This window comes from Gigantopelta aegis, chromosome 12 (genome assembly GCF_016097555.1).
Source record: "Gigantopelta aegis isolate Gae_Host chromosome 12, Gae_host_genome, whole genome shotgun sequence".
Lineage (NCBI taxonomy): Eukaryota > Metazoa > Mollusca > Gastropoda > Neomphalida > Peltospiridae > Gigantopelta > Gigantopelta aegis.
The window spans coordinates 30,462,981-30,531,340 of record NC_054710.1 but is presented as its reverse complement, the minus strand read 5'-3'; the positions used below and the strand labels follow the sequence as shown (position 1 = coordinate 30,531,340).

General features: G+C 38.9%; 1 protein-coding gene across 3 annotated transcripts; it reads right to left on the bottom strand.

The window, feature by feature from the left end:
- Window positions 1–18,013: 18,013 nt before the first annotated feature.
- On the bottom strand, window positions 18,014–55,916 carry LOC121386217. Of its 3 annotated transcripts, XM_041517047.1 has the most exons (7): window positions 55,743–55,916; window positions 49,385–49,463; window positions 45,890–46,234; window positions 41,126–41,431; window positions 25,459–25,479; window positions 18,874–18,928; window positions 18,014–18,463 (listed from the first exon to the last, which is right to left on the bottom strand). In XM_041517047.1, exons 1-7 carry the CDS (start codon window positions 55,806–55,808, stop codon window positions 18,418–18,420), a joined length of 918 nt encoding a protein of 305 aa, XP_041372981.1. In that variant the 5' UTR covers window positions 55,809–55,916; the 3' UTR covers window positions 18,014–18,417. The 3 variants fall into 3 exon arrangements, with proteins under 3 accessions (XP_041372981.1, XP_041372983.1, XP_041372982.1); XM_041517049.1 differs by lacking the exon at window positions 41,126–41,431; XM_041517048.1 differs by lacking the exons at window positions 18,014–18,463; window positions 18,874–18,928; window positions 25,459–25,479 and adding an exon at window positions 38,336–38,609.
- Between the last annotated feature and the right edge of the window lie 12,444 nt (window positions 55,917–68,360).

The following is a 68,360-nucleotide window of genomic DNA, read 5'->3' as shown; positions in this document are numbered from 1 at the left end:
TGTTTGAAGCTTGTGATCAAGTCTTTTGGGGCTAAAAACATTATTAACTGTTGAACAGTGTGGCTTGTGTCGGACGTTTAGTGTGCTGTAGTCCATGTTAAAGCTGCTATATCCGGTTATCATGTTATAACATCGATTACGAAATCAAAATGCAAGCATAACTGCACTTTTACGTCTTGCGAATTGAGTAGTAGGTTTTTTGACGACATCCGTTGATAGCGATGACGGACGAGTGTATTAAAGGTGCATTTGTGCTTTTATTTTGCATTAGCATTCGACATTATAACATGGAAACCGGATATAGGAGCTTTAACTGTTGGATTTCAATAAAGTAATTTTAATTAAAAACTGACATTTCTGTTTTGTCAACTCATGTATTATATTACTGGCCTATCCAGGTGTGGCCTGCATTATACTACTGGCCTATCCAGGTGTGGCTTATGTTTTCAAATATCCACTCTTAAAAGGGGAATTATTTTTGATATATTATTTATATAATTATATATTAATAGCATCAACAAGCGTTTAAATCGTGACCACTGTAGAATGTTCTTGTATAAACAGAAAACTACATGAATGATCGTTACATACCATTTAGCTTCCGAGTTGCTTCAAACCGCAAATAAGGAGCAAACATTGGCGTTGCCTGGGGAGGGAAGGGGGATTATGCTTTCCCCAAGCACACATCTTTTTCTCCCCAACTACATTGTTTATGTCTGTCTGTCACCCTATTAACATGGGGCCGGGTCGTAGCTCAGTGATACAGTGCTCGTCTGATGCACGATCCCTCCCCGTCGGTGGGCTATTTTTCATTCCAGCCAGTGTTCCACAACTGATGTAACAAAGGCCGTGGTATGTAATATCATGTCTGTTGGATGGTGCAGTGGCCCATGAAGTGGCGGCAGCGGGTTTCCTGTCTCAATATCTGTTTGATCCTTAACCATAGTTATTTCCGACCGTAAATAAAATGATTGCTTCCTTCCTTCACTACTGACAGTCTCAAAAACAATGCGGTTGACCCTTCATATCATTGTGGTCCCCCACCAATATAAAATCCTGACTACGCCAATGGGAGCGAACGCGAGATGAATACAATTGTAAACGAAATGCAAGATAAATGGTATCTAGCTGACAAGAACGCGAGATGAATACAATTGTAAACGAAATGCAAGATAAATGGTATCAAACTGACACGAGAGCTGGAGACAAGAGTGTAGAATTCTTTTTCTGACATATCGTTTTCTTTAAAATACAGGTTTAAGAGAAATTAAAACGTATTCTGAACCAAGTTATATACGGCGCTCGCGTTTACGTAATATACACTGTTGACCTGTACATCATCTGACAACAGAAATCGACGTGTGTAATCTTAATCTCAGTGGATGGTTTGTATTTGCATGAACGAAGCCAATCAGATGCCTTTAAATTGATATTCAATAGGTATCATATCGTTGTGTCGTAACATATATCTTACACTTTTGCCTTAAACGTTTTACACAGAGGTACGCTTAGTGATTACTGTTAATAATTCACATTTGTTTAGTGCATTTGACACTGTTATTTTGCCATTCTTCGTGATTATAGTTAGGTCTATAAACCGGACTATTGAACCTTCGGACTATTGAACCTTCGGACCATTGAACCTTCGGACCATTGAACATTCGGACTATAGATCTGTAACCCTGAAAATAGCGCCGGTCAAAGGTCAATACTTCTAACAAGTGGCTTATTTACAATGAAAATATGTTGCTGGTTTGTTTCGAATGGATGGTTTCGTTAAAAACTTGCACGGTGTGACTTGAATTTTGTAGATCTATATGAAACAAATGTGAAAAACCTATTCTTTACCAGAATATTTCAAAATTTAAAGATTTGTCAATCAAGGTTTGGGACTTACTTTCGTTTGCCACGTGATGATGATCACGTACTAAGTGTCCTTAATAATGTGTTGGTTTTATTTATTAAATACATATACATGTATATAACATTTGAAGTGAAGACTGTGTATATTATACTACTGTTAAACAATAATATATTGTTCAATAGGCTGGCGAACTAAAACATTCTGACGGGCTAGTACATATTAGTTTGTTCTGGTCCTGCGGGCTAGTGAACTATTTTCCATTTCTGCACCCCTGTACTACTACTACTACTACTACCTCTACTACTACCACTACTACCAGTACTACTACCTCTACTACTGCCACTACTACCACTACTATTACCACTATTACTACCACTACTATTACTACCACTACTATTATTACGACTTCTACGAATTCTATTACTACTACTAAAACCACTACTACTACTACCATTACTACTACTAGTACCGTTATCACCACTGCCACCGTCACTACTACTACTATTACTACTACCACTGTTACAACTACTACTACCTCTGCTACACCTACTACTACCACTAATACTATCACTACAACTACTATTACTACTACTAATAATACTACCACTACAACTGCTACAACTACCACTACTACTACTACTACTACTACTACTACTACTACTACTACTACTACTACTACTACTACTACTACTACAACTACTAGTACTAGTACTACAACCACTACTAATACTACTACGACTACCACCATTATTACTACTACTACTACTAATACAATTAGTACTACTACCACCACCACTGCAACCGTCACTACCACTAATATTACTACTACCACTTCTACTACCACAACCACTGTTACAGCTATTACTACTACTACTATTACTACCACTATTACTACTACAACCACTACTACCACCACTACTACAACCACTACTACTACCACTACTACGACTACTACTACCACTATCACTACTACTACTACTACTACTATTACTACTACAACTACTACCACTGGTACAACTACTACTACTGTCACTACTATTACTACTACTACTACTACTATTACTTCTTCTTCGTCTACTACTATCTACTACTACTACTACTACTACTACTACTACTACTACTACTGCTACAACTACTACAACCACTAATACTATCACTACAGCTTCTATTACTAGTACTAAATCTACCACTACCACTGCTACAACTAGCACCACTACTACTACTACTATTACTACTACTACTACTACTACTACTACTATAACTACTACTACTACTATTACCGCTACTACTACTACTATTACTACTATTACTACTACTGTCACTACAACTACTATTACTAGTACTAAATCTACCACTACCACTGCTACAACTAACACCACCACTACTACTACTACTACTTTTAATACTACTACTATTACTACTACTACTACTACTACTTACTTACTTACTTACTTACTTATTTTATGTCGCTGGAAGAAATGATGTTGAGATGTTCAAGGCTGTTCTATTATGCAGAGCCATGTCAGTATGTTACACAGGCAGATACTGGGGGTGCAAGGGGGTGATACCCTTTTTATGACATACTAGTATTTGCTGTATTGAGACAGACTGTCGAGTCGAAAATTATTTGTTATTAACTCTAAAGGTTCATTGTATTATTCATAATTTTTGTGTGTTTGTTTGTTTTGTGTTAAATACAGGTGTAGTTAAATGAACAGTGCAGGTGTGTCGTGATACATACAGGTGTAGTTAAATGAACAGTGCAGGTGTGTCGTGATACATACAGGTGTAGTTAAATGAACAGTGCAGGTGTGTCGTGATACATACAGGTGTAGTTACATAACAGTGTGGTGTGTCGTGATACATACAGGTGTATGAACAGTGCAGGTGTGTCGTGATACATACAGGTGTAGTTAAATGAACAGTGTAGGTGTGTCGTGATACATACAGGTGTAGTTAAATGAACAGTGCAGGTGTGTCGTGATACATACAGGTGTAGTTAAATGAACAGTGCAGGTGTGTCGTGATACATACAGGTGTAGTTAAATGAACAGTGCAGGTGTGTCGTGATACATACAGGTGTAGTTAAATGAACAGTGCAGGTGTGTCGTGATACATACAGGTGTAGTTAAATGAACAGTGTAGGTGTGTCGTGATACATACAGGTGTAGTTAAATGAACAGTGCAGGTGTGTCGTGATACATACAGGTGTAGTTAAATGAACAGTGCAGGTGTGTCGTGATACATACAGGTGTAGTTAAATGAACAGTGCAGGTGTATCGTGATACATACAGGTGTAGTTAAATGAACAGTGCAGGTGTATCGTGATACATACAGGTGTAGTTAAATGAACAGTGCAGGTGTATCGTGATACACCTACACGTTTCCTCCAAAAGTGTAGGTGTATTGTAATAAATACACCTACACATTTAACAAAAGAAACCATGACAACGAGACCGGAAGTGGGGTATAACTATTACTTACCCATGGGGATATAACACATTTGGCATAATAATGAATATGACAAGGTGGGCAATGAAGGCATACGACCCACATGATTATATAGTTCCGCGTTCGACTAATGATACATCTACCTATACATGTAAAGGCCTAGCTAGTTGGGGTTTCACTGTTAAAATGCTTCTGTTACTTCAACAAACACATTTATAAGCTTATTATAATTTAGCGCACGTTTTCACGTGATTCATATTATGATACGTCAAACGTCAATACCCTCAATTTGTTTCTTCTGATTGTCGGACCATAGTTATAATTCAGTGACTTAAAAAGCCCCATTAATAATAAGCGAAAAATGGTGGTTATGTAGATGATTAAATAAAGTACTTTTAGGAACAAATCAAAACAATACTTTGTTGGGCCTTTAAGTTTGCAAGTTTTAATTTGAGAAAATAACAATTCACTACGTAACCGATTGGCTGTTCGCGTATATTTGAAGTTGCGTTACCGACAGACGTGAAATAATGTACATTCTTTTTACAAATTTCGGGAACTGCCCCTATGTCATGTTGTAGAATAAACTCAGTTTATACTGTGTATGACTGAAGGTTGTTGATAATACGTCACGGGAAATCAAATGAATGAATTTAAGAGTCACGTGTAATATGCTATATTTTTAGTATATCACTGGTACATGTATTATTAAGGTACGATGTATCTGCCGTCAAAATTAATTCAAACTGTATCATTAAAATTAGGTACGTTACTATAATATTTGTTCTCTTTCAGATCGGAAGTTGTCAAATAATGGACCGTACTAAAAACAACATTCTCCAGAACATCCACGAAGAGATGGTCAAAGGTACGTTCAAAGACCTTAATATTGTCTGTGAAAATGGGGCAACAAGCGTAAAACTTTTGGTCCTGGCAATGCTGACATCGGATATGAGAGAGAGTCGGACGGGCGTTTTAAATCTGCCCACTGTCTCGGTGTCGGTATTCCAGGATATTCTCAAGATGTCTTTGTGTTCAGTGTAAACGAAGACAACTGCGTCAACATTTTAGACGCATGCGAAATGATGCAGCTTGATGACGTCAAAGATCTTTGTTATCGTTATCTCAAGGAAAGTCTAGTGATCGCCATCGATAACTGTCTACACTGGTGGAGACTTATGCATCGCTACAATGTTCCTGATTTGTCCAACAGAGCAGTCTCTTATCTGACAGAAAACTTGACCGACTTTGTTAAAGCAAAAAATATTGTTCATTTGTCAAAGACAGAACTCTTAGAAATATTGTCTATAGATGATTTGAAATGCAAGGAAGATGTAATTGTGAAAGGCGTCATGAAGTGGATTGAAGCAAATAACCCGGATGCAGATGACGTAAAACGTATCTTTGAAATGACCAGGATTGATCTTGTTGATCCACAGTTCCTCACTGAAAACGTTGTTTTTTTTTCTAAATTCATTTCTGATAATAACTGTCTGCAGCAAATGATACAAAATGTGCGGCGTTCAGAAGATCTGACAACACGTTATAACAGCAGATATATATTTCATAACAGACGTGTAGATGTTTTCGTGTTACACTGGCACACTTCACTTCTGTGTTGTTTTACATCAGAAGGGACATGGGAAGACGTTCCACCTGCTCCAGTAAACACGATCTACATCACTGGTGGTGGCAGTAAAAGAAAATGTACACTCGTCTACGACGTCTGTAGAAGAGAGTGGGAAACAGGTCCTGATCTCGAAGAACAACGCTCAGTTCACTGCATGACCACAGCTAATTCTAACGTGTATGCATTGGTGGTGAATACAGCAACACGATTGAAGAGATGAGCGTGAGTGACACACGTTGGCAGGTTGTTGGAGATTTGAAACAGCACAGAGAGCTTGCATTCGCTGCTACAGTTGTACACAACATTCTGGTGATGGGTGGACAGAGTGAAGGAAGTGGATCAGTTGTTATCCAGTGTTTCAATACAGTGACTCGCTGTGTGTCTAACCTGAGCTCACGTTTACCATACAGCTCGGAGTGTCTGAGAGGTTCGGTTCACCTCCCTGATGTATATCTGCTGGACTATGATGGAAATGTGATGCACGTCCAGGTCACTGGCAGTGGTGGTGAAATTGAGATTAAAGTCAAGTCAACAGCGAAATGGAAGTCATTTGCCTATTGGTTTGGCGTATTATGGCAGAACGGAAGCTTGTTATCCTTCAGTGGCGTGTACACTAATTATGAAATTAGAAAATACAAACTGGCTGAAGGGAAAGAGGACAATATTACTTTTCTAAATTCAACGAAAAGTGGTGCTGTGTTTGGTGTTTTGCCAGTGTATCATAAAGCATAATAGATGTTGAGTTGAGTTTATTCTGGGGCATAACATCGTTGGTGTATTTAATCTGATTGATCAAGTGGGTCTCTTCCTATTAGGATCTCAGGCTTTAAATTCTGTGGAAAACATTACTAGCAGTTTGATGAATCTGGTCACAAAACCAGTAGAGAAACTGATATTTGAGTTAACCAAACAAAATATAACAAAATTAAGACTCCTTACAGAAATGTATTCAGCTGTTTCTGGAAACATCTTTTTGATGGATTAATTCAATATATTCGCTGAAATCAATTTTAATTCGTGTTTGGCGATTTTGCTAACAAAGGCTAAATACAGGGTCGGGCACCACTTCATCTATTTTGGTTTGTGACTGGATTATGGCTACGAAGCTATAAACCGGGGGACAAGGGTTTATTTTGTTTGGCTAGTTCTAGGTGTTTAAAGCTGCTGTTATAACAATGTTTACTAGTACAAAAGACAAACATAAAAACACTTTTAATAAACTCGAGCTGACGTGCGTCTTCACAATAAACGTACATCGTGAAAAACGTCTTGTCATTGTGAGACGATAACAACGGAAAGGTATCTTGTCAGTTATTTCCCTTTATTAGATTGGATCCACCTCAAAGAGAAAAAGGTTGTATGTGTGTATGATCTTGACCAAGTTATTATTTCTGTAGAAGGTTTTCATGTTGGTGTATGTTCCCCCTTCTTAATTTTAAAATTAAAAGTAACAATAAACATTATGCTTTGCATGGAAGGCGAGCGAGCGGTGTAATAAGGTGTGTCACTGGTACGGATCACAATAAAGTAAAGTTTTGTTTAACGACACCACTAGAGCATATTAATATATTAATCATCGGCTATTGGATGTCAAATATTTGGCAATTCTTACTCGTAGTCAACAGAGGAAACCCGCTACATTTTCTTAATATGCACTTTCCCACAGACAGGGCAGAACACACCACTGCCTTTGACCAGTGTTGGTGCACTGGTTGGAACGCGAAAAAAATATCAGTTGAACGGATCCACTGACGTGGTTCGATCCTGCGGCACAAGCATCTCAAGCGAGCGCTCAGTTGACTGAGCTAAATCCCGCCCCTCGGATCACAATAGGGAGATCAGCGCTAAATGGTTAAATATTAAACATTGGCAATAATGAAATATATGTGGACATTTATACCCGCTCGCCCTAGTTTTTATATGGACAAACAAAAACAACAAGAAACAAACCGCAACAAGAAAACAAAAACAAACAGCAGCAACAGCAACAACAATAAACACCCCATACTAATGATAGAGTAATTGCTCGATGTGCGGTGTTTCCAGTATCTCGGGAAAGAAATGATCACCGCCTCCAGTTTAATTTTTTGTTTTACAAATGTCTAGCATTTATTTTATTATGACCTTTGCGATCAGTTTTATATCTTTACATTGTAGCTAGGTGTACGAGTACAACCGGTTGTATTGTGTAGACACCCTGGATACGTTGGCAGATATTATATGCATTTAATAGTGTTAATTTCCTTGTTTGTGTGTGTGTGTGTGTGTGTGTGTGTGTGTGTGTGTGAGAGAGAGAGAGAGAGAGAGAGAGAGAGAGAGAGAGAGAGAGAGAGAGAGAGAGAGAGAGAGAGAGAGAGAGAGAGAGAGAGAGATTGGAGCATACAAGTAAGATTTCTTTAAATTATGTTGTTTTTTTTAAACATTTAAACCATCTGCAGAGATTATAAGTTAACTGTAAGCACAAAGGCTGTAAATATCTTTTAAAGCTAGATTTAGTGTTTGAATGTAAAGTATGAGAGACTAGAGTACAGCACTCGTGGCTGTTAGAGTCAACCGTACGGTCCATTAGTCTCACAGATCGTTTAATAGAGTGATTTGATGTGAAATAACCGAATTTGTTTTATCTCACTCAATTAAAACTCTCTCTCTCTCTCTCTCTCTCTCTCTCTCTCTCTCTCTCTCTCTCTCTCTCTCTCTCTCTCTCTCTCTCTCTCTCTCTCTGTGTGTGTGTGTGTGTGTGTGTGTGTGTGTGTGTGTGTGTGTGTGTGTGTGTGTACGTACGTACATGAACTGTCAATAAATGAATTATTAATTCATAGCAAGAACTCAAAGTAAGCTACTGCCAAAGCTTCGCCTAAACAGCTTAACAAGTTTCATACTTTACTGTGTATGTAGCGGGTGTTGCAATTTTTATAGGAACTTGGAGCAACTTGCAGAATGGTACATACACTATTCTCGATCTCAATGAATCTAAAGTCTAGGTCAGGTCAACCTTGTGATTATACAGATCAGAAGACAAATTACACTCGGGTCACAAATGTGGGGAATTCCATGACAATCGTACGGCGTGTAAAGCCGGTATCACACGGTGCGTGTTTGTAGCGATACGACACGATACTGAAATATACGATCAGATATCAGATATCGAGTCGTATCATCAAATGCACACCGTGTGAGGCTGGCTTAAAATGTGCACCCGGAAAATCGCACGCATGTTCAGGTCGCTTTTGACAAATAGGACAATCTTGTTTAATACGCTTAACAAAATTATAAAGTATTTAAATTATACAATAACCTCCCTTACCCCCACCCACAGAAACAAGTTAGGTTCAACTATGAATATAGTAACCATTACCTTCTTTAAGAGAAGCATTACTATATGATATTAAATTAATTTTCTTACACGCACGATGGTGAGAATGCGTTCTTTTTGATAACACATAGTTGTTTACACACGTACGTGTGTTAACAATTTCAAGACATACGAATGGCTGCTCCTAGATGAGGACCAGGTCACCAATGCCATACATCCAATGAAAAACTACACGATGGAAATCTATTACACTGTGACATATAGTTAAACTGACAATGATGAGTATGTGACGCGTAACTTAGCTACAAGTGCAATGGCTGTAAAAAAAAAACACCTTTTAATCGAAACATATGTTAAGGTGCAGATCCTAGTTTTAACCCGTAAAAATGGACACTAAGCTAAGTTAATTTACAAACCTGTAACTCATTTGCATAATAGAGTGAAAGAAGAGTCGGTGCCGTTAAAACGGGAAAGATCCTTAAAAATAGACTAGAATTCGAATCAATAAACCGCTATTTCTCAGACGCACGTGCGTTTTTAAAAATATGAAAAATTCATTTATTTGATATTGGAAACACCAGGATGACCAGAATCACTCGTTGTGAGAAAATGGTATCTAACGGCCACACATGTATTATTCCCTATATATCAATATATTTTAAAATAGTAACTATTAATCTGATACAGAAAATTCATTTTGGCGACCGATCTACGTAATCGACATGAGTAAGCCTTAAACTGTACTAAGCGGGATCTAGGTCAGTTGGAAGACCTGAGGTCGTTGGATCGAATCCCCTAGGGATTCCATTTCTAACAAGAGGACAACACAGACACATAGTTAACACATATAACAAGAACACACATTAACACAGAATATCTACTAACACATATAACAAGAACACACATTAACAAAACAAATATATATTAACACATATAACAATAACACACATCAACACTAAATATCTATTAACACATATAAAAAGAACACATTAACACAGAATATATATTACACATATAACAAGAACACACATTAGCAAAACAAAATATTAACACATATAACAAGAACACACATTAACACAGAATATTTATTAGCACATAAAACAAGAACACACATTAACACAGAATATATATTAACACATATAACAAGAACACACATTAACACAGAATATATATTAACACATATAACAAGAACACACATTGACACAGAATATCTATTAAAATGTAACAGGAATACACAGTAACACAGACTATCTATTAACACATATGACAAGAACATACTTTAACACAGAATATCTATTAACACATATAACAAGAACACACATTAACACAGAATATCTATTAACACATATAACAAGAACATACTTTTACACAGAATATCTATTAACACGTATAACAAGAACACACATTAACACAGAATATATATTAAACACATATCAGAAGAACACGCATTAACACAGAATATCTATACTCAACCCTGAACACAGGGTAAGTTATCAAAATAGCTAAAACGTGCTAAGGAGAAACACCATTTCACAAGACCAGATATTTTTTAAAAATATAAATAAAGCAAAGTTTCTCAATAATAGTGCATTGCACAACAATAATAAAATATCTTTACTTTTAGACACGCTAGGATTAGTTCATAGTATTTTTGTATATATTTTCTTCTAATGTTTTCGATAGACCCCAACCCAATAATAGTTATTCTTCCAGGTTGCATTGTACTAAAGAAGAAAACTCCGTGTCAAAGTTCCAATTTCAAAGTCTAATATATACTCTAATATTTATGGAGTAAAAACAGCTGCGGTTCTGAATAGTAGTAGGAATAAGTGACTGATTATTTGTGCAAATACTATATCCATTGCGAATAAATAAATACTCTTTGACTTGTTATACAGTTGTTATCAGGTATACACAAACTAATAAAATTAGAGCAGGATACCCTCTCAAAAAAATAATAATAAAAAAATACGACCACCACTACTACTATTACTAGTACGACTAATACTACTTACTTTATGTCGCTGGGAGAAATTAATTTGAGTTGTTCCAGGCTTTTCTATTATGCAGAGCCATGTCAGTATGTAACACAGGCAGGTCCTGAGGTACAAGGGGTGATACCCTTTTTTTATGACAGACTAATGTTTCCTGTATTGTGACAGGTTGTCGAACCGAAAACTATACATGGGGGAGGGGTGATACAACAACCCTTTTTGAAAAAGAAATACTTTATGGATGGTCTTCAGTTAGTAGTCTGAAATACCTACTACCCATTTTACAGTGTCAAGATGGCGCACATCTCTGATCAAACTTGCTTTCGCTTTGGTCAATGTCCACGTTGTACACACTAGCAGAAAGGTGTCTGCACCCTCTCTAGTCGTTTGAGTTACACTGAACATTCCATTTTTAACAGAAACTGTGGAAACTTTAAGATGAAACTGACCAAATATGACATAACATGTAGCAGACTATTTCACACAACCGTATTTCAAATTTCTATATCCGCCCCTAACAAAAACAAAAAAATAAAACTATATTTATGTTTTAGTTGTTTTCACATGGTTTCCTTTCTTTTAACATGCTACATGCCAACATGTTAAAGACAGTATAAGTAACCACTTGGTCCTGGTCCGTATACCAATTGGCCCGAGTTGAAATTTGTAGGAGTAATCACTTGGGCCTGGTGCGTATACCAGTTGGCCCGAGTCGACATTTGTAGGAGTAACCACTTGGGTCTGGTCCATATACCAATTGGCCCGAGTCGACATTTGTAGGAGTAACCACTTAAGCCTGGTCCATATACCAATTGGCCCGAGTCGACATTTGTATAAGTAACCACTTGGGCCTGGTCCGTATACCAATTGGCCCGAGTCGACATTTGTAGAAGTAACCACTTGGGTCTGGTCCGTATACCAACTGGCCCGAGTCGACATTTGTAGGAGTAACCACTTGGGCCTGGTCCGTATACCAATTGGCCCGAGTCGACATTTGTAGTAGTAACCACTTGGGCCTGGTCCGTATACCAATTGGCCCGAGTCGACATTTGTAGGAGTAACCACTTGGGCCTGGTCCGTATACCAATTGGCCCGAGTCGACATTTGTAGGAGTAACCACTTGGGCCTGGTCCGTATACCAATTGGCCCGAGTCGACATTTGTAGTTGTAACCACTTGGGCCTGGTCCGTATACCAATTGGCCCGAGTCGACATTTGTAGGAGTAACCACTTGGGCCTGGTCCGTATACCAATTGGCCCGAGTCGACATTTGTAGGAGTAACCACTTGGGCCTGGTCCGTATACCAATTGGCCCGAGTCGACATTTGTAGGAGTAACCACTTGGGCCTGGTCCGTATACCAATTGGCCGGAGTCGACATTTGTATAATTAACCACTTGGGCCTGGTCCGTATATCAATTGGCCCGAGTCAACATTTGTATAAGTAACGACTTGGGCCTGGTCCGTATACCAATTGGCCCGAGTCAACATTTGTAGGAGTAACCACTTGGGCCTGGTCCGTATACCAATTGGCCGGAGTCGACATTTGTATAAGTAACCACTTGGGCCTGGTCCGTATACCAATTTGCCCGAGTCGACATTTGTATGAGTAACCACTTGGGTCTGGTCCATATACCAATTGGCCGGAGTCGACATTTGTATAAGTAACCACTTGGGCCTGGTCCTTATATCAATTTGCCCGAGTCGACATTTGTATAAGTTTCCACTTGGGCCTGGTCCGTATACCAATTGGCCGGAGTCGACATTTGTATCAGTAACCACTTGGGCCTGGTCTGTATACCAATTGGCCGGAGTCGACATTTGTATAAGTAACCACTTGGGCCTAGTCCGTATACCAATTGGCCGGAGTCGACATTTGTATAAGTAACCACTTGGGCCTGGTCCGTATACCAATTGGCCGGAGTCGACATTTGTATAAGTAACCACTTGGGCCTGGTCCGTATACCAATTGGCCGGAGTCGACATTTGTATAGGTAACCACTTGGGCCTGGTCCGTATACCAATTGGCCGGAGTCGACATTTGTATAATAACCACTTGGGCCTGGTCCGTATACCAATTGGCCGGAGTCGACATTTGTATAAGTAACCACTTGGGCCTGGTCCGTATACCAATTGGGCCGAGTCTTATCAGCTCTCTGGGTGCCTCGCAGCTGGTAAAACTGTATCAGAGTCGTTTTTGAGGTGTGAACTACATAAAACTCAGAACTCGACCACTATTCAAAGCTGGTAGTGCATATTGTGAAATCATTAATATTGATAACGAACTGCCAATCAAGGAAAGTATGAGGCTGAGTACGTCACATATTTTTGCTAACACATTGCATATAGTGGGGCAGATAAGGAATTATTTTTGCACTTTTCGTTAAAAGCATGACACTTTGCACATATATACCTTGTCCCATTACAAGCATTTTAGATATGAACCTAAGTCAGACGAGAAAGATTAGAAATAGTTGAAACAGACTAGTGTATTATCCTATATATTCCAGATTAAAAGAGAAGCGACGAGAAAGATTAGAAATAGTTAAAACAGACTGTGCATTATCCTATAGATTCCAGATTAAAAGAGAAGTGACGAGAAAGATTAGAAATAGTTAAAACAGACTAGTGTATTATCCTATAGATTCCAGATTAAAAGAGGAGAAGTGACGAGAAAGATTAGAATTAGTTAAAACAGACTCGAGTATTGTCCTATAGATTCCAGATTAAAAGAGGAGAAGTGACGAGAAAGATTAGAATTAGTTAAAACAGACTAGTGTATTATCCTATAGATTCCAGATTAAAAGAGGAGAAGTGACGAGAAAGATTAGAAAAAATTGAAATAGTTAAAACAGACTAGTGTATTATCCTATAGATTCCAGATTAAAAGAGAAGTGACGAGAAAGATTAGAATTAGTTAAAACAGACTCGAATATTGTCCTATAGATTCCAGATTAAAAGAGAAGTGACGAGAAAGATTAGAATTAGTTAAAACAGACTAGTGTATTATCCTATAGATTCCAGATTAAAAGAGGAGACGTGACGAGAAAGATTAGAAATAGTTAAAACAGACTAGTGTATTATCCTATAGATTCCAGATTAAAAGAGAAGTGACGAGAAAGATTAGAATTAGTTAAAACAGACTCGAATATTGTCCTATAGATTCCAGATTAAAAGAGAAGTGACGAGAAAGATTAGAATGAGTTAAAACACTCGAATATTGTCCTATAGATTCCAGATTAAAAGAGGAGAAGTAACGAGAAAGATTAGAATTAGTTAAAACAGACTCGTGTATTATCCTATAGATTCCAGATTAAAAGAGAAGAAGTGATGAGAAAAAATAGAAATAGTTAAAACGGTCTTGTGTATTATCCTATAGATTCCAGATTAAAAGAGAAGCGACGAGAAAGATTAGAAATAGTTAAAACAGACTAGTGTATTATCCTATAGATTCCAGATTAAAAGAGAAGTGATGAGAAGTGATGAGAAAAAATAGAAATAGTTCAAACGGCCTTGTGTATTATCTTATAGCTTCCAGATTAAAAGAGAAGCGACGAGAAATTTAGAAATAGTTAAAACAGACTTGTGTATTATCCTATAGATTCCAGATTAAAAGAGAAGCGACGAGAAAGATTGTGTATTATCCTATAGATTCCAGATTTGGCAGTACAACACCGTCTTTGAATACTTTTTTTTTTTTTTTTTTTTTTTTGGGGGGGGGGGGAGCACCTGGCAGACAAGTAAACAATGGTATCGAGTAGGCCACTGATCACACCTAAATTCCCCGGGATTGGAGGGGGGCTACGCCACTGGAGGGTCTTTCACTATACGGCCTGGATTATGCACTGATTCCACGCCAAATAAAATGAATAACACTGTTTACAACAACAACATAACCGGCCTCGGTGGCGTCGTGGCAGGCCATCGGTCTACAGGCTGGTAGGTACTGGGTTCGGATCCCAGTCGAGGCATGGGATGTTTAATCCAGATACCGACTCCAAACCCTGAGTGAGTGCTCCGCAAGGCTCAATGGGTAGGTGTAAACCACTTGCACCGACCAGTGATCCATAACTGGTTCAACAAAGGCCATGGTTTGTGCTATCCTCCTGTGGGAAGCGCAAATAAAAGATCCCTTGCTGCCTGTCGTAAAGAAGAGTAGCCTATGTGGCGACAGCGGGTTTCCACTAAAAACAGTGTCAGAATGACCATATGTTGACGTCCAATAGCCGATGACAAGATTAAAAATCAATGTGCTCTAGTGGCGTCGTTAAATAAAACAAACTTTACAAAAACAACACTGAACAATCAAACGTTTTATTTATTCAAACAACACAATCTACGATATAAGGAGATGTGGGAGGAGATATATTCTCCAACTGTAACCACCACATACACACAACTCAGTTAATTAGCGGTCAGTCAATATGTTCGGCTTCTCATTTTTAAAACTAGTTAGTCTTTTCTTTCGTTCATTTGTTTTCTTTTGTTTTGTTGGTAGAAAATGTATTGTTTTTTGGTTTCACAAGCTTGCATTTGTTTTGTTCATTGTTGATATTGGTAAATAAAAGGTGCTCAAACAAAGAGACATCCAAGAGAGATACATGGGAGTCTGGGATTGTAAATCCATTCCTTCTCTTTTCTCTCTATCCATCCTTCCTCTCTCTCTATATTCAACACAAACGCACACAAGCACTTGCACACAAACACACACAAACATATACATTCACATACTGCGATACACACACACACACACACACACACACACACACACATACACGCACGCACAGGCACACGCACGCACATATGGCTCGAAATATGAATTCAAATATGGCTAACTTGTTTTTGTTTAAATAGTAGCTCAATAGAAATATTTCCTGCTAAAAACATAATTATGGCCTGCTAGTACTGGCGAGTTTGGGATACCGTGTGGAACATTAGGACTACTGTGATGTGTTTTATAACATTGTGATCTTAACATTAGGAAACATTGTGATGTTAACATTAGGACCACTGTGCTGGGTTTTAGAACGTTGTAAAGTTAACATTAGGAAACATTGTGAAGTTAACATTAGGACCACTGTGCTGTGATTTAGAACATTGTGAAGTTAACATTAGGACCACTGTGCTGTGTTTTAGAACAGTGTGAAGTTAGCATTAGGACCACTGTGATGTGTTTTAGTACAGTGTGAAGTTAACATTAGGACCACTGTGCTGTGTTTTAGTACAGTGTGAAGTTAACATTAGGACCACTGTGCTGTGTTTTGGAACAGTGTGAAGTTAACATTAGGACCACTGTGCTCTGTTTTGGAACATTGTGAAGTTAACATTAGGACCACTATGATGTGTTTTAGGACAATGTGAAGTTAACATTAGGACTACTGTTCTGTGTTTCAGAACATTGTGAAGTTAACATTAGGACAGAACAGTGTGAAGTTAACATTAGGACGACTGTGCTGTGTTTTAGAACAGTGTGAAGTTAACATTAGGACGACTGTGCTGTGTTTTAGAACAGTGTGAAGTTAACATTAGGACGACTGTGCTGTGTTTTAGAACAGTGTGAAGTTAACATTAGGACGACTGTGCTGTGTTTTAGAACAGTGTGAAGTTAACATTAGGACCACTGTGCTGTGTTTTAGAACATTGTGAAGTTAACATTAGGACCACTGTGCTGTGTTTTAGAACAGTGTGAAGTTAACATTAGGACCACTGTGCTGTGTTTTAGAACAGTGTGAAGTTAACATTAGGACGACTGTGCTGTGTTTTAGAACAGTGTGAAGTTATCATTAGGACGACTGTGATGTTTTAGAACAGTGTAAAATTAACATTAGGACGACTGTGCTGTGTTTTAAAACAGTGTGAAGTTAACATTAGGACGACTGTGCTGTGTTTTAAAACAGTGTGAAGTTAGGATTAGGCCGACTGTGCTGTGTTTTAGAACATTGTGAAGTTAACATTAGGACCACTGTGCTGTGTTTTAGAACATTGTGAAGTTAACATTAGGACCACTGTGCTGTGTTTTAGAACAGTGTGAAGTTAACATTAGGACCACTGTGCTGTGTTTTAGAACAGTGTGAAGTTAACATTAGGATCACCGTGCTGTGTTTTAGACAGTGTGAAGTTAACATGTGTTGTGTTTTAGAACAGTGTGAAGTTAACATTAGGACGACTGTGCTGTGTTTTAGAACAGTGTGAAGTTAACATTAGGACCACTGTGCTGTGTTTTAGAACAGTGTGAAGTTAACATTAGGACCACTGTGCTGTGTTTTAGAACAGTGTGAAGTTAACATTAGGACCACTGTGATGTGTTTTAGAACAGTGTGAAGTTAACATTAGGACCACTGTGCTGTGTTTTAGAACAGTGTGAAGTTAACATTAGGATCACCGTGCTGTGTTTTAGAACAGTGTGAAGTTAACATTAGGACCACTGTGATGTGTTTTAGAACAGTGTGAAGTTAACATTAGGACCACTGTGCTGTGTTTTAGAACATTGTGAAGTTAACATTAGGACCACTGTGCTGTGTTTTAGTCCATTTTGAAGTTAACATTAGGACCACTGTGCCGTGTTTTAGAACAGTGTGAAGTTAACATTAGGATCACCGTGCTGTGTTTTAGAACAGTGTGAAGTTAACATTAGGATCACTTGGAGAACAGTGTGAATTACATAGGATCACTCCAAATGTTGATGTGTTTTAGAACATGTGAAGTTAACATAGGACCACTGTGATGTGTAGATAAGTTACACATTACAGACACATAGACATTGTGAAGTTAACATATATAACAGATTGACGAGTTAGTAGTAGATGATCGTAGATGCATCTCACTTGGACAAATTACCTCCAAATGTTGATGGTTTTAACATGTGAATTTCTATGATATATACATACACATTCACAGACACATACACAATCACACCACACACACACACACACACACACACACAAACACACAATCGCACATACACAAACACACACACACACACACATCACACACACACACACACACACACACACACACACACACATCACACTCAGACACACACACACGCATACATGAACTCATAAAATACTGTATTGTCAGGCTATACAAAGTGTAACGTTTGCAGTATAAACATGCTTTGACCAGTTGTTGTAATATGGCCAAGTGAACACTGTCTTCAAAGCTGAACTAGTTGAAGGACATGAACGTACTTGTGTGTAGTTCCGCGGCCAGTCTGGAAATAGAGAGAAGAAAAATGTAATATGAAAACATAAATAGGTTATACAACTTACATCAGGCTACATGTTTAATTTTATTAAGTCACAAATACAGCTTCACGCTCCATGCTTATAGCACGTTCAGCGTTTAAACTCCAGTAGGGTGTGATACTTTAGTCATGGAAACGTCATACAAACTGCATTCGATTGACGTCATTAGAGATTTGAATTTACAACCCCCCCCCCCCCCCCCCCAATTTTATGAGCGCAGTGCCAGTTTTGGATTATTCAACCAATAGGAATATGCAGCTGTATTTAAAAGGTGGCATGTACAACAAAGTCAATGCTTAAAAATGATAATAATAATAATAAAAAAATATATAATACATAAGAAAAAGAAAGAAACAAGAAAAGAAAATGTTCTCACATGGTAACGGTCCAGAAGATAATCATAGACGTTGATGCTCCAATAGCACAGGCACCTGCAACACAATATATATATATATATATATATATATATATATATATATATATATATATATATATATATATATATATATATATATATAGACACATACATACATACATACATACATACATTCATAGATAGATACACACACAGATACATACATACATACATGTATGATAGCTCAGAGCGTATCATGGTTAGTCTTGCAATTTGCGGGCGAATCGGTGCCACAGGTTCGAGTCCCAGCAACGGCATGGGACAATTTGTGAGGCCAGAAAGGATTTAATTATCCTCTGCGCCAGTGCGTTAATATCTATGTATGTAATAGTCAACCTCGACATACATACAATATATAGATATTCATACATCAATACATACATACAGACATACATACATACAGACATACATACATACATACATACATACATACATACATACATACATACATACATACATACATACATACATACATAGATAAAAGAGAGTTAAAGGGCATTCTATTTTATGGTTGCCTCTAAAGGTCAAAGATGTTGTGGCAAGTCTACAAAGTTGCGGGCGATTCGGTGCCATAGGTTCCAGTCCTAGCAACGGCATGGGGCAATGTGTGAGGCCAGAAAGGATTTAATTATCCCCTGCGCCAGTGCGTTAATATCTATATAAGTAACAGTCAACCTCGATATATATACAATATATAAATATTCATACATCAATACATACTAGCCAGTGCCAGGTCTGCCCATTGTTCCATGTACATAAAGCGGGATCGACCGCGTAGCTTGTAGGTCCCATGCATATAGCCGAGTTAAAGAGCATCCTTTTTTTATGGATGTCTCAATAGCTCAAAAGCTATCGTGGCAAGTCTACCGAGTTGTTGGCGATTTGGTGCCATAGGTTCGAGTCCCAGCAACGGCATGGGACAATTTGTGAGGCCAGAAAGGATTTAATTATCCCCTGCGCTAATGCGTTAATATCTATATAAGTAACAGTCAACCTCGATATACATACAATATATAAATATTCATACATCAATACATACTAGCCAGTGCCAGGTCTGCCCACTGTTTCATGCACATAAAACGGGATCGACCGCGTAGCTTGTAGGTCCCATGCATGTAGTAGAGTTAAAGAGCATCCTTGTTATGGATGTCTCAATAGCTCAAATGATGTCGTCGCAAGTCTACCAAGTTGTGGACGATTTGGTGCCATAGGTTCGAGTCCCATCAACGGCATAGGAGAAGTTGTGAGGCCAGAAAGGATTTAATTATCCCATGCGCCAGTGCGTTAATATATATGTATGTAACAGTCAACCTCGACATACATACAATATATAGCTATTCGTACATCAATACATACATAGCTAGATAGCTACATAGATAGATAGATAGATATATACATACATATTTACATGCATGTATGTATGTATGTGTATCTGGGCTACACACACACACACGCGCACACACGCACACACACACCATGGTTCGTACACCTTTTGAAGTTGATTTTCCATGACACCAATAACACAATTCCATGACCATATGGTTATCGTTTAACTTTTAGTGATCGACTTGTATATTATGGACATGTGGATATTGACTTTTAGTGATGGACTTGTATATTATGTACATGTAGATATTGACTTTTAGTGATGGACTTTTATATCGTGGACATGTAGATATTGACTTTTAGTGATGGACTTGTATATCGTGGACATGTAGATATTGACTTTTAGTGATGGACTTGTATATCGTGGACATGTAGATATTGACTTTTAGTGATGGACTTGTATATCGTGGACATGTAGATATTGACTTTTAGTGATGGACTTGTATATCGTGGACATGTAGATATTGACTTTTAGTGATGGACTTGTATATCATGGACATGTAGATATTGACTTTTAGTGATGGACATGTAGATATTGACTTTTAGTGATGGACTTGTATATCATGGACATGTAGATATTGACTTTTAGTGATGGACTTGTATATCGTGGACATGTAGATATTGACTTTTAGTGATGGACTTGTATATCGTGGACATGTAGATATTGACTTTTAGTGATGGACTTGTATATCATGGACATGTAGATATTGACTTTTAGTGATGGACTTGTATATCATGGACATGTAGATATTGACTTTTAGTGATGGACTTGTATATCATGGACATGTAGATATTGACTTTTAGTGATGGACTTGTATATCATGGACATGTAGATATTGACTTTTAGTGATGGACTTGTATATGATGTACATGTAGATATTGACTTTTAGTGATGGACTTGTATATGTGATGGACATGTATATCATGGATATATGACTTTTAGTGATGGACTTGTATATGGTGGACATGTAGATATTGACTTTTAGTGATGGACTTGTATATGGTGGACATGTAGATATTGACTTTTAGTGATGGACTTGTATATCATGGACATGCAGATATTGATTTTAGTGATGGACTTGTATATGATGTACATGTAGATATTGACTTTTAGTGATGGACTTGTATATGATGTGACATGTATATCATGGATATTATTGACTTTTAGTGATGGACTTGTATATCGTGGACATGTAGATATTGACTTTTAGTGATGGACTTGTATATCATGGACATGTAGATATTGACTTTTAGTGATGGACTTGTATATCGTGGACATGTAGATATTGACTTTTAGTGATGGACTTGTATATCATGGACATGTAGATATTGACTTTTAGTGATGGACTTGTATATCGTGGACATGTAGATATTGACTTTTAGTGATGGACTTGTATATGATGGACATGTAGATATTGACTTTTAGTGATGGACTTGTATATCATGGACATGTAGATATTGACTTTTAGTGATGGACTTGTATATCATGGACATGTAGATATTGACTTTTAGTGATGGACTTGTATATCATGGACATGTAGATATTGACTTTTAGTGATGGACTTGTATATCATGGACATGTAGATATTGACTTTTAGTGATGGACTTGTATATCATGGACATGTAGATATTGACTTTTAGTGATGGACTTGTATATCATGGACATGTAGATATTGACTTTTAGTGATGGACATGTAGATATTGACTTTTATATAAATGTATTTATATCATACTCGCTTGTTGCGCGATTTGTCAACAAAGTTCAATTTATAATCCGAATCGAATACATTGTAGGTTGTCCCGTCTTGTATAACCCACAAACACATACACTGGCACTGGGAAGGTGCTACTCCTACATCAATGGTAGCAACTCGAACAATGTTAACAGCAAACAACATCAGTAACGTACACGGACGTGTATGCTGGCACTTTAATTTGCAAACGGAAGTAACTAGAATAACTGTCTTCAACGACAGGTACTATACACGGGTCAGGCACACACTGGTCGAGTCCTGGTCATGGGGATAAGTAGTCGGTCTGGAGTTTCAGTTAGCACCCTGGTCTGGAAAAGGTGAAGAATAGTGTTCATGACGGGGAGAAACTCGTTATGGTTTCTTCGGGTAGAGAGCCCTTTAGCCCGTGTGTCTCCGGTAGACGAACTGCAAATCCTCGTCTTGATCAGAAGTACAGCACAACCAAGCACTCCCGTCCAAGGATAATCAGCAGGAAATACAACGGTAGCGGTCTCCAACCCCCTAGGTACATCTATATTGTGAACATCAGCATCCAACCCGATAGTCAGAAGTCCCTATTTCTGTACTTCCTATCAGGTCTGCTAACGGTGTCACCAAAATGATGTAGCGTACAGGATCGCAAACGTCACATAGACTATCTATTAGGTAGTTTACTAAAATTCCGTATATTTGTATTCACATTGCGCTCCTATGCACCGTGCACCCTTTTCAACCGTGCATCCTTTTGCGCCTTTACTGCGCCCTTTTGCGCCGTGAGCTCTTTTGAGCTCCTATGCGCCTCTACTGCATCCTTGAGCACTCTCGTGCGCTGGGCGTTCCTTTGCGCCTCTGTTGCGTCCTTGTGCGCTCTACTCCGCCTTCTATGTGTCCTTTTGCGCCGTCTTTGTATACGTGATGCAATATTTATTTCCTATGCATATCTGCATCCCATTTCCTTGTGTACTGGCGACCATTCCATTCCTGCTGGTTCTAAGTTCCGTCCTGTGTGTCTTCGGACTCGGGGAATCCACAAGCATGAATGAGTCTAGCGACATCACGAAAGCTGTGTAATTTTTCTAAAGCAAGTTTCCATAGTCTATGTTCAGAACCAGATCTAATTGTACAATAGCGTGAGAAAGACTCGATTTGAGTTGTCTTTCTACTAACGTAGTTTCATGGGAACGTACATTTTGCATTAAAAGTTGAGCCCATATGCTTTTAGTCGTAAACATAGAATTACATACACAGTCTTCTATCACATCACACAAATCATACTTACAAACTAGTTGCAACATATTAAAGATAGGAGACTTAGTATCCTAGTTTAACACCGACTTACACCTGTACTGCCCAAGTTATTTTAAAAATAAACGATGACTTTGCATTACAAAGTTTACCCAGGAATATCAGTGCTTGGTGATCTATATGCTCCTGTAAGGAAATGAGTCCAATCGTGTCTGTGGTGAGACGTTTTTGCAACCTTTTCCGTAAACACGCCCTTAAACAGCACGTGGTCAACTACAATTTAGGTGGTGGTTGTTGTGTTTTTCAAACCATTTTGTGAAGAACGACGTACCGTTCTCGACGTTCTTGGCATGTGCTAACTCTCTAACCATAATCACCATTTTCGACTTATGTGCTGCCTGTAATTTTATATTGGAGGGGGTGGGGCAACTCAGGATTTTATATTGGAGGGGGTGGGGCAACTCAGGATTTTATATTGGAGGGGGTGGGGCAACTCAGGATTTTATATTGGGAGGGGAGTGCGTCTTTGTATAAGTGATGACTTGTTTCCTATGCATATCTGCATCCTATGTCCTTATGTACTGGCGACCATTCCATTCCTGCTGGTTCTAAGTTCCGTCCTGTGTGGGGAATCCACAAGCCGGCGAGAGCTCTGTGTTCCGCCTCTTTTATACGGGTGGAAGTGTACCACGTGACTGACTGCCTACGTGTCCGCTGGTACTAATGTAGTTTCATGGGAACGTATATTTTGCATTAAAAATTGAGCCCATATGTTTTTAGTCGTAAACATTGAATTACATACATAGTCATCTATCACATTACACAAATCATATTTACAAACCAGTTGCAACATATTGAAAATAGGAGACTTGGTATCCCAATTTAACACCGACTTACACCTGTACTGCCCAAATCTCGCTAAAAACATTTAAAAAAAATAAACGATGACTTTGCATTACAAAGTTTACCCAGGAATATCAGTGCTTGGTGATCTATATGCCCCTGTAAAGAAATGAGTCCAATCGTGTCTGTGGTGAGACTTTTTTGCAACCTTTTCCGTGAACACGCCCTTAAACAGCACGTGGCCGACTACAATTTAGGTGGTGGTGTTTTCTTCCAACCATTTTGTGGAGAACGAAGTACCGTTCTCGACGTTCTTGGCATGTGCTAACTTTCTAACCGTGAATACCATTTTCGACTTATATTTTATATTGGAGGGGGGGGGGGGCAACTCAGTATTTTATATTGGGAGGGGAGTGCGGAATCCACACTATGTATGTAATGTATGCATGTATTTTATAAAATTTAATAGTTTAAAAAACAGGTTTGATTGGGAGGGGGTGGACCTCGTGCCTCCTGGTAAGGTTCGTTAATATGAAGAAAACAAAACAAGACAGAGTATGTATGTATGTATGTATGTATGTTTGATTGGGAGGGGGTGGACCTCGTGCCTCCTGGTAAGGTTCGTTAATATGAAGAAAACAAAACAAGACATAGTATGTATGTATGTATGTTTGATTGGGAGGGGGTGGACCCCGTGCCTCCTGGTAAGGTTCGTTAATATGAAGAAAACAAAACAAGACAGAGTATGTATGTATGTATGTATGTTTGATTGGGAGGGGGTGGACCTCGTGCCTCCTGGTAAGGTTCGTTAATATGAAGAAAACAAAACAAGACAGAGTATGTATGTATGTATGTATGTTTGATTGGGAGGGGGTGGACCTCGTGCCTCCTGGTAAGATTCGTTAATATGAAGAAAACAAAACAAGACAGAGTATGTATGTATGTATGTATGTATGTTTGATTGGGAGGGGGTGGACTTCGTGCCTCCTGGTAAGATTCGTTAATATGAAGAAAACAAAACAAGACATAGTATGTATGTATGTATGTTTGATTGGGAGGGGGTGGACCTCGTGCCTCCTGGTAAGGTTCGTTAATATGAAGAAAACAAAACAAGACACAGTATGTATGTATGTATGTATGTATGTATGTATGTATGGTTGATTGGGAGGGGGTGGACCTCGTGTCTCCTGGTAAGGTTCATTAATATGAAGAAAACAAAACAAGACAGAGTATGTATGTATGTATGTATGTATGTATGTTTGATTGGGAGGGGGTGGACCTCGTGCCTCCTGGTAAGGTTCGTTAATATGAAGAAAACAAAACAAGACAGAGTACTTACCACTCTTTCCTGCATACGCAGCTATAGAAAGAGAAAAAAAAAAGCAAACCGAAAATTATTTGATTATCTGTTTCAATACTTTCCCACGAAATATCATCAGTATAAAATCTGCTATTTGACTGATTACTTTACTCCACAACACAAGTGTTATTGCGAGAGATAGAGAGAGAGAGAGAGAGAGAGAGAGAGAGAGAGAGAGAGAGAGAGAGAGAGAGAGAGAGAGAGAGAGAGAGAGAGAGAGAATCAACGAGAAACTGATATGATGGTAGGTAGAACAACGAAAAATTAAACAATAAATATGTGGTCAAGTTTTTTTTTTTTATTTAAAACAAAAATATGTATCAAACGATGTAAATTAATGAACACCTGACATAAAATGTTTTAGTGGTTAAAAAGTTATAGGCCTTCGAAGTTTGGCGTGCTGTGAAATATGTCTGCCGAATTTTAACTCGCTTTTGTAAACTTGTTGGTTAAACTCAACGACTAATCGCCATGTGTATAGACGGGTTTTTCCGATTGTAGGCCAGCAGTTTATGACGTTGTCGACAGATGGCGTAACCGTACGGCTGCCATTAAGGGAGTGAAATTCACGCAACAATAACACGTGAGGGCATTGCATCTTGGTGCAATTTCAGTATTTATGACTTTCTTGGAACATTTTGTAAAAGCAAAACCAGTCTCTCGGATAATTCAACATCATTTAAAGAGTCTATATTCATATCATTGTCGGTGGAAATCTGTGAATGATTACAAACATAAATAATAAAGCACCTATATACACCAATACAAAAGCATAGCGAATAAATTAAACATGCGCAAGTAAATGTGTTTGATTGTTTTTAACTTTATTGAATACATCCTAAAATATAGAAATATATTTCAATTATGTACGTTTGTAGAAAACGTGGTTTACCATTTTAAAAAAGAAAGACTGACCTTAGATCTAGAGTCAACGTTCAGCTGTTTCTATTATTAGCTCTGGGATATTCCAGATGTGATTACATAGGGTTGAAGTGGGACGCAGTTCACACTTCCAAATATTGCTCTCTTACTTTTAATTTTATATATAAACATGAGTTATTATGGTCTTAAATGTGTGTAAATAAATGATAAATAAATTTACTTACGTAAATCGCACACCACACCAAAAATCGCACTCCCACCCACTTTGTCAAATTTTATTGTTTAATTATTATTATTATTATTTATTTATTTATTTATTTTTATTTTTATTTATCTTTTTATTATTAATTAATTAATTAATTAATTTATTTATTATTATTTTATTATTATAAATATTTAAACAAATATGAATTTTTGTTTCTAGAAAAACAAATTAAATTAAAATAATCATCCACAACATTCAACACTAAATTACCCCGAAAACTCGCCTCTGGTTAGTCATTAGGCCTAAATGTTCAATATCCAAGTTAATTACAAAAGGAAACCCTTTGACATTTATTGGCGATGCCCAAGGCAAGTACAAACAAAACAGGAGCATAGGCTGGGGAGGGGGGTCATCTGATACCCCTGTCAGCAGAGTCTAAAGTACTGTTTTAAAGTTCAATATATTAGGCTATACGGGTGTCCAGGGAAATTATATTTGCTTGCATAAGCAGGGCCGTAGCTAGGATTTTTTTGTTTGGGGGGGGGGGGGGGGGGGGGGCAACTGAGCAGTTAATAGTTTAAAACTCCTTAAACGGTTAAGAGAATTTTCTGTAAGTTTCTATAATGCTTTCCGGATGCGACTGCCCCCCCCCCCCCCCCCTTGCCTCCCCGCTAGCTACGGCCCTCATAAGTTTAAATTATTCGTCAAGCTCTTGCATTCGCGTGTGCTTTATTATTTACGTTTTTGATTATTAACACACTTCCACCAAGTTTGATATGAATCTACATTCTTTAAATGAGGTTGAATTATCCGACATACTGACCAGTCTCGGTGGCGTCTGGTTAGGCCATCGGTCTACAGGCTGGTAGGTACTGGGTTCGGATCCCAGTCGAGTCATGGGATTTTTAATCCAGATACCGACTCCAAACCCTGAGTGAATGCTCCGCATGGCTCAATGAGTAGGTGTAAACCGCAGGCAACGACCAGTGATCCGTAACTGGCCACAAAGCCCATGGTTTGTGCTATCCTGCCTGTGGGAAGCGCAAATAAAAGATCCCTTGCTGCTAATCGGAAATAGTAGCCCATGTAGTGGCGGCAGCGGGTTTCCTCTCAAAAATGTGTGTGATCCTTAACCATATGTCTGGCGTCGTTAATAAAACATTTCTTTCTTTCTTTCTTTTTTCCGACATACTGGTTTTGCTTTCAGAAAATGTACTAAGAAAGTAATAAATACTGAAAATGCACCCAGATGCAATGCCTTCTAATGTTATTATTGTGCAAGTTTCACTCCCTTAATGGCGGATCGATCAGGTACTAAACATGGCCGCGCACAGTACTTTGACGTCACTGGCCAATAAACCCGTATTTACTTTAAAATGGAATTGAAACACGCAAAATGTTATTCTGGAATATGTAACAGTGTTTTTGAAGCCACTGGACAATGGTAACATACATTATTATGTTAAAATGTGAACATAAACCCTAACATCGTTATAAACGTAAAATCGGAAAATAAGGATTACAAAGCGGACGTTGTTGTTTTCACAAATGTATTTAGCCTATCACGACAATGCAACAATACCCCATTCATTTCCAACTTCTCTTTTGCTCAAATACTGAAACAATGTTACATAAAAAAATAAAAGCAGTGCACATGGACATTTGAATGAGCACGTGACGAAAGCTAGTGACACAAACTAGTCCATTGCAATACGATAGGGTAAAACAGTATGTTTAATGATAGTGAAAATATTTTGAAGAAACACAAAAGTTGGTGGAGGGGGTGATGTTTTTTTTAGGTTTTTTTTTTTTTGGGGGGGGGGGGGGAGGATGGTGGTGTTTTTTGGGGGGCGATTTCTTGATTTAAGCTGAGTAACAAAAAATACATTTGGAAAAAGAGATAAAAGGCTGAAAAATATATATTTCTAAATGATAATAGTACAAATGTGATTAATGATAGTGAAAATATTTTGTTGTTGGGGGCTGACGGGTCTTTTTTTTTTTTTTTTTTTTTGGGGGGGGGGGGGGGGGTTGGTGGTTTGGTGAGGGAGGTCTTGATTTAAGCTGAGTAACAAAAACATACATTTACCAAAAAATATAAAAGGCTGATTTTTTTGGAAATGATTAATTAAATAAATAAATAATAATAATACAAATGTGATTAATGCATGCCACAGTGTTTGTGGTGTTTGGCGCGCGTGTGTCGTGTGTGTGTGTGTGTGGGGGGGGGGGGGGGGGGGGGCCTATTTTGTATTTTATTTTGGGGTCGGGTTGGTGTTGTTGTTACTGGGATTTGGTTGGGTTTTTTGTTTGTTTTTGTTTTATTTATGTTTTGTTTTGCCTCATGTGTACAACAATGTCTTCATTCTAACATCTAGGCCCTACCTAGCTTTAAAACTGGACATGCAAGGCATAGGCCTAAACATGTTTATAAAAATACCAATGTTACTAGGTAGATGTTTCTAAGATAAATTATTTTAGCGGTTATTAGAGCAAAATTTGCACTTTAGCATGTTTATAATACAATTTAATGTACATATAACATTAATTTGCAGCATTGAAACGAAATATTTTGTAACATATCTCAGTTCGTTACCAGTGACAAAACCTACCTTTCTCTAAAATGAGCCATGTCTTGAACGCCTCAAAACACCTTCAAAAGTAGCCATTGATGTCAGACGCCGGGTTAAGAAAAAATATCATGTGACCCTATCAGCTGTAAAAATGGCCGAGACGTCATACTTTTTTTTACGCGACGTCATTGACAGAGCTCTCATGAAAATCGTTATTTGTGTAGTTTTAACCAAATTACAAATTAAATAATTATATCTGATGGAAAGACGACAAAACGCTGCTTATACATGCCTTTAATATCGCTGTATTTCATTGGGATTCTGTAATATTTGTGTTGAAAAGTGTGTCATTTTAAGCTGGTGGTAGTTATGTAGCGTAAAGTGACGTCAACCTTTGTCATATTCATTGAAGGTAGGCCTATTGAATGCATCTGTTGAAAGTGTTTCGAGCTGATTTGGAATCGACGGCCAGTCACTTTTCGCACCCTTGTTTTGGCTTCATACACAATAAATATAATATAATTATCTTACCGTAATTTCACTTCAAATCCAGATTTCGTAAATAGTACAATTTTAGTAATGTTGAAACAAACAACAATTCAATTTCAATTTTGCATTGGGATTTTTCCAGTTATTAAAACGGAAATTTCATGCACCCAGTTTAGTCTTAAATGGTAGGAAGATGGAAAATGACGTCATTTAAATTAGCTGTATCATTACAATACGACGACACATTAAAATAAAAACTAGTCTACTAACTTTGACAGAGCCTATTGTTCATTAGTAATTTTGAAGATCTCTAAAATTTCAAAGCAAAAGCTATTAAACTCCATTGAGACTCAGTAACACAGACACACATCTGCAAGCTTCCGCATACATGCACAACTTAACTTCCTGCAGCTAAAAATGCTTACGTGCAAACATTTTTTTTTATAAACCAAAAGGGCACTTGAACATTTTGAGGGCACTTGAAAGAAAAAAAAAATGGAGGGTGGACGCTCCCACCGGCCACACCCTGGATCCGCCTCTGAAATTGCACACAAACACTTTTCTTTCTTTTTTTTTTTTTTGTTTAGGGGGGGGGGGGGGGGGGGATAGACTTTTACTTTTTTCTTACGTTAAACCAAACTGAAATTATTTGCAAAAAATAATTTTTTATTTTATTTTATAGAATGACACTGGCGTAGGAAGCGGTCGGGGGGGGGGGGGGGGGGGGCAGCAAGGGGGCCTCCCACTTTTTATGATCCAGTAGCAGTAGCAATGACTTTATCAATATATACCATAAAAACTAGGTCACAGTGGACTAGTAATAGTACCGACATGCCACCATCCCAAGTTGTTCCTGCATATAAGGTTTAATGGTCCTGTATGCATCTGCATGCAATATATCGTCTGGCCAAGAAACGTTAACAGACGGACGTATGGACGGACATGGCTATACAATAATACGACCCACCATACACGGGCGTATAAAAAGTAGATTATAACAATATTGGTATAACTTTCTCGAAAAGTGCCTGAAACAGGCTGGGGTTAACAATAGAAATCCTAATTACTCCAATAGTAAGAATGGTCTTAACTGAACAGTTTGATACTTTTAGAGTTTTAAGAGTTATAACCTTAAAGTTTCACAGAAACTGCCATACAAACAGAAATTCTAAAAATACATAAACTGAATGAGAAAACCGTATTCCGGTATAAAAATGGTATCTCTGCACAAGCCAGACCCGAAAGTACGTTAGACAAATTCGCGATTGCTTCCACGAGCACCATCAGGTGCTCCCCTAGGAGATACGTAACACGATATGTCATCCTCAGGAAAACTGCTCCCCTAGGAGATACGTAACACGATGTGTCATCCTCGGGACAACTGCTCCCCTAGGAGATACGTAACACGATGTGTCATCCTCGGGACAACTGCTCTCCTAGGAGATACGTAACACGATGTGTCATCCTCGGGACAACTGCTCCCCTAGGAGATACGTAACACGATGTGTCATCCTCGGGACAACTGCTCCCCTAGGAGATACGTAACACGATGTGTCATCCTCGGGACAACTGCTCCCCTAGGAGATACGTAACACGATGTGTCATCCTCAGGACAACTGCTCCCCTAGGAGATACGTAACACGATGTGTCATTCCCAGGAGAACTGCTCTCCTAGGAGATACGTAACACGATGTGTCATCATCCTCAGGAGAACTGCTCCGCTAGTAGATACGTAATACGATATGTCATTCTCAGGAGAACTGCTCCTGTAAGGGATACAAAACACGATGTGTCATTCTCAGAACTGCTCCCCTACGAGATACGTAACACAATGTGTCATCCACAGGAGAACTGCTCCCCTATGAGATCCGTAACACGATGTGTCATCCACAGGATAACTGCTCCCTTAGGAGATACGTAACTCGATGTGTTATCCCCAAGAGAACTGCTCCCGTAGGAGATATGTAACACAATGTGTCATTCTCAGGAGAACTGCTCCCTAGGGAGGGCATAAAATTTGGCACGGACGATTATGTCGTTCGTCTGTCGGTTATGTGAAACCAATATCGACATAAACGACAGATCGTATGTGCAAAAGCTGTAATTGCTCGTCAGAAAATCAAAACAAACATGTGTTGACCAATATCATCAATGTTTTGGAAATCCGCGCGCAGTGGGAAGCCACTGACCTAAGGTCGACGACAGTCACATTTCGCACCCTTGTTTTTGTGTTCGTACACAAGAAACAGCATATCTTACCGTAATTTCATTTGAAATCCATATTTCGTAAAAGTTACAATTTTTTAATAGCAAGATTTTCTTCAAACACATTCAGGCGCATTAGTAATGTAAAAAAAAAAAAAAAAAAAAATAATAATAATAATAAAAATAATTAAAAAAAAATAAATTCAACAGCAATTTTGCATTCGAATTGTTGCAGCATTCTTAAAACGGTAACATCATTTATCCTATAACTTACCCATGATACCCATGTCATAGACCCATGTGATAATTTACTTTATTAACCCGGTTAATAATGGTATGCAAATTTGCAAGGTCTCTAGGTTATGTGTTGCGGTAAATGAGTCATTTGCTTACAAACCAACAAGACCCGTGTACCTGAGCGTAATGTTTTCAAAGATTTGTTTGAAATGCGTGACGTCAAACTAATATGCACTAATTGTGATGACGTCATATTATCGATGGCGGCGACTTTAGTACTGTGATTTACTAAAAAAGTAATTAGAATGTTATTTTAGAAGTGTTATAGGATAAATAGAATTCGCTACTCCTGTTTTTTAATATGTAAAATATCAACCTCGTCTAGTTAATAGGTATTTGTCTCGGCAGAGCCTCGACAAATACCGATTAACATAGACTCGGTTGATATTTTCCATATAAAAAAATACTCGTGACGAATCCTCTATGTACCCAGTTTATGGTTATTGTAATATGATGCAAAGTGACGTCATTGGAATACTGACGTCATTCAAATTCAAAATAAGCTATATTATTACAATGATTCGCCACATTAAAATAAAAACTGGTCTACTAACCTTGACCCCTGTCAAATTTCTATAACAAGTCGGCAATGCTGTTTACTGATCGTTTTTTTTTTTTTTGCTTTTCATAATTCTGGACAAAATATTAATTAGAAAATAAAAAAAAAAAAAAAAAAAAACCCCAACACTTTTGTCAAAAAAATACTGTTGGATATGTTTTATTTATTGTGTACGAAGCCGAAACAAGAGTGTGAAAAGTGACTGTCGTCGACCTTATATGTACGTCATATATGTTATCATGTGTTACACCGTGTATATATTAATGGTCTCACGTGTAATGTTTATAAAGTGTGTGTCATCATATATGATGTTGCCATGTGTTACACCGTGTATATATTAAGGGTCTCTCGTGTAATGTTTATAAAGTATGTGTCATCATATATGATGTTACCATGTGTTACACCGTGTATATATTAAGGGTCTCACGTGTAATGTTTATAAAGTATGTGTCATCATATATGATGGTACCATGTGTTACCCCGTGTATATATTAAGGGTATCACGTGTACTATTTATAAAGTGTGTGTCATCATATATGATGTTACCATGTGTTACACCGTGTATATATTAAGGGTCTCTCGTCAGGGCGACCAACCTAATGAAAATATTTTTCTGGAATTTTCAGATATTTTCTTCTTTTTTTGGCACGTGAAAACAATAATTTAAAAGTAAAGTTTGTTTTATTTAACGACGCCACTAGAGCACATTGTTTTTATCATATCATCGGCTATTGGACGTCAAACATATGGTCATTCTGACTGTTTTTTTTATAGAAAACCTGCTGTCGCCACATAGGCTACTCTTTTACGGCAGGCAGCAAGGGATCTTTTATTTGCGATTCCCTCAGGCAGGACAGCACAAACCATGGTCTTTGTTGAACCAGTTATGGACCACCTGTCGGTGCAAGTAGTGTACACCTACCCACTGAGCCTTGCGGAACACTCACTCAGGGTTTGAAATCGGTATCTGGATTAAAAATCATATGCCTCGACTGGGATCCGAACCCAGTACCTACCAGCATGTAGACAATAATTTAAAGCACGCGATAAGGCCATTTTCATAAAAGTAATTTTAAACAGCGCGAAAAATGTCATGTTTGACATATATTTGCAAAATGACAATACAAATGGGTATATAATTATTTATATTTGAATTGGAACTTCCCCATAAAAAGACCCCCCCCCCCCCCCACACACACACACACATACCAAAAATCATCACAAAAAGCCCCTTAAAACCCCACTTTATTAGCAAATGTTGTATTACAGTTTAAGACTTCCACCTACAGATTAACAATATAATGACAAACAAACATGGGACCAATGTTATTTTTATGTAGGTACATTGCCAAATTTGCACTATTGCATCATATACAGTGTGGTCGAACTGATCTGTGGCGAAGTTTTTCGGGGACGAAACCACTACCTACATTTAGACTGGTTGCCGTTCTGCATTACGCTTCCATTACTATTAGGGGTGCCAGTGTAAAGAAGAAATCGCATTATTGTTTAACTTACTTGAATAAAATAACATCGGTAGGTATGTTAATGTCATGGATGTGTGATAAATTAGTGGTGACCAAACATTATTTAGTCAAATGTTGCATGTGAAGCCAATGGAAAGAAGACAGTTGTGGGTTCGGTTTCTTTTGTTTTTTGTACAATCGTAGTGTTCTTCTGTTATATATTCATGTTTTCATCCACGATGGCAAAATTGCTTGCATCGCCATACAACTGATACCGGCCCCGTAGGAACATAAGTCTGTGACATTTAAAATATCTTTAAAATGAATACATAAACTATTTGAGTATAAAAATAAGAAAGAAAATGTTCGTGTATGGCTTCAGATTACTCGACATTTTCATTGGTCGGTTGTTGACAATACACGCGCCTAGGCAGCCTAATGGCACAAAACCATACAAGTTGGAGCTCAGGTTGAAATGAGTGATAAAGATATTTAATTCTAAGAATGTAGAATTTAATAAGAATTAGTTGGTTAAAAAAAAAAAAATTCGAGTGAATTTGAAAAAAATTAATTCCGGATATTTGGCATCAATTCCGGAATTCCGAGTACGTGATGAATATTCCGGAAAGGTGGTCGGCCTGTCTTGTGTAATGTTTATAAAGTGTGTCTCATCATATATTATGATACCATGTGTTACACCGTGTATATATTAAGGGTCTCACTTGTAATGTTTATAAAGTATGTGTCATCATTTATGATGTTACCATGTGTTACACCGTGTATATATTAAGGGTCTCACGAGTAATGTTGATAAAGTATGTGTCATCATTTATGATGTTACCATGTGTTACACCGTGTATATATTAAGGGTATCTCGTGTAATGTTGATAAAGTATGTGTCATCATATATGATGTTACCATGTGTTACACCGTGTATATATTAAGGGTCTCACGAGTAATGTTTATAAAGTGTGTGTCATCATATATGATGTTACCATGTGTTACAGCGTGTATATATTAATGGTTTCACGTCTAATGTTTAAACAGTATTATGTTTGTCTAGACAGCTAAAATAAACTAGTCTCTGTATACACTCAGTAGTGTTATCTTTCTTGTGCATGCTCTCACTAGCCACTTGGGAGATAGGCATATATGGAGTTTTTAGATTTGCGGGTGTTATTGTCTATTTGATCCCGCAGATGTCATGTTTGACCGAAGGCGTTAGCCTGAGGTTAAAAATTAAACATTTGCGGGCATCAAATAGATTTTAAAAAAACCCGCAACTCTCAAACACTTCACATGGCTATGTCCTTTGTAAACTGAATTGGTTTTCTACGGAACTAATTGTGTACCTGGTATTTCTTGGAAAAAATACCTGGCTACAATCTAACTGTAGACCCTTGAACCGTCAACTTGGCCTGTTCCAATTGATAATGACGTCACGTTCTACTGACGTCATTAGTTTCCTGGGTGTTATTTTCATTCGATCCCGGAAAAATAATGTAATTAACCAATCACAACACAGAACACTCGCTATCAGTTTACAATTAGGATTTACGGACGTTTGCTGAAATTCTCAAACACCTGACGTCACGATATTCGGTGTTTGAAGCACGTTACAGAAGGTTCATGGGTAATTTCTTCGAACATTATATTATATACATGGCTGCCGCTGCAATAATTTTACCACTTTGCAAAGTTTTATTTGTATTTCAAAACGGTCTGGGTCCAAATCAGTTGTGTCATTATACATTGATATTAGATTTGTAAATAGATGTTCATAATTAATATCCCTATCCGATACGCTTGCCTTGATATGCTAAATAGTCATTTAGGAAATAACCATATGGCGTTTATAGATTTGCAGCTGTCAGTGTCTATTTGACACCGCAAATGCAATTTGTTCAAAAATTAAACATTTGCGGACATCAGTAAATAACACCTGCAAATTCAGTTATTGCAAAATGAATCGTTTTTCTTCGGAACTAACTTTATATTTGGCATTTCTCTGAAATCATGACACTGATCAATATACTTTTGGTGATGCCCGCAACCAGCGAACGTTCGTTTTCGACCTTGTGAAGAGTAAAAACATATTACGTGCATAAATGTCGCAGAAAAGGTTAAATTATCGGATGTATTTGCATGTACATAATGACAGATTGGACAGTTTGGACATGAAATCTGTAGGCAATGCATTTAGCTGTGGTCACGACAAAAGAGTCTTCACCGTAGGCAAATTTTGAGAACCAGTAATGCAAAAAAAAAACACACCCACAAATGACATATCTTTGACATCATCGGAGACACACCCCATGGGTTATGAAAAGAAGCGCCTTCCGGTGGTGTGGTCTGAAAGCATTTATACACTTTCAAAAAAGTTGTTTAAATGTAACTCAACACTTCTTAAAGTGACATTCCCGAGTTTGCTGCATTATAAGATGTTTCCGATTATTAAAATATGTCTACGATTAAACTTACATATTAAATATGTTTTCTTGTTTAGAATATCAATGTCTGTACATTCAATGTGTTTCTGGTCGTCTTAATATTTGTAAGAAGCCCAAATAAAATGAAATTTAACCTAGTACAAATATTATAACGATCAGAAACACGTTTAATATACAACCATTAATATTTTATGTAGAAAAATATATTTGATATGTAATTACAATCGATAAAAAGTCTGTTAGTCGATAACATCTGAAAACGTGCAGCAAATTGAGGAATATCCCTTTACTGTTTTACTATATAATTTTCATTTCTTTTTATATAAAATAGAAAGACATTTTATCACAATAAAAGATTATTTATATTGCCCAGAAGCCATTAAAATAGTTTTTCCAGTATCTACATTTCAGTTTTCCCGGGGGAGCATGCCTCCGGACACCCCCAGCAAATTCGTGGCCTTCAACATCGCTAGTCCGCCGCCCCAATGTAACAATCGTTCCGACGGCTTAATATTCCGGTGCAATTTATTGACACTAAATGAAAACAAAATATGTTTTAAAAATAAAAATAGACGGGTGTCATGAAAATCTCTCACCGCTACTCCAAGCCAATAGGAATAAGTCGGCTGATTACGGATTTTGCGCAGAGTTTGACACTTGAGTAGCTTCTTTCAGACTAAGTTGAGTCTATTAATACATGTAGCAAACGCCATGACATTCTAGCGACAGTACCTCGTGTCGTTCAAAATGACCGCGAATATTAACAGTTGCTTTGTGACTGTCAAAGCATGCCAATACATAGCCACATCTGGCTGACGCGAAGGTACCTCGTGTCGTTCAAAATGACCGCTAATATTAACAATTGCTTTGTGACTGTCAAAGCATGCCAATACATAGCCACATCTGGCTGACGCGACAGTACCTCGTGTCGGTCAAAATTACCGCTAATATTAACAGTTGCTTTGTGACTGTCAAAGCATGCCAATACCTAGCCACATCTGGCTGACGCGAAGGTACCTCGTGTCGTTCAAAATGACCGCTAATATTAACAATTGCTTTGTGACTGTCAAAGCATGCCAATACCTAGCCACATCTGGCTGACGCGAAGGTACCTCGTGTCGGTCAAAATTACCGCTAATATTAACAGTTGCTTTGTGACTGTCAAAGCATGCCAATACATAGCCATATCTGGTTGACGCGACAGTACCTCGTGTCGTTCAAAATGACCGCTAATATTAACAATTTCTTTGTGACTGTCAAAGCATGCCAATACATAGCCACATCTGGCTGACGCGAAGGTACCTGTTCAGCTACCGTTAGACTGATTTAGTTTAAAATCCATTTTGCCTGTCACAAGAATATGCAGTATTTTTAACATGCACCGCTTTGCGCAAGATCTCGTGCAAACGTCGTGAGAAAATCAAGTTTTCGTTACTATGAATATAATAGCATTTTACAGAATTTCCAACGAATCCAAACAGGCGTGATTTTTATTTTCGCCCGGCCGCTTTCAAGTTAGTCCTAGCACACACAAAAAAAGTATATTCTCGTATTTATGATAGGACATGTAGAAAACCTACAAAAATCACTCATCTTAGATGCTCGTTTCGTTATTGTTGCCCATTAACATTTTCATTTGTAGGCTATTTAACTACTGAAGAATATTGTTTGTGTAAACATTAAAACAACACAAACGACATATTGATTGTCTGAAAAATTCTAATTTTATGCCCTAGCTAGGAGACACAAACCACGATGCGTCATCCTCAGAAGAACTGCTACCCTAGGAAAAACGTAGCACGATGTGTCATCATCAGGAGAACTGCTCCCTAGGAGAACTGCTCCCCTAGGAGATAGGTAACACGATGTGTCATCCTCAGGACAACTGCGCCCCTAGGAGATACGTGACACGATGTGTCATCCTCACGAGAATTGCTCCTCTAGGAGATACGAAACACGATGTATCTTCCTCACGAGAATTCCTCCCTTAGGAGAACTGCTACCCTAGGAGATACAAAACACAATGTGTCATACTCAGAACTGCTCCCTATGAGAAATCATCCCCCTAGGTGATACGTAACACAATGTGTCATCCTCAAGAGAACTGCTCCCCTAGGAGATACGTAACACGATGTGTTTTCCTCAGGAGAACTGCTCCTCTAGGAGATACGTAACACGATGTCTCCTCCTCAGGAGAACTGCTCCTCTAGGAGATACGTAACAAGATGTCTCATCCTCAGGAGAACAGCCCCTCTAGGAGATACAACACACGATGTCTCATCCTCAGGAGAACAGCCCGTCTAGGAGATACGTAATACGATGTCTCATCCTCAGGAGAACTGCTCCTCTAGGAGATACGTTACACGATGTCTCATCATCAGGATAATTCTCCTCTAGGAGATACGTAACACGATGTCTCATCCTCAGGAGAACAGCCCCTCTAGGAGATACGTAATACGATGTCTCATCCTCAGGAGAACTGCTCCTCTAGGAGATACAACACACGATGTCTCATCATCAGGAGAATGCTCCTCTAGGAGATACGTAACACGATGTCTCATCCTCAAGAGAACTGCTCCTGTAGGAGATACGTACCACGATGTCTCATCCGCAGGAGAACTGCTCCTCTAGGAGATACGTAACACGGTGTCTCATCCTCAGAAGAACTGCTCCTCTAGGAGATACGTACCACGATGTCTCATCCTCAGGAGAACTGCTCCTCTAGGAGATACGTAACACGATGTCTCATCCTCACGAGAACGGCCCCTCTAGGAGATTGCGTAATATGATGTCTCATCCGCAGGAGAACTGCTCCTCTAGGAGATACGTAACACGATGTCTCATCCTCAGAAGAACTGCTCCTCTAGGAGATACGTACCACGATGTCTCATCCTCAGGACAACTGCTCCTCTCGGAGATACGTAACACGATGTCTCATCATCACGAGAACAGCCCCTCTAGGAGATACGTAATATGATGTCTCATCCGCAGGAGAACTGCTCCTCTAGGAGATACGTAACACGATGTCTCATCCTCAGAAGAACTGCTCCTCTAGGAGATACGTACCACGATGTCTCATCCTCAGGAGAACTGCTCCTCTCGGAGATACGTAACACGATGTCTCATCATCACGAGAACAGCCCCTCTAGGAGATACGTAATATGATGTCTCATCCGCAGGAGAACTGCTCCTCTAGGAGATACGTAACAGGATGTCTCATCCTCAGAAGAACTGCTCCTCTAGGAGATACGTACCACAATGTCTCATCCTCAGGAGAACTGCTCCTCTAGGAGATACGTAACACGATGTCTCATCCTCAGGAGAACTGCTCCTCTAGGAGAGAGAAAACACGATGTCTCATCCTCAGGAGAACTGCTCACCTAGGAGATACGTACCACGATGTCTCATCCTCTGGAGAACTGCTCCTCTAGAAGATACGTACCACGATGTCTCATCCTCTGGAGAACTGCTCCCCTAGTAGAAACGTAACACGATGTGTCATCCTCAGGAGAACTGCTCCCGTAGGTAATTTGTAACAATGTGTCACCCTCAGGGGAACCGCTCTCCTAGGAAAATTGCTCCCCTAGGAGATACGTAACACAATGTGTGATCCTTAGGAGAACTGCTCCCCTAGGAGATACGTTACACGATGTCTCATCCTCAGAAGAACTGCTCCTCTAGGAGATACGTAACACGATGTCTCATCCTCAGGAGAACTGCTCCCCTAGGAGATACGTAACACAATGTGTGATCCTCAGGAGAACTGCTCCCGTAGGAAATATGTAACCATGTGTCATTCTCAGGAGAACTGCTCCCTTATGAGATACGTAACACGACGTGCCATTCTCAAGAGTACTGCTCCCCTAGGAGATACAAAAGACGATGTTCCATCCTCAGGAGAACTGCTCCCCTACGAGATACATAACATGATGTGTCACCCTCAGGAGAACTGCTACCCTAGGTGAACTGCTCCCCTAGAAGATATGTCACACAATGTGTGATCCTTAGGAGAACTTCTCCCCTAGGATATATTTAACACGATGTGCCATCATCAGGAGAACAGCTCCCCTAGGAGATACGTAACACGATGTGCCATCCTCAGGAGAACTGCTCCCCTAGGAGTTACGTAACACAATGTGTCATCCTCAGAACTAAAACAAACAGGTTTATACATATGGAATTTCTGGCCCCGTGCTTATAAACCTTAAAGTCTTAAAGACATTAATGAAGTCTAGACTTTAGCGTCATGGCAACGCCATTCAAATAGCATAACGTTAAAGTCTGGACTTTATTAAAGTATAGACTTTAAGTTTTATAAGCATGGGCCCAGATAACGCTACGCCCCTGGTATAGAGCCATTTTAACAGCGGCACAATATACTACTACTACTACTACTACTACTACTACTACTACTACTACTACTACTACTACTACTACTACTACTAATAATAATAATAATAACAATAACAACAATAATAGTGACAATACTACTACTAATAATAATGTTACATGCGACATACTTGCAGCGGTCTGCATGCACGTAGAAGCTGAGATGCGATATGGTCCATCTCTGCATGTCCACTGGCCAATGTCGACTTGTGGATCGAAGGAATTTATTCTAACAATGACTGCCTTCGTGAGATGATGATTACTGAGCCAACCGTCATATTTGCCAATCGCCTGACACGAAGGATACCAAGCAGTGAAAGGCTTACACTTGACTACTACTGTACCATCTGGTCGAATAATCCATATTCCTCTATCTAAACGTCCAGTTACTACACACCTTATTTGTTCGGAGCAGTAAATTCGGAGTCTAGGGTAAGCTAGAAATAAACAAATAAGTTAATAGAGGTTACTATTAAAATATACACAATCATCATCAAAATAAGGCGCGCGCATACATACATAACAGTAATAATACCCTCAGTATAGGGCATATCGATTACATTATTGTATCATCCAATATGGCCGCCAAAACTGCGCAGTAGGGGATGATGCAAAGTGATGAAATAGATGACGTCAGGAAGCCGCCCCTCCGTAATGAATAATCCATGACGTGACGAGCTTCTGAGTGGGTGTGGCCGTTAGGAAGCCGCGCCTCCGTAATGGCCCGATCACACTTGCCCGAATGCCATTCCGTTTGTTTTCCGAATAGGAATTTGGGTGTTCGGGGAGCGAACGGATCATATTCGGGAAGCATTCGGTGTGTTCTTGGAGCATACTGACTGTTCGGCTCCGTACGGATGCATACGGAAAGGCATTCGGTAGCTCCAAAAATATGTTGTGCATGTTCAAAATAATTTTCATCGACCATCCGAATGTGGCGTCCATGTGTATTCGGGAAGCATTCTAGGAGCATACGGCATGTACGGTAAACGTTCGGGAAGCATGCGTCTAGTTCTTGGTGCATTCGGAATGAAAATTTGGAGGTGCTGGGTTCCGTATGCTTTCCGAACACCCCGAATGGACCTAGAACATGACGAATGCTTTCCGAAAGCGTGCGGAAAGCATGCGGAAAGAGTTCGGTCCATTCTAGGTCGATTCGCCGTGTTCTGAAAGCATTCGGAAAGCATACGGAAAGCGTTCGGAAAGGAAACCTTTAGAAGTCAACATGCGGGAAGTATTCGGTCTATTCTGAAAGCATTCTGAAACCATACTGAACACATTCGGAAAACAAACGGAAAGCATTCGGTGATACATTGGGGAAAACACATTCGGAGGGACATTCGGCCAGTTTAAAAAATCACACCTCTTTCGTATACGGAAAACAAACGGAAGCTCATTCGGGCCAGTGTGATCCCCCATAATGAATAATAAATGACTTGACGTGCTTCTGAGTGGGTGTGGACGTCAGGAAGCCGCGCCTTCGTAATGAATAATCTATGACGTGACGAGCTTCTGAGTGGGTGTGGACGTCAGGAAGCCGCGCCTCCCTAATGATTAATCTATGACGTGACGAGCTTCTGAGTGGGTGTGGTCAATTAACCCATTTACCAAATGTTCGTGAAGAAATGTTTTATGCTGGTTTTGAAACAAAAAACGAAATACAAATAATACCGAACGGTCCTTTTCTATTCAGTGAATAGATGTAAAAATCTCCAGCCCCCCCCCACCCCCAAAAAAATAAAAAAAATAAAAAACAACAACAAAAAAACAACAAGAAACAAAACACCTCATACATATCTAATACTTTATCAAATCAGTTTTAAATACAGATTATTTGTGTCTAAGTTCATTAATTGTATTTAAGACATTTATATTGACAAAGAAAAATGTTTTTGTGTAGAAGCTCAAACCAGATCGTGAACTGGTAATTTACATCGATACACTATTAAAAAGAACTAACTAAAGAGGAATTTTAGCATATTGTACTTACATTTTTAAAGACAAACACACACACACACACGCATAGTTGGAATTACTTGTTATATGCAAATTGTAATATATTCCGTCAATAGTACACTTCTTAGTACAATGTTTGGCACTAACGTTTAAGCTGCAATCTGACTACATATTTTGTAAGTTTGTGACGGTACGGCTGCGGTAGGCTGCGTGCCGCAAGAAGGATGGAGAGTCGCGGCGGAGCAGACGGGGCGGCTGCGCGAAAGGGGGGAAGGATGGACATCGATAGCGTCTTGGAACTGTACGACAAAGATTACAAGAAGGATAAGAAGCCCGAAGAGTCACACAACATCTCCCACAGGTGGTGGAACAGGCCAAAGCTGAACTTAAACGCCAAAGGCAACATAATCAACAACAAAGTGGTGTGGGATACAAGCATAACAACATGTTTTAACTGTACAAAAGGAGCCATGGAAGTCGGACATCGCAAATCATATCAGAGCAGTGCATTTAAGAGGGAATTACCAGGCATGTCTGCCAGACAGTGACGACGATGAAGATGATACCAGTGATGATGAGGACAATGATTGTGACAATACTAAATAAACAGTCATTGTATTCTAACTAAAGACCTTTGAATGTGACCTCCTGTATATGTGTATATGTGAAATAATAAAATCAAGATATGACTCTTACCTTTCTTTTTATTTTTACTCATCCTCAAAATGTGTTGGCTTAAAGTTGCATTTTAAGGGTTGTCTACCATAAGTAGTTATTAATATTTGTTATAAACGGTACACTATATAGTACATAGCCGTAAAACATCGTCGCCAAATAATTTCTCCACTGGGTGGGATTTAACTCATTCGTTAGAGCACTCACCTGAAATGGTTTGATCTTTGGATCACATCGCCTCTGTGGCTCATTCTCTGATTGTTCCAATCAATAACCCACGATTGTTTTATTGGTACGTGCTGTCCTGTCTGTATGAAAGTGCCTACCCATTGAGCCTTTAAGAACTCGCTCTGGGTTGGAGCCGGTACCGGGCTGCGAACCCTGTACCTACCAGCCTGTTGTCCGATGGCTTAAGCACTGCGCCACCGAGGCCGGTACACTGTATGGTGCAGTTAATTCTGTCAATTGGCATCTTCTTTGATCGGCATTGAATTTTGATTGTTCGGCACGGGAATCCCGTTAGGTGGAAGCGCCTTCCTGACGGATTAGCGGTCCCAGTAGATTTGGTAAAATTACCAAACCCCAATTGTGAGCAGACGACTGGTCCATTGTTTGGTATTTAGGAAGTGTTTTCTCTATCATAGTGATTAGGTGTGCTCGTACTTGTGATAATTGTTTTTCTAAAGCACTTCAAGTCAAGGCGTCGCGGCAATTGATTTAAGGCGCTTACACGCCGTCAAAGCGCTTACTTTACGGACCAAGGCGTGTCGGGCCGCAACGCTTAACGACCCTGGGCAAACCCATGATACACGCATACACGCAAACAAGCTCATCATATCGGTGATGATGATGATGACTAGTTTAACGTGTCCATATACCACTAGGATTTCGAACACGCCCATCCCGAGTCCGACCTCCGATAAAACATGCTAAAAAGTAACTCAAATAACACTTTTTGAAAAAAGAAATTCAGTATAAATAAAAATGTTTCTTTACAAATTACTATTAAATTATACATATTAAATTTCATTGTAATACAGGGGTGACGATAAAATGCTAGAACAGCCAATGTATGCAGATTGACTTGCATTGTCTCTGAAGTAAACCAAACTAAATGCAGTACAAAGTGAATACAGGTAGAACTACGCTTTCTTTAATATATAATCTGGTCTGGGTGGCAGTCCTCTTTGTGGTGATGCCAGAGGGATGAAATAAATTGTATGGCCATGCAAGGGGATAACATTTCCTCGAGAGTGGCTGTCCTCCTACAGACGAAGCACGCACACATTTGATTCGGATATTGTAAATGCTAGTAGGCTACTAATAAAATAACTATCGAAAGAAAAATAAATCTGTGACCAAAAAAAAAACACACACCGAAAACCTATCATATTACAAAGCATAAAAACGTACTTATTTTATATTACAATAATATTTGAACGGTTATGTCATCATGTAAGTCTTGGTGTCACTGTAGATCTAATCTGTTCTTATTTCGTGCACATCGCTTAAACGTAAACCAATATCGACAACGACAATCAATTAAATAACCTTTGGAATAAGTCCTGTAGTAATGGAAAATGTAATTGGTATTTTTATATGCGCGTATGTGCTGTTGTTAGTGCGAGATAGATTTGGATTGTTTTTTCCCTAGAATAATGTAAGCTAATTAAATATGGGGCATTTTTACCATAACATTGAATAACAATTGCCAAATAGTAGCCCTACTAGATAATCATGGCGTATCCAGTCCATTCCAATAAGCCGACGACTTCCAGATTAAAAAAATATATGCAATATATTCGACACGTTTTGAGCTCTATTTTCAGAAAGACCCAGCCCAAAGCCACAGAAGCGGAGTCTGGCGTTGTCAAAATATAGAACATGTTCTATGTCTTCTGCGTCTGTAGTTCGCGCCAACACATTCGATTAAATTTCAGTATCTTTTCTTTTTTAACTGGTACCATACTCGTCACACCCTAAAATCTACCTTTCTAAAATTCTTTGTCGCCCTCAACCAATAAAGGTCGCCAGGGTTAGGGTAACTGACCTGTCACTGCGTGTGTCAACAAGAAACCCGACTTTGTCAGATGTGATTTTTCTTATTACAATTTCTGTCATTTGTATATAATAAAATACTGGGTTATTAAAAAAAAACTATTCGAAGGGCACAGTTGCAAACCAGGTAAGGCAGCGTGGCATTTGTCTTGCCGTCGACACTGTTAGATTTTAGGGGCATAACGGCAAGTAAGGAGGGCACTTACTGTGCATTGGTGAAATTCGAAACCTGAATTTATTTGTAGAGGTCTTCTGGCACGGGGGTGCTGGTTTGCCATACTCTCCATCTTTGCACGTCCATTGACCCACGTCCGACTCTGGGTCAAATTTCCATATTATCAAAGTGTTGTCTGATGACGTATGCACGACACTCTGGTAGTGGTCATACGACTTACAGCTCCTATACAACCGTTCGCACTCGGATACTACGACAGTGTCTGGTCGAATCCACCATATTCCTGTCTTTATAGTTCCACTTATTTTACACTTCAATTCCGTCTTCTTCCCCTTCATCCCGGGCCCCAGGCATTCAATGGATGTTGTAGCTTCACCTACAAGTATACACATACGTGAATACAGGTAACTATTGTATATCCAGATATACACAGTCATCAACATAAGACACACACACACACACACACACAGACAGAGAGATAGTCATTAACACAAGACACACACACAGTCATCAACACAAAACACAGTCATCAACAAAACACACACAGTCATCAACACAAAACACAGAATCATCAACACAAGACACACACACACATGGTGAGGCACAAAAGTGCCCAACTTGCTTAGTCATCAACAATCAACACAAACATGCAGTCACACAGTCAACGCAACAAAACCCAGAAAAAAAAATCATCACACACACACACAAACACACACACACACATACATCAACACAAACGATATGTGAGCTCATAATCAAAATAGGGAAGAGCTACAGAGTTTCGCCTACAGTCGACTGCGATATGTGAGCTGCATAATACGAAAAAAGGCGAGAGCTGAAGAGTTGATCGAAGACTATGGCAATAACGTTTCATCGAGGAATATGGCAATGACGTTTGATTGAAGACTATGACAATAACGTTTGATTGAAGACTATGACAATAACGTTTGATTGAAGACTATGACAATGACGTTTGATCGAAGACTATGTTTTGATCGAAGACTATGAGTTTGATCGAAGACTATGGCAATGACGTTTGATGGAAAACTATGACAATAACGTTTGATTGAAGACTATGACAATAACGTTTGATCGAAGACTGACAATAACGTTTCATTGAAGACTGACAATAATGTTTGATGGATGACTATGGCAATAACGTTTGATCGAAGACTATGACAGTAATGTTTGTCGAAGACTATGGCAATAACGTTTGATTGAAGACTATGGCAATAACGTTTGATTGAAAACTATGACAATAACGTTTGATCGAAGACTATTACAGGGGTATGGCGTCCATCCCCAAAGTCTCCTGAACATGTCGATATACTGACACCCTTTAGCATTTTCCTAGCACATTTTCGTTTCCTTTTAAACCTCAGTTTTGCGTACCCAAGTAAGTCTAACAATTATTATTTTATCGATGTCGTTGGGGTTACCTGTCTATAGTGCTGGGAGAGGGGAAACGATGGGCACGTTCGGGCAAAATAAGCTGTTCTCAAAACTTCACCGTGTATTTCCATAATTGTTCTCACAATATTGCAGAGTGATTTGTTTTGACTCCTATGTCGCTTCTTGGTACTAATGTAAACATAAATATACGTTGTTATCCGGATTCCAACATTTTCTGTTTCATTCGGGAAAAAAACTAAATCAGCCTGCCTCCCACCCCCCTAAAAAGGGGTGTTGGTGGTGGAGTCTGCATGCACATTGTGACGAAAAACAGTATCCACATGGTTCAACATAATCGGGTTAATAATAATCATACGAAGCACACTTGTAATAACAAGTATTATTATCCATTGGGTTCAACATAACCGAGTTAATACTAATCATACAAAACACACCTGTAATAATAAGTGTAATGACGTAATTAACATGACGTTGCTTCTCAAGTCCTTGCTCAGACTGTGCATTTGAAATATGACGTCATTTCGTCATCTCATTCTAGTTGTGGCTGAAACATTTTGAGTTGGGTCTTGTTATTCACAAAGAAAACAACAATAATAATATGGGTAATAAAGAAATTATTACACTCGCCTGTGTGTCGTACTGATTTTACTAAACTCGTGTTAGGATCCATATATTACCCTCGTGACACTCGTTTTGTAAAATCAATACGACACACAAGCTGGTATAATAATTAGGAGATTACATCCCGCAAATGTCATTTTTGACCGAAGGCGTTAGCCTGATGTCAAAAATGAAACATTTGCGGACATCAAATAGACAATAACACTCGGAAATCTAAAAATGTCATATGGTTATGTCCATTGTAAACTGAATCGTTTTTCTACGGAACTAACTGTATACTTGGTATTTCCTGACAAAAATACCTGGCTAGAAACTAACTGTAGACTCTTGAATCGTCAACTTCGTCTGTTCCAATTGCTAATAACGTCATTTTATAATGACGTCATTAGCTTTCCGGGTGTTACTTTCATTTGATCCCGGAAGAATAATGTTATTAACCAATCACAATACAGAACACACTCGACATCACTTTACGATCTCTATTAATGACGTAATTTTGGGAATCGACGTCATAACATGACGTTGTTCCACTGTCCTAGCCCATACTGTACATGTGAAATATGACGTCATTTCGTCCTCTTCTTTTAGTTGTGGTTCCAACATTTTTAGATGGCCCTTGTTATTCATAAAGAAAACAATAATAATAATATGGTTAATAAAGAAATTATTATACTCGCGTGTGAGTCGTACTGATTTTACGAAACTCGCTCGGGCAATACAACAATCCTGTCACTCGTTTTCTAAAATCATTACGACTCACAAGCTAGTATAATAATCTCTATATATGTTACAGTATCATAACCTCTGAAAATTGTGTGTGCGTATTTTCAAATTGACAGTGTGATACTGTTTACATGGGTTACTGCTTCGTTTTAGTAGGTGTAGTGGCCTACTGAACCGTTAAGACTCACTCTTTGTCACTGGTATTTCTATTAATTGATACACATTAACGAAAATGATTTTCAACATAATTTCTATTGATGATATGATGGGATCGGACTAAGAAACCACAGAGCCCAGTCTGACATATCATGTGTTGAAACTAAACTATTGTTTGAAACTGAGCAAAATTGGCAACGCAGGAACATGTTCAGGAACTTATTCGTATTTGGGGGACGGGGGGGGGGGGGGGGGGGGGGGGGGGGGGGGGGGGGTGTGTTGATTCTGTCTTGATTCAGTGATTACAGTTAACTACTAATATATATATATATATATATATATATATATATATGTATGTATGTATGTACAGCAGTTCGAATAGCCTAGGTCAAAGGGTGTTTGACATTCGAAATACCTGTCGTGTCACAGTCGTATTGGGCTGTCTCTCGAGTCATAACTGCAACTGGTCATCTACTTTGTTGAACCTAATGCTCAGGACACACGTTACTCTTAAACCTAAAGCTATAAATTACAGATTGAAGCTTAATTATGTTCACGGAGAATACCTGTCTGTGTCAGTATAAGATAAACATATTCAATAATTGAACTTTACCTTTACCCATAGCAGGCTTGATGGCAGTCAAGAAAGCAACAAATAGGATTGATGCTAAAGTAAACTTCATCTTCAGTCTCTATAAATAAAACAAATGCATTTTAAAATGTCATTCTAAACTAAACAACAGGATACGTGATTATATGCATGAGTGAAACATTTAAAAGCCAATAGACGAAAAAAACATTAGTACATTGGCACAACGTTCGTTTGTCTCTGTACAGTCATGGCTAAATGTCACTGTCACACCAAAATTGATGTCTGGCTGTACAGTCTATGTCGGACAAACGTTGATTTTTGTTTGTACAGTCATGGCTGAAAGCCACTGTAGGACAAACGTTAATTTCTGTTTGTACAGTCATGGCTGAAAGTCACTGTCGGACAAACGTTGATTTATGTCTGTATAGTCACGCACGAAAGTCACTGTCACACCAACGTTGATTTCTGTCTGTACAGTCATGGTTGACAGTCACTGTCGCACCAACGTTGATGTCTGGCTGTACAATCACGGCTGAAAGTCACTGTCACACCAACGTTGATTTTTGTCTGTACAGTCATGGCTAAATGTCACTGTTACACCAACGTTGATGTTTGTCTGTACAGTCATGGCTAAATGTCACTGTCATACCAACGTTGATTTCTGTCTGTACAGTCATGGCTGAAAGTTACTCTCGCGCCAACGTTAATTTAATTCTGTGCAGTCACGGCTGGAAGTCAGTCACACCAACGTTGATTTTTGTCTGTACAGTCACAGCTGAAAGTCACTGTCACACCAACGTTGATTTCTGGCTGTACAGTCACGGCTGGAAGTCAGTCACACCAACGTTGATTTTTGTCTGTACAGTCACAGCTGAAACTCACTGTCACACCAACGTTAATATCTGTCTGTACATTCACGGCTGAAAGTTACTGTCACACCTACGTTGATTTCTGTCTGTACAGCCATAGCTGAAAGTCACTGTCAACACTAATAATATGTTACTGGCCATCGACTTGATATGTATAAGCAATGTTATCGCATTTTGGACATTCAGGGCCGTGTCTAGGGGATGGGCAAGTAGTGGAACCTTCAAAAATGTCCGAACAATAGTTTTTGGGATTACAAAAGTACACCCTCCCCTCACCCCCCAAGCACCACCATAAATACTATAGATTTGACCACAAGGCATCCCAATTAAAAGAAAAAAATGCGGAACGGGGAGGGCCTACCAGACCTCACTGTGGCTTATGTAACTCCCCGACCTTGTGTAAGCTGATTTTTGTTTGTTACTACACTCCAGTTGTGTTAGGTTGGGTACGGTATGTACATATATAATTTATAAAATAAAAATTCAAATACATATTGTATTGGCAACATTGATGCAATATACTGCAGGTACATGGAATGGTTACATGTAATTTTACGTGTATGTTTAAAAAAAAAAAATTGGGACAAAGCTGGTACACATTTTACATTCCAAAACATTCATAACCTTGATTCAACGAAACAAGCTACAATGGCCTTCACGCAGCCTCGTATCCTGATATTTTGTTTTGCAAATAGCCTTAGTTATTTATAGGAGAAATAAACTGCATTAAAAACATACAGATATTTTTTATAAAATCGGAAACAGTCAACTTCGTGCATTTTAGATGATTAATTGTATATGAATTATGTCGAGGTTTGGGTTTGTTTTCACATGTATGTAAAGAAAACAAGTATTGAATAGGAATTAAACGTAACATTTGCAAAAAACTTATGGTCTAAACAATTGAACAGGACTATAGCTGCATTTTAATTCATGCATAAATATGATATCATTATTTAAAAAACCCCACATGTATAATTCTTGACAAACACCTCCTCCCTTTCCATGTTTCGTAACGCACCCCGTGAAATCCTTTCCCTTCCCCACTAGAACGTTACATAGCCTAATTGGTGAACGGTCCCATGTACAAGGGTCCACCTAATCTGAGAGATTGGTCTACGGATTAAGTAACGAGTTGTTATTTACAGGTGTTTGTCATGTGCATACTTGACAACAAGGTTTACCACACACACACACCAATTTCCAAACAGAAGAGTAGCAACCCCCCATCCCCCCAAAAAAAGTAAATGAAAAAAAATAAAAAAAAAAGAAGTAATAAAAATAAAATAACCCCCCTACACACACAACACTAACAACCCCCCCCCCCCCCCCCCCCCCCCACCCCCATACACACACTGTAAATTGCCTAATACTATGACTTGCCGGTATTTAAAAGAATACAATTCATATAATTTCATGGCATGACAACTATAGCTGCCTCCTCCCTCGCAAGATGGATCAACCCAGGGTCCGACGAGAGTATTTGAAGGCGAAGCGAAGGACCTTTAGGCATGCCCTCTCAATGAACTTTTGACTTTTCTGTATAGCAGTCTGATCCTAATAAGAACAATAACTCACTCAGAGCTGCCAACCCTTAGCCACAAGTGAGAGTAGCATTCGTGACAAGCTGAGCGTGTTGACTAACTATACTACAGCGTTTGAAATAATAAATTTTATATATTTAGTATAAACCGCAATTTGCCTACATTTGCTATTCGGCTCAGCACCGGTCATGGATTTAGTACGAGTGCCTAACCTATTGTTATTAGCAATTAGGACGGAAGGAAGGAAATGTTTTTGTTTTTTTAACTCAACACATTTTATTTACGGTTATAAGGACCACACAGATATTGAGGGAGGAAACCCGCTGTCGCCACTTCATGGGCTACTTGTTTTTCAATTAGCAGCAAGGGGTCTTTTAAATGCACCACCCCATAGACAGGATAGCACATACCACGGCCTTTGATGTACCAGTCGTGGTGCACTGGCTGGAGCGACAGAGAGAGAGAGAGAGAGAGAGAGAGAGAGAGAGAGAGAGAGAGAGAGAGAGAGAGAGAAGACTGGAGCGAGAAATAGTCCAATGGGCCCACTGATGGGGATCGATCCCAAACCGATCGCGCATCGAGTGAACGCTTTACCACTGGGCTACGTTTCGCCCCCTATTCGCAATTATTAGATTAGCACCTTTATTTTTAATAGTAGTAGTAGTAGTAGTAGTAGTAATATTAATAGTAGTAGTAGTAGTAGAAGTAGTAGTAGTGGTAGCACGGTGAAATCATGTAGCCATGGGGGGGGGGGGGGGGCGGATGACAGATCGAGGGTACAAAGCAAAGTTTCTAGCGGGTTCGGGGGTATGCTCCCCCGTAAAATAATAACTTATTATTTAGTATAATCAAGGGCGGCGCAGAGGTACGATATGGCCGTACCACGTTTTTGTTTATATTTGTTGTATCTGTGAAAATGTCCTTCACAGGTGAATTTGAAAGGAGTCTGGCAACCTCGAACCGTACCACTATTTTGTTACATTGCACCGCCCCATATATAATTTACTATCAATAATATTTCTGATTCAGACATCCCCCAGCACCCCCCCCCCCACCCCCCGTGCTCTGCCTCCCGAGTAGTAGTAGTAGTACCGGCCTCGGTGGCGTCGTGGTTAGGCCATCGGTTAACAGGCTGGTAGGTACTGGCTCCAAACCCTGAGTGAGTGCTCCGCAAGGCTCAATGGGTAGGTGTAAACCACTTGCACCAACCAGTGATCCATAACTGGTTGAACAAAGGCCATGGTTTGTGCTATCCTGCCTGTGAGAAGCGCAAATAAAAGATCCATTGTTCCTAATCGGAAAGAGCAGCCCATGAAGTGGCGACAGCGGGTTTCCTCTCAAAATCTGTGTGGTCCTTAACCATATGTCTGACGTCATATAACAGTAAATAAAATGTGTTGAGTGCGTCGTTAAATAAAACATTTCTTTCTCTTTTTTTAGTAGTAGTAGTGGTGGTGGTGGTGGTGGTAGTAGTAGTAGTAGTGGTAGTAGTAGTTGTAGTAGTAGTAGTAGAAGTAGTAGTAGTAGTAGTAGTAACCCCCCCCCCCCCCCCCCCCCCAATAGTCTGCCGAGATCCGTCCGTGGATGTGTAAAACATATTTTGAGGCAAAGAAACCTTTCAAATTTACTTCTCAGAATGCAGGAAAATGCATCTCCTGCATTCTAGATTTGAAAAAATGTCGGGGGGGGGGGCATGCCCCCGGACCCCCCCCCCTATCTCTGGCCCTTTGGGCCGTCGATTACGCACCCCCCCCCCCCCCCCCCCCCATATACGTTTCTGCGTACGGGCCTGTATACTAATCATCCAGGTATGTTTATCTGTTGCAAACGTTATTACTGGTTTTCATTAGACTATCATACTGGATTTCTTTTTCAACTGATCATAGCAATTTGGGCATGGGCGTAGAAAACGTCGACTAAGCGTAGCAAACTACGCCCAAAGCGTAACAGCTGGCAACTCTGCTCACTGGCGTAGGAAGCGCGGGAGGGGGGGGGGGGGAGACAAGGGGCGCATTTGCCCCCCCCCACCCACCCACTTTTCAGATATTTTGCTTTATATTTGCTTTAGTTTAGTGTAAAAGTGTGTAAATATAAGTGTGCCCCCCCCCCCCCCCCCCCCCCCACACACCCCCCTTTTGGCACCTTCCTACGCCACTGGTAACAGAGGAAATGCGGGCGAGACTGCGTGTGGCCCGCCCCTCCCTGTCCCGCCCCATGCATCCACGGCATCTTCTTTTGAAATCTGGTCGTTTCGAAAAACGACAACAACATGAAATATATCGTTAAAGATCGAAAGGCGTCCTAAATCAAGAAGCGTCCTATTTTACGTACGGCTTGTTTATTACGAACTTTGACAACACAATAATTCTGAACCTGGAAGTACTTGCTACCGATGAAAAAAACAATGAAAAAAAAGAGAGGAAAAAACAGGTAAAAAGTTATTTTATACAAAATGCATTATACACGATCGTTATTTAAATAGTAGCATCAATTAAAATCATATACTATATTGATACCTGTCTGCATCTAAATAATCAGCACTAGTCAACAACGAAAGAATCCTGTCGCTATCACGTCTGCTTTCATCTTTGGGCCAGGTCACGTGACGTACGTATTGTTTCAACAAAAACGAATTATGGAAGCCCATCTTACCTATAGAACGCTTTCCGATCCAGGCCTTGGAATGTACACATTCAACTGTGGCATGTGTTTTATCTATCGACAGAATACACTGGTAAGGTTATAAACATTTTATTAATTGATATTTGTAGTTAATTGAATAAGGTAATAGCTCAAATAATCAAATTGATCGTGCGATTACAATGCGTGTGCGTTGTAGTCATTTTTCCGTTAATAGGACGCTTCACAACCCTTCGAGGATATATCTGCTAGAATTCCTGTATGGTTTCCACGGACGCCTAAAATAAAGTTTTAGTAATACATATCGACACGGTGTGAATGCAACCTTTAATAGGCCTAAATTTGTATTTAAAAAAAATAAAAAATAAATAAATATATATATATATATATATATATGCATCTTTAGAAAATGTATAAAACGCAGTAGGCCTACAGTCCAGCCTACGACCCCACAAATACGGACATCTTTAGAAAATGTAGGCTATAAAACGCAGTAGGCCTACAGTCCAGCCTACGACCCCACAAATACCGACATCTTTAGAAAAGGTATAAAACGCAGTAGGCCTACAGTCCAGCCTACGACCCCACAAATACGGACATCTTTAGAAAATGTAGGCTATAAAACGCAGTAGGCCTACAGTCCAGCCTACGACCCCACAAATACCGACATCTTTAGAAAATGTATAAAACGCAGTAGGCCTACAGTCCAGCCTACGACCCCACAAATACCGACATCTTTAGAAAATGTATAAAACGCAGTAGGCCTACAGTCCAGCCTACGACCCCACAAATACCGACATCTTTAGAAAATGTATAAAACGCAGTAGGCCTACAGTCCAGCCTACGACCCCACAAATACGGACATCTTTAGAAAATGTATAAAACGCAGTAGGCCTACAGTCCAGCCTACGACCCCACAAATACGGACATCTTTAGAAAATGTATAAAACGCAGTAGGCCTACAGTCCAGCCTACGACCCCACAAATACGGACAGAACAAAAGTTGCGATCCATTCTGGATATATGTTTTCTTCATATATGTTAATCAATGGCGAAAATGGTTTGTTAACAGCGCCCAGGCTCGTTTTCATATACAGTAAAATGGTTTGTTAACAGCGCCCAGGCTTTTCATAGAGTGTATGTAGTTATGCAGGTAGCGAAGAGATCTAAATACAAAAGTGTTTTCGGAATAATTTAAATGGATTTGAAGTGAAATTACGGTAAGATATAATCGTTGTGTACGAAGTCAAAACAAGGATGTGCAAAGTGACTATCGTTGACCTTAGTATAATTTATTTACTATTTTCAGCGATTAATTAAACTTACCCCACAAAAGGTCAAACACTTCACGTTTAACGCCGTTATGTTCAACACACGGGGATATGACGTCATTTACCTCGTATGACGCTGTCTTACGTTTCTTAAAGACATTCGCTACAAATATTTCTATCACTCAAAATGCGTTAATTGTTTACCGATTTATTCTATAAGCATACCACACATAACACACATAAAAAAAAAAAAAATAATAATAATAATAATAATATCAAAATTGAAAAGAAAATGGGGTGTCACCGGACTACATTTTTTGTTTAGACAGCTGCTCAAAACGTATCATTTTCTCCTATTTTGCGGACAAATACCTTAACATTAAAATTTGACTTAATCTGTACCCAATTAAGGGTTTTCTAATTGAAATACATGTCAAATTTAATTTCTATGTATGCATTATAGAAATATTTTAGTACAATATAGGCCTAATATACATTAATTTTGCATGTTTATCTTAGTTCATCAAGATAAACTCGAATGTAAGTGCACATTGAGTTTATCCTGCGTACCCATTTTTCCATTAGCAATCGTATGGCCGTTCCGAGCAATTTTGCTCGGAACGGAATTGCGATCGAAATATCGACTACCATCACCTTTTCCCACCCTAATCGTGTACTGTGATCTTTTTCGATCATATGGAGACTAAGAAATACTTACTTTGAAACGAACTTCACTTTGAATTAAAGGAAAAACGTCCAACTGTATTGTATTTTAGTAAAAAGCGCGGTGCCTTATGGGAGGAAAATGAAACTCGAAACAGTCTTGTATGTGGAAAAGGATCGGTGAAGTAATTTCTCCTTCCATAATAAATACAACAAAAACCATAAAACTAAAAATTAATTAAAATTAATCAAATAACTTAAAAGTAAAAATAAATTAAAGTTAATATAATAAAATAAAATGAAATAAAATAAATTAAAGTTAATATAATAAAATTAAATTAAATTAAAGTTAAGAAAATAACATAAAATACATTTATTAATTAAAAATATAATTTAATTACAAAGATATTTTCTTCAATGTCAATATTTTAAAAAAAAAAAAAATCAAGTGTGTGTGTGTGTGTGTGTGTGTGTGTGTGTGTGTGTGTGTGTGTGTGTGTGTGTGTGTGTGTGTGTGATTAATGCCACGGTAACAAAATAATACTTTAAAATAAAAGTTCACTAATTCCTCTACAAATAACTAAACACATAAGTACTAAGAGAGTTGAACAAGATAAACTAAATTTGATGTGTGCCTTTTTTGTATTTTTCACACACACACACAGACACACACAAACACACACACACACACATATATATGTATATGTAAATTCATTATTTATTACCAAAAAAATATCGACATTTAAGAAAATATCTTTGTAATTAAGCATTCAAAGAGGCGCGATTATTTCATAACACTTTCTGCAGTGTCCTAATTAGTCCCGTCATTGTTAAAAGGTGACCAATGGCAGACAGTAGGTATGATCGCATGCCGGTGTAGACAGTATAGGGGCAAGATGGCGCGCCGGTGTAGACAGTATAGGGGCAAGATCGCGCGCCGGTGTAGACAGTATAGGGGCAAGATCGCATGCCGGTGTAGACAGTATAGGGGCAAGATCGCATGCCGGTGTAGACAGTATAGGGGCAAGATCGCGCGCCGGTGTAGATATAGCGCGCCGGTGTAGACAGTATAGGGGCAAGATCGCATGCCGGTGTAGACAGTATAGGGGCAAGATCGCGCGCCGGTGTAGACAGTATAGGGGCAAGATCGCATGCCGGTGTAGACAGAGCTAATTACTACATAACCCGTTCTTTTGTTCTTGAATTTGCACCAGAAGTCCGGAATAGAAGGCATCCGGTGTCGACAGATTTTTTGTTTCCTAATAAATTAACGGTAGCTGAACGGGACTTTAAAACTGTACCGGTTTACACATAATGCCGATTTAGATAAGAGTACACACACACACACACACACACACACACACACACACACACACACACACACACACTATATATATATATATATATATATATATATATATATATATATATATATATATATATACACACATATATATATATATATATCTGTATATATATTGTGTGTGCGTGCATGTGTGTGTATATACGAACTTTGTGTGTGTGTGTGTGTGTATACACGCACGCACAAAATGTTTGTATTTAATTATGAAATACAAGCCCCATACTTTTTTATCGTTCTAGGATTGGTACCCTCCACTGGTGTAGGCAGGATTTTATATTGGGATTGTGTGTGTGTGTGTGTGGGGGGGGGGGGGGGGGGAACCCACACTATGTATATACATGTGTATATATGATTTTATAAAATTAAATAGTTTTTATTTTTTTAAAGTATGATGGGGGGTGGGGGTGGGTTCCCGTAGGCCCCCTCCCTACGCCACTGCAGGGACGGCGCATGGCCTAACACTTTTCAAAGAGGCACTTTTGTGGGTTATATTTGTTGTATCTGTGAAAATGTCCTCAATTGAATTTGAAAGAAGAGTCGTACCACTACATTTTACATTGCCGCCCCTGCTCTGGTACCCTCCCCGCCTCCTCACCCTCACCCTTTTGACCTCTAGTTTAGCTCGTGCTCGTCGTGGTTTCTTGTTTGTTGTATCATGCACAATCGTAGAACATGGGGATACAGGCTTGGAACAGATATGTTTAAAAAACAAAACAGGTGCAGGCCCGTACGCAGAGGGGGGGGGGGTGCGACGGGTGTGTACGCACCCCACCCACCCCCACCCCCACCCCCCACCCCATTACTAAAGGTCCTCTTTTCTCTATTAAATTTAAATAACGTTACGTAATCGTTGTTGTTTTGAGGGGTTATTTTTATCATTTTTAATTTGACTCATTGCAACGTTCAGCCCACATACTTTTTGCGGCAAATATATAGACCGGGAGCCAGGTGAGATTTAATTGTTGCGAGAGTTCCAAAAGGTTTGAAGTGGTTGAGGTGTAGAGGGACCCCAACTGACTACAGAAACCCAATTCTTAAGTAAATATAGTGCGGGAGTAAATAGGGGGCGCTACTGAAATTACCCCCAAAATGGGATTTAATTGTTGTGAAAGTTCCATCCAAAATTCCTTTGCTACTTATTAGAGGACATATCACTGAGCCCAAATCCACAACTTAAGAAAAAATATTTTGCGGGAAATGGCGCCATAAAATTATAGTTTTTTGTTTTGTTTTTTCTTTAGGGGAAAGGGTATACAGAGTCATAAAACATGTTAATAGCCATTTTGTTTTGCTACAGACCCCCCCCCCCCCCCCCCCCCCCCCCCCCACCCCCATGCGTGTTCAGGTGTAAATTAATCTTCGACGCTGAAAAGTACATCGGACACAATTAGGAGCATGGACTGCATCCATCTGACACCAATAAAATAATACATTTTGACGTATGTACCCCTCCCCTTGTAATGCCCGACCCCCCCCCCCCCCCCCCTTTGGGCAAATGTACTTTATAGATGGTCCCTTGCTGCAAGGCAAAATATATTAAAGATTGTTTTTAAAGAGTTAATAACAAATAGTTTTCGACCATGCAGCCTGTCACAATACAGCAAATACTAATATGTCATAAAAGTGGTTACACCCCCTGTACCACCAGGATCTGCCTGTGAAACATACTGACATGTCTCTGCATAACAGAAAAGCCTTAAAACATTTCAACACCATTTCTTGCAGCGACATAAATGTAATTTTTGACATGCATTAATGGCCTACGGTAGAATTGTCCACACTGACTTTTACCTCTCCTTGGGGGCAGGATCTAACTCAGTAAGTACAGCGTTCACCTGAGATGCTTGAGTCGAAGGATTGAATCCCTTAGGTGAACCCAAGCTCTGATTGGTCTTTTCTGCCTCAGCCAGTGCCCCGCGCCTGGTACCCAAAACAAAAACTTATAGCGGTTTCCTCTTAGATTATATGACCAAATGTTTGACATCCATTAACCAGTCATTGAACAAAACAAACTTTCTAGCTCTATGTTACTCCAACGCAGAACCAAGAAAACTGTCCATTGTGTGTATTTGGAGTTTAGAATGTCCTTCACTGACAACATCACCTACTTAAAGCAAAATGTGTCTGTATTTGACAAGAAATGTAATAAAGCCTGGAACAGTCTTCCTTCAAGACAGATGCTGTTGTTCTTTGGATTTATTATAAACTAGAAGTCATTTGAAGAAAAGATTATTCATCTCGAAACGATCTAAGAAACGAGCCATTCCTTCATAAATATACCATACTTGTCATTGCCCATCTCAATAAGTCTGTTCATCATATCATTGAAAGCTTGGACTTCAATGCCTCATCTATTTGCTGCTTTCTTTAAATATATTTTTCATATGTCCCAATCTGATATTTCTCAGAAATATCTTCTGTGTGTATTTGGTCTATTCATGGTGTTTGAAATATTTTAACGTTTGACCAATTTTCATAGATGACTCCAGCTCTGCTACCACCTTTCATAGAAGCATTATTCTCCTCATGTTCCTGGTCAATAGCAACAGCAAAGAATGGTTATCATGTTGTTTTTTATTGAGAAGCACCCTGCCAAAATTCAGCATACACATCAACATTTTATTCATTAAGTGTTGCCAAATCTTGCAAATGCACTGAAAGTCACCTAGTTTGTGTTGTTGCAAGAAACCAATAATGATAAAATACTTGTATGCAGAATGAAGTTTGCTTTTCAAATGCTTAAAGAAAGAGAATTATTTTTATTTCCAACTGCAGAACTGAAAAACAAAATTGGAACAGGGTTCATGATTCAGCTCTATGATTGCAGCAGTCTTTGACTGATGAAGTATAAATCATACATGTCTTCTACTGTAGGAGGGTGGGGATGCGTCACATTAGTGACTTTTGGGAAAGGAATCTGTCGATCCTGAAGAGGCAACTCCAGCCTATATATACTAGGACATCCACCAATTCACTACCATAAAGAATATAGATCTGCTACCACTTTGAATGCTGCCATCTTCATATGAAGGCATCTGAGAAACACAATTAAGTGATATTCACTCTGACTTAATAGACATATACATTCAATACGTTTGTCACTGGCATACATGTGTGGCATTATGAATATTTGGTTGGGATTCAGAATGCGAACTTCCGTTTTCACTACACACATTGAGTGATGATAGGCTGCGTTACAAAATCAGGAATACAAGAGAAATGATAGGCACATTCCTCTCAGGGGTGGCACTCCCTGGCTGATGGTTATCGTGGAATATAGCCACGAAATAATCTCATCTTCGTCAAAACCATACCATTCAAAAATTATTCCTGGTACATTGAGTCATATGACCAACGAGGTTCATGCCTGCAATATGTGCACTGGGCATACGAACTAACCAGTGTAATATGAATCCTGCGATGTTCGCAACATAATTAAATATGTAAGTCACTTTCCCCAAAGAGAGATATGGTGGACATAACCCTTTTCTTCTTCTTCTTCTGCGTTCAAACACTGTTGGTTACGGCTCTTAATTTAGATCAGGATTTGTATGTTCCCGATGAACTGTGTGGTGTTGATCATTTCACATTTGGTTCCCCATAGATTGTTTCTAAAGTGCATCGGTATTGACCAAGAGGTGTTCTTCAATAAATAGTGTTTGGTGGCATTAATTCTGATGCTGCCCTTGAAATACTAGTCTAGTATAAACTATGTTAGCTATTTAACGAAAAAACAACAACATGAAATTGTCATTAAGCAGTAAACTACAAGATGTGTAACGGACTTATATATATACTCTTCAAAAAAAGAAACGCAAAAGGGTACAAATGGGTTATAACTCCGATTTTATGTTTCCTACCGGTTCATGCTTTGTGAATATAAGGTCATTGCATGTCCCAAACACATTCCCACGGTTACATTCGATAAAACGCAGCTACTGTACAATAAAGTTCCAAAATGTGAATATTCGCAAAAACGCAGCCACGTGCAAACCATGTCACCACTGCACGTGCGTTGTCTGCACGTGCAACATGAACACCGACAGTATAAAAGTGCAGGGTGTTCGCTTGCCTGGCCTCTGTATCTGGCCGACAGTTGACAATCCAGGACATGCCACGTCTCAGTGAACCGCAGAGAAACAATGCCATCGGCCGACTAGACGCAGGCGAATCCAGAACGGCCGTTGCCAGGGCATTCCATGTGTCCCCAAGCACCATCTCCAGACTGTGGGACCGTTACCAGCAACATGGATCAACACGTGACCTCCCTAGATCCGGTCGACCACGGGTCACTACCCCCGGGCAGGACCGCTACATCCGGGTACGCCACCTTCGGGAACGATTGACTACTGCCACCTCCACAGCCGCAGCAATACCAGGTTTGCGCAGGATATCCGACCAGACCGTCCGGAACCGCCTACGTGAGGTAGGAATTCGTGCCAGACGTCCAGTTCGAGGTGTCATCTTAACACCACAACACCGTCGACTCCGACTGCAGTGGTGCCAGATTCATCGACAATGGCCTCAACTGCGATGGAGACAGGTGTGGTTCAGTGACGAGTCCCGATTTCTGCTCCGACGTCATGATGGAAGATGTCGCGTGTATAGGCGTCGTGGTGAACGTTATGCGGCAAACTGCGTGCAGGAAGTGGACAGATTCGGCGGGGGTAGTGTCATGGTGTGGGCAGCCATCTCACACACTGGCAGAACTGACCTGGTCCACGTGCAGGGCAACCTGAATGCACAGGGCTACATTGACCAGATCCTCCGGCCACACATCGTTCCAGTTATGGCCAACGCCAACGCAGTGTTCCAACATGACAACGCCAGGCCTCACACAGCACGTCTCACAACGGCTTTCCTACAGAACAACAACATTAATGTCCTTCCTTGGCCATCGATATCACCGGATTTGAACCCAATTGAGCATCTATGGGACGAGTTGGACCGACGCCTCCGACAGCGACAACCACAGCCCCAGACCCTGCCCGAGCTGGCAGCAGCCTTGCAGGCCGAGTGGGCCACCATCCCCCGGGACGTCATCCGTACTCTGGTTGCTTCAATGGGCAGGCGGTGCCAGGCAGTTGTCAACACACGCGGAGGCCACACCCGGTATTGACTCCAGATGACCTTGACCTTGGTGGTGTGTCCTATCACTTACTCACAATGGACTAGAGTGAATTGTGAACAATCCTGCAACATTTGGTAATTATCGGACTCACCATTCAATAATTAAATCAATTCTCCAAATGTTACGACAATGTGGTTTTGCGTTTCTTCTTTTGAAGAGTATATATATATATATCTGTGTTAGTAAGTGTGTATATAGCAATAAATACTCGTATGTTCAATTCTGACACCTACACTGGCTTCCATGGCAGCCCAAATGACCATTTTGAAAATGGCTTCCATGGCAGCCAAAATGACCATTTTGAAAATGGCTGCCACAACAATCACCGAATAAATCTCCAATGTTGCTATTTCAAAAATATTTCCTAAGATGTGTCCTAAAATGCAAAATGGCATGTTTCTATCATCAAAGACACACGTTTGTCCTTGATGATGATGAATTGGATGATGATGTTAATATTGAGTTAAACGTTTTAGCTGAAATGCACACATAATAGTTAAGGGCAGGTAATATAGTATGCTCACTATAATACAAAATGTCGTATATTCTCTTAATTTATCTAAGAAATAGAGATAATTTAGGCATATATAAATTGTATACCGGGTAATATAAACTAAATCCGCATAATATTTTAGAAGGAATAAAAGAGACTTTTTAAAACTATATTTAATTAAAAATGGCTATTAACATGTTTTATGACTCTGTATACCATATTCATACATAATATTGACTTATCTGTACAATACTCACCAAAAGCTATCCATTGATATACTACATGTCCATGTTCTAAAGACAAAAAAGAACACCTTTCACATTGATGCTATAAGTCATTATCTTGTCTTTCCCGCAATATATTTTTCTCAAATTGGTAATTCTGAATCAGGTGAGCATACTCTACATTTCACATTTGGTTTCAAGGATGGAACTTTCACAACAATTTAATCCCTAATTAGCACTAATTAGCATTTGACCTCTTCTAAAGTGCACTTTCCCGCATTATTTTTTCTCTCTTAAATTGGTAATTCTGAATTGGGTGAGCATACTCTACATTTTACATTTGGTTCCAAGGATGGAACTTTCACAACAATTAAATCCCTAATTAGCACTAAGCAGAGTCTTTCTTAAGTAGATTTCCCGCAAAATATTTTTTCTTAAGTTGTGGATTTGGGCTCAGTGAGATGTCCTCTAATAAGTAGTAAAGGAATTTTGGATGGAACTTTCACAACAATTAAATCCCATTTTGGGGGTAATTTCAGTAGCGCCACCTATTTACTCCCGCACTATATTTACTTAAGAATTGGGTTTCTGTAGTCAGTTGGAGTCCCTCTACACCTCAACCACTTCAAACCTTTTGGAACTCTCGCAACAATTAAATCTCACCTGGCTCCCGGTCTAATAGCGTTTACGACTCGCCACCACTTATATCAAGGGAAATTACTCTGTATATCAATATTAAGTAAGAAGTGAAAATTACTGTGGCGGAAAAAAGATGGCGTCCTCCAACACGAAATGTAAATTCTCTTTGTATTTACTATATTATTTGTTTATTACCTTACAGTTGCACTGTAAAAAATGTATATTTTCATTTCATACTGTTGGGTAATAATATGGTCGAAGGTACATTATTATGTGGTATTTATATCGTTAGTAGCTACTTTGTCTAGGTTGTCCAAATGTTAAATCATATTGGAGAGATCGTACCGTCATACGTTTTCGGACACCTTTGTTTGTTCATGCTTTTTAATGTGTAAAATGAATAAATGATGTCAAAAATCGCCCCAATTTGACAGAAATAATCTATGTACGGAATAAGGGAAAATGCTGCGTGTAAAACTGTCTTGTTTCAGTAAGGCAATTAAATTTATGATGGATAGCGCAATGTGCCATTGATAACGTTTTGCATAAATAGTAAAAATACCATCATGTTACAAAATCTTTAATACAACATTGCATGGTTACCACCTGCATTTGAGGTGCCGTCTGCTCTGTTTACAACTAAATAAATATGACAATTATACTAAGTCCTCCCAGCTTGGATACCTCAACCAATTTGATTTTAGATATTGATTCTTCAATATCCAATATTACATAAGTATAATGGATGTATTGATGAAATAAATACTTACTAAATTTGTGATACTGTGGCCAGTGGCGGATTATAATGGGGGGGATGGGGCATATGCCCTTGGCATGACATTATCACTGTCCCAAAATGTTGAGGGATACAATTTCGTCAGTAAAACATTGTATATGCAGTTTGCTTTGTTTGTTATATAACACCTAGATATCTTAATAAAGCCCAAAATAGTATTTGCCCATGACCTCGGACGTTTACTCAACCATTAAGTTTGAAGTCTATGGTCAAAAGAAAATACCAAAGCCAATGAGGAATTTTTAGTAAGCAAATAAATTTGATTCCAGCACCGGTTAACAATGTGAATGTGTTGAGAAGGCGAAATTTTGATATTTCCTAGTTTTTAAAGTTACTATATCCGGAATATTTTTAATATTTAAGCATTTAGAATAGAATATCCTAATCGCTTTCCTGCATTGAAGTAACGTTCTTCGTAGAGGGTACACAGCGCTCGCGTATTTAGGTCAAAATCCAAATACTTATCGTGACGTTGTTTCTAGAAATAGGTGCTCGCTATTTTGTCAGCCATAAAGCCAAATAACGTAATGATATTTAACGCGAATAGCTAGCGTTGTTGAATAAATGCGATATTTAGAATGTCGCAGTAAGAAACAACAACAGGATCGTCTATTCTAAATGCTTAGTTTTAAAACTATTACGGATATAGTAACTTTAATATTCTACCTCCCTTGTTTATTAAAGTATCCCCGAGTAAACTTAATCTTTTCTTCAGATAAGTAGGCTACTGCTGGATGGGTCGCTGCCTTTAAAATGTGAAGCCACATAAATAAATAAACACTAGTAATCCATCACTACACTACTCACATTCCAATGATAGTGTTCAGCATGTAACACGCGTGAAATAAACATAAATTGTTCAGTTTCGGTTTTGTGTGTGTTTATATATATATATATATATATATATATATATATATGTTTTCTATTTCTGACAAAAAAATTCGCCTTGATTACATACCCATTAAATCTTATTATATAAATCTGGGGCGTGCGCAGGAAATTTTGCAGAGGCGAAGCCCGTGGCGGGGGGTCTGGGGGGCTATTCTGAGGTGTTTTCTGCTGGCTATGTAAACTGAGTTGGTGCTTGGTTTGAATTGCCTAGTAATAGTAGTAATAAAGCAGTTAACTGTTATGCATGTTTAAAATGCTATTTTGTGGAAAATTATAACTGAAAACAGATGAAAACGGTGACAAATATTTACAATTTAATGAGCGCAATACCAAAACTTGAGACGGGAACACTACTAACCACGATAGGTAAGGTCGACGACAGTCACTTTTTGGACCCTTGTTTTGGCTTCGTACACAATAAATAAAAAATCTCCAACCGTAATTTTATGATATGATATATTTGACAAAAGGTACTTTTTATTTCTTTCATCTTTTAAAACTCCAAATTAATATTTTGTCCAGAATTATGAAAAAAAAAAAAAAAATAATACGACCTGTAAACAGCGATGTTTGCTTGTTATAGGAATTTGACAGGGGTCAAGGTTAGTAGACTAGTTTTTATTTTAATGTGGCATTGTAATAATTTTGAATTTAAATGACGTCAGTATTCCAATGACGTCACTTTGCATCCCCTAACAATAACCATAAACTGGGTACATGACGTTTCCTTTTTGGAAAAATTCCAATGTAAAATTGCTATTGATTTTTTTTTACCTGAATGTGTTTAAACAAAATCTTGTGATTAAAAAAATTTACCTTTTACGAAATATAGATTTCTTGTGAAATTACGGTAATATATGCTATATTTATTGTGTACGAAGTCAAAATAAGGGTGCGAAAAGTGATTGTCGTCGACTTTAGCAACAATGACGTCGCATGCAGTCTCCTCACGTAGAAAACTTGGATGAACTGACAACCGGATTATTCGGTGGAGCGATAATTTATGGAGGCACATTTAATATAAACTTAAACTTTTCAGCAACGAATAATTCGATGAACATCAATAAAAGAAAACACACCAATGACGACACAGACACTGAGTGAAACATTGTTGACATTTTTCTTCGTTGATAAAACTGACACGCTGAAGGTTTTGTGACGTATTACGAGCAAATTAAATATTATATTGTTCGTGAATTTTAGCTATTACATTGTCTTTAAAAGGCATTTCAAACAATATCATTAAAATTATAGGTAACCTTTTACTCGTTCTTTCTTATTTCTGTTTATTGTTTAAATAGAACTATATTCCTATGTGTAATAATTGGTGGTTCATCGGTCTGCGTAGTAACACAGCTGACATAGTTGTGTAAATTTAGAAATCCCCGTCATTAGCTAGCAGTGTTACAATTTTTGAACTATTATTTGAAAACAAAATTCCAATTTAGGGTATGTAATAAATACAAAACTACATATATGTGGTTTTCTGATTTCTGTATTCCACTCGTGTATGTCCTGCCGGAAACCCCTCTGCCTGCGGCATCGGGGTTTCCAGCAGGAAATACACTCGTGCGGCATCGCGGTTTCCAGCAGGAAATACACTCGTGGAATACAGAAATCAGAAAACCACATATATGTAGTTTTGTCTATATATATATATATATATATATATATATATGTATATATGTATGTGTGTGTGTGTGTGTGTGTGTGTGTGTGTGTGTGTGTGTGTGTGTGTGTGTGTGTGTGTGTGTGTGTGTGTGATTTCTGGAATATCTTTACTTATTGCGATTTAGTCTGAAAGAAATTTGAGTCTTAGCCCACGGCTGTTGTTGGTCCCATCACGAGCAATTCGCACCCACCAATTAAAAATCCTGCGTACGGGCCTGCAGGTGTCATATTTATCGACCACCTTAAATAATTGTCGTAATCCCCAGGGATGAAATGGTCACTGCAGATCTTATCCCATACTGATGGTCCTTTCCATTTCGCATGGGTTCTGTTTAAGAACCACTTCCATGCAAACCCTGTGATTGTCGGTTTGTTTAAAGTTAGAAAAAAACTGCTGCGTTGATACATTCAAACACTAAACAATTGTTCACCATATTTTACATTTGAAAACTATCTCCAAAAGGATATTCCATCCATACAATTCAATTCAATATAATACAATTTTCGCATTTTAAAAATACACGTGTGCCATCTTCCCAGTAAAGTGTTTCAAATGCTGCGAATCAAGCTTCATGTTATGCCGTTTAGCGCGTCATGGGGTCACGTGACTTGGCTATTCGAGTCGACAGGCGTTTTGGCAGGCGATGGGAAAAACGCGACTTTTTATTGCGAATATATTAAAAACGGGTAAAAAAAAAATGTGGGTACATACCCCCCCCCCCCCCCCCCCGGAACCTTCCCCGGTTTCGGCCACACCGAAGTCCCCAATACGATGGGTGCCCCTAAGGATGGGGGCACCGAG

What these genes read in the sequence shown, in the direction of transcription:
- LOC121386217 (XM_041517047.1), bottom strand. Translation starts at nt 55,808, where the DNA reads ATGACGTCATATCCCCGTGTGTTGAACATAACGGCGTTAAACGTGAAG. An exon ending in CAAGCCTGCTATGGGTAAAG is followed by an intron (nt 46,235 to 49,384) that starts GTAAAGTTCAAT and finishes GTATACTTGTAG; the next exon opens with GTGAAGCTACAACATCCATT. An exon ending in TCGAATTTCACCAATGCACA is followed by an intron (nt 41,432 to 45,889) that starts GTAAGTGCCCTC and finishes GTTTATTTCTAG; the next exon opens with CTTACCCTAGACTCCGAATT.